The sequence below is a fragment of the Salvelinus namaycush genome, chromosome 21 (genome assembly GCF_016432855.1).
Source record: "Salvelinus namaycush isolate Seneca chromosome 21, SaNama_1.0, whole genome shotgun sequence".
Taxonomy (NCBI): Eukaryota; Metazoa; Chordata; class Actinopteri; order Salmoniformes; family Salmonidae; genus Salvelinus; species Salvelinus namaycush.
The window spans coordinates 51,907,464-51,979,552 of NC_052327.1; the positions used below are offsets into that span (position 1 = coordinate 51,907,464).

At 43.8% G+C, this 72,089-nt stretch overlaps 2 protein-coding genes and 1 pseudogene across 2 annotated transcripts; 1 reads left to right on the forward strand and 2 right to left on the reverse strand.

The window, feature by feature from the left end:
• The first annotated feature begins 23,160 nt into the window (after nt 1-23,160).
• Nucleotides 23,161-32,907, forward strand: LOC120065963 (cytosolic carboxypeptidase 2-like). The gene is made up of 17 exons (XM_039017004.1): nt 23,161-23,293; nt 23,586-23,768; nt 24,020-24,127; nt 24,372-24,519; nt 24,728-24,860; nt 25,014-25,193; nt 25,913-26,151; nt 26,835-27,062; nt 27,733-27,892; nt 28,214-28,340; nt 28,578-28,678; nt 28,791-28,958; nt 29,069-29,152; nt 31,998-32,051; nt 32,149-32,212; nt 32,490-32,639; nt 32,849-32,907. The coding sequence occupies exons 1-17, from the start codon at nt 23,161-23,163 to the stop codon at nt 32,905-32,907; spliced, it is 2,319 nt and encodes a 772-aa protein (XP_038872932.1).
• Nucleotides 32,908-39,110: 6,203 nt separating this feature from the next.
• Nucleotides 39,111-47,674, reverse strand: LOC120065964 (annotated as a pseudogene).
• Nucleotides 47,675-47,802: 128 nt separating this feature from the next.
• Nucleotides 47,803-50,032, reverse strand: LOC120065965 (parathyroid hormone-related protein-like). The gene is made up of 2 exons (XM_039017005.1): nt 49,926-50,032; nt 47,803-48,256 (listed from the first exon to the last, which is right to left on the reverse strand). Exons 1-2 carry the CDS (start codon nt 50,030-50,032, stop codon nt 47,803-47,805), a joined length of 561 nt encoding a protein of 186 aa, XP_038872933.1.
• Between the last annotated feature and the right edge of the window lie 22,057 nt (nt 50,033-72,089).

Below are 72,089 nucleotides of genomic sequence, written 5' to 3' on the forward strand. Positions count from 1 at the left end.
CGATCACAGCTTGCTAATTGATGGCCAATGAAGTTCACTTTTGTGGTGATCAAATGTTTTGTGAATGGGTGACCATGAACATAGTGGACACAGCTTAACTGCCCCCTCTATCTATACAGACCCAGGGTTGGATGTCAGAGTTAAATGTCAGTGTAAGGACGTTTTGCCACCTGCGATAATCTGTTACCCAACGACCGTCTAGGTCAGGCCAAGTCGTCAGGGGCTTCTGTCTCCACGGAAACAAACAGTAAACAAACAGTCAGAGTAATGGCTTTACTACAGGCTGATAAATGGGTTAGAATAAAAAACGGTTCTAAGAATGCCACTTTCATCATTACTGTTAGGAATCCTGTTGTAGAATTTCTCCATCATTTTTCACTTGTCATCTTTTCCCCATTGGTGATGAAGCTGAAAATAGCCCTAACTGATGACCAGTCACCTCATTTGCCTCTGAAAGACACTTCTTTCCCAGAGTAAATATGGCATATGTGAATCGGTAAATAAGTAACTCAGTAACTGTAATGTAGTGGACATGGTTTACTATAGGTGTGCTGAAAAAAATATATTATTCAGTTTGCTGTGGGGCACACACACACACACACACACACAAACACACACATACACATGGGTGCAGGAGACCCTCATGTCAACAGGATATCCTCAAGTCATTCACACCAAGAATGGAAGGCAACATAGAGGTCGATGCCAGGTTCCACAGGGCTCACATGGACACAGTGCACAAGCATGAATATATTCAGAGCTGTTAGGGCCTCTGCCTTCCGTGTGCACATATAGACATACCGAGTCATCATGGGTTCGATTCCAGTGCACGCCCTTCTGGCACTAATAACTCAATCCCCCGATTGACTTGATTTATGGTCACATTACAAAATGGACAGTCAAGGGATATTTTACCTCGATCTTGATAAGAAATGATCATACCAGACAATGTTGGATAACATAAATAGGAAACTAATAAAATAATAACATTAGGCTACACCAGCATTAGTTTCCATTCATACAAAGTTTCGGGTAAATTGCCACAGTAGATTTGCTGTGGTTAACAAGTTATTAATATTGTACAGAATGCTTGTCAAATAGATACATTTCCCTTAGTCTGTTAAAAAAGGACTAAGTTGTTCCGATAACAAAATACTTTGGTTGCAAGTGTAACAGTACTCTGCTTGCGTTGTGTACAATCAATCGTCGACACGAACTCCAACGTGTAGCACCAGTCATGGAGATTTATTCTGATAGGAACAGCACAAAATTGCACGTCATGCAATGCACGGCTCACCATCCAACTCTGCACTCACGCACGCTGGTTTGGTGCTTGTTCACTGGGCATGTAGTTACCAAAATAATACAATTACAATATACAATATAATATCTTTAACAATGTACCTGATAGGAACAGCACAAAATTGCACGTCATGCAATGCACGGCTCACCATCCAACTCTGCACTCACGCACTGTACAAAATATATGAACCCCCCCACCAGACACAGTAAGTTGCTAGCTAGTACTGGCGGGAATTCTTTACAACAAAATGCACAACCAATATTCTCCAAAAAACACTGCATCTTATGTGTGATGTTTGAATAACATTTACAAACAAATTGATATAAATTGTACATTTAAATCATCACTTGGGAGTATAAAAATCACTTTTGACGTACAGTGCTTTGCAACCAACAACTTACCGCTGGTTTGGTGCTTGTTCACTTGTACGATTCTAACTGAAACATCCCCCCTCGTAAGCAAGCTACGCAAACCAGCCAATAAGATGACATGTTGAGTAGGTGAAGGCAAGATAAAACTAAAACCAAAAACCCATTGGCTTAACAATAAAGTGGCAAGGGGAATCACCAATATAACCCTGTTACACAAGCAGGACTAAGGCAGAGAAGAAGTGTAAAAAAGGCCGTCCTGCTCCTCTCCTCTCTACCTAACTTCCCCTCACAGTCCCTTCAGTTTCCCTTAAGTCCCGTTAGTTTGGCTGCTCAGCCTACCTTAGTTATCCCTCACCCATCATAGCCCTGCCATTCCCAACCAATCAGAGCGCTTGGAAATGCACATCTGGACACTGCACCCGCCCAGTCAGGTCAGAATGTTATCGTCAACCGAAGGGCAGAACCAAACCAATCAGTTATAAGTATATAGTGGGTGAGGGCATTCACAGCCGACCGCTCAGATGGGTGAGGGCATAACATCCAAACGTTTTTCTGTGGTCCTTCATGCCTGATTTAGTGACCAACAGTTTTTTACATGGTCCGTCATTTCCCCAGATTTAGCGACCAATAGCTTTTACATGGTCCTTCGTATCGTCGGATTCTGATCTGCTATAATTGAGATGTTGAAGTAGCCATTAAAGGAGTTGTTTCCACGCCCCAGGATACAGACGAGTTATCCTGCATCCCTAAGACATACGAGACACCTGTCACCACCCACTTCAGCCCTCAACGCCACACAAAGCCATCATGCACATGAGGAAGATGAGTTGTGAGGCCCTACAAACCTCTCTCATCTAAGAGATTACCAGCCCTGCTTCAGGCCTCCTCAGTGGTCAGGGAGTGACTACACCCTCACCAGTTGGGAGCTGATGAGAGAATGGGAGTACCTACGTCACAAGCAGCAAGAGATCAGGAGGGCGTACTCTAGGCTCTCCCCGCCTGAGTCACCACCGTGGGAGCACCGGTACCGCCACTACTCTCCTGACCACCACCACCACCACTCCGGCTAGAGCCATTGTCACCGCCACGGGAGCTCCATCACTGCCAGTACTCCCCAAGTCAGCCCGGCTACTCCCATGAGAGACACTACTCCAGGAGCTCCCGGCCTGAGTGTTCACCACCTCCACGGGACCATTGGGACCCCCACTATGTCCCGAGGTGGCCCAGCTTTTCATCAGATCTTCGTCGCTCCAGGACCCCCGGGCTGGAGCCTACCTCATATCTGCCAGAGAGTCAAGAACGCCACCTCCCCCCGAGGTGGTCCAGCCGCTCTCCCAACAGACGTCCATCTTGGCCGCTCGGGTATCCGAGGTTTGACTGTCTGCTACCCTGGAACCTTCAGCCTCAAAGACTCCACCTGCTCTCCCTCAGGACTCCCTCACTGCTCCTGGCCCACAGCCTGCTTCTTGGATGGAGCCACAGCCTGCAGCTACTGCAGAGGTCAAGTACAGCCCAGACGTTGAGGCCTCTCCAGTCACAGCCTGGTGGGACCTGCTGGTAACCAGGCGTTCAGTGTAAAGTAACCAGGCGTTCAGTGTCCTGCCCCTCAAGGGGTTCCAGTGTATCCTGCCTCCATGGTACGCTTAGAGTTTCCTTCCCGGTAGGGTCAGGTTTAGAATTCCCTTGCTTCCCGGTAGAGATACAGTTCTCAACCTTCCCGGTAGGGTCAGAGTTCCCCTCCTTCCCCGGTAAGGTCAGAGTTCCCTTCCTTCCTTGTAGGGTCAGAGTTCCATTTCTTCCCAACAGAGTCAGTGTCTTTCATCCCGGTAGGGTCAGGTTTAGAGTTCCCTGCCTTCCCAGTATGCCAAGTCTGTCCTGACCCTCAAGTAGGTCTAGTGTATCCTGCCCTGCATGTACCGCATACCCCCTCTTTGTTGGGTACACAGTGTCCTAGCCCGCCAGGCTTAGAGCCCCCTGCCATGCTAGGCCATAAGTTAGCTGCCCCATCTGCAGCTCTGCATTCTCCTGCCCTGCCTAAGTTGTTAGGCCTATCCCACCAGGTTTAGAGCCCCCAGTCTTACAAGGCCCCAAGTTCATTGTACTAGGCTCGCAGTCTCCAGACATAGTCAGCCCACAGCTCCTTAGCCCGCCAGGCTTAGATCCTCTTGCCCTGTTAAGCCACAAGTTACCTGTGCTAGGTTTTCAGTCCTCAGCCCTCTTCTGCCCTCAGTCCCTAGCACTAGATCATTTGTCTCCAGCTACACTAGGTCATTGGTCTCCAGCTGCACTAGGTCATTGGTCTCCAGCTGCACTAGATCATTTGTCTCCAGCTGCACTAGGTCATTGGTCTCCAGCTACACAAGGTCATTGGTCTCCAGCTGCACAAGGTTACTGGTCTCCAGCTACACTAGGTCATTGGTCTCCAGCTACACTAGGTCATTGGTCTCCAGCAGCATGAGGTCTGTTGTCTCCAGCTGCACTAGGTCATTTGTCTCCAGCTGCACGAGGTCTGTTGTCTCCATCTGCACTAGGTCATTGTTCTCCAGCTGCACGAGGTCTGTTGTCTCCAGCTGCACTAGGTCATTGTTCTCCAGCTGCACGATGTCTGTTGTCTCCAGCTGCACGAGGTCTGTTGCCTCCAGCTGCACGAGGTCTGTTGCCTCCAGCTGCACTAGGTAATTTGTCTCCAGCTACACTAGGTAATTTGTCTCCAGCTGCATGGGGTCTGTTGTATCCAGCTGCACGAGGTCTGTTGTCTCCAGCTGCACGAGGTCTGTTGTCTCCAGCTGCACTAGGTCATTGGTCTCCAGCTGCACTAGGTCTGTTGTCTCCAGCTGCACTAGGTCATTGGTCTCCAGCTGCACGAGGTCTGTTGTCTCCAGCTGCACGAGGTCTGTTGTCTCCAGCTACACTAGGTCATTGGTCTCCAGCATTAGTCGTCCCTCAGTCCATAGCCCAGGTGGGTCAACAGGCTCCTGCCCCGCTAGGCTCAAAGGTACCAGTTTCTCTAGTAGGCCTAGAGCTCTACCATTCTCCAAGTCCAGCATCAGTTTCCCTGTCAGGTTCCGAGTCGTTCTGCCTGGCAGGTCCAGAGTCAGTTTCCTTGTCAGGTCCAGCGTCAGTTTCCCTGAGAGGTCCAGGGTCATTCTCCCTGTCAAGTTCAGAGTCATTTTCCCTGTCAGGTTCAGAGTCGTTCTCCCTGTCAGTTTCAGCTTCGTTTTCTCCCTGTCAGGTTCAGAGTCAGTTTCCCTGTCAGGTCCAGAGTCAGTTTCCCTGTCGGGTCCAGAGTCGGTTTCCCTGTCAGGTCCAGATACGTTCTCCCTGTCAAGCCTAAAGTTATCAGCATTAGGCCCCAAGCCTTCAGCCGTTCTAGTTTCGCGGTCTCCAGCTCTAGTCGGTCCTCAGTCCACTGCTCCGCCAGGCTATAGGTTCTCTGCCCCACTAGGTTTGCAGCATCTGCCCTCAGTTGGTCGGCAGCCCCCAGCCTCAGTCGCCAACAGTCAGCTCCCTCAGTGCTACATGCCAAACCACCTGCCCTAGTTCTAGGCCCTGGGTCTCCCGTCCCGCTAGACCCAGTTATCTGCTCTTCTAGGTGTGCAGTTAGACAGTTCACAGCCCTCAGCCTGCACCCAGTCACTATACTAGACTATACGTTCCCTGCTTGGCTAGGTTTGCTGCAGCCTCCCACTATACCTGGCGTGCAGTACTCAGATTTAGTACGGGGTTCCAAGTCCCCTGCCCTGCTAGGCCCTCTGCTTCCTGACCTGGGGGAACCATCGATCCCTGACCTGGGGGAACCACCATTCCCTGACCTGAGGGAACCACTGTTCCCTGACCCGGAGGGCCTGCTGTCTCTAGTTCTGGGGGTGGCTTGCTTCCAGCCTTGGACGACTCTTAGCCCGTCCCACATGGGAGACCACCTGACCTTGTCTCTGGGGCACAGCCGACCCCTGCCTTCAGATCCCTGATGATCCTCACCCAGGGGTCCCCACATGCGCCACCATGACAGTCATTGCTTTCAGCAGTGGGGAAAGTGTCACCAGCCTCAGCCGCAGCCAGTGAGCTGCCAACGACAGTTGTGGCCGGCATGCCACATTCCTCCGCCGCAGTAGGCGAGCCACCTGCTTCAGCCGTGGCCAGCCTCCAGCATTGCACTCGGCGTCTAAGGATGGGGCCCAGCTGCCCTGCACCAGCCCAGTTAGAGGGCACTCCCGCACCCACGTGGTGTTCCATGGGGTGGCCCAAGACTATCTCTGCGTATCTGTGTACCGCCCTCACGGGGTGGCCCCCTTGTCCTGCCGGGTAAGATTTGGCACGCTAGCAATAAGATTCCTTTCGAGGCCTGTGGCTTTTCAGAGACTGATGTCCTTTAAATACTGTGGCCCCCATTAGAGACTGTGCCATTTAGGTTAGAGGCCTTTTCGTGGATGTTAATATTTCCATGAGAAATATTGGGGTGGCTTTAATAAAAGCTGTCCTGCTCCTCTCCTCTCTACCTAACTTCCCCTCACAGTCCCTTCAGTTTCCGCTTAAATCCCGTTAGTTTGGCTGCTCAGCCTACCTAAATTATCCCTTACCCACCATAGCCCTGCCATACCCAACCAATCAGAGCGCTTGGAAATGCACATCTGGACAGTGCACCCGCCCATTCAGGTCAGAGCGTTATCGTCATCTGAAGGGAGAAGATGCCATGTTTCTGAGGACTTTTTATTGTCGACAGTAACACGAATGTCTGAATGTTGCGCATGCATTGAAATAACCATAACAATAAGATTCCAAGTCATTCGGATTACAAAAATCATATAAACATCCTCAAATGGAAACAGCTGTGTGTGTGTGTGGTGGTGACTATCAGGATTACACTGACGGGCCTCAACATCATGTTCTAACCGGACAGCACTACTGCAGTTTTTTTTTACATGGTCCATCATTTCTCCGGATTTAGCGACCAGAAGGCTCACTCTTGCCAAAATCTGTCCAGAATAAGCCGAACGTGTTTCTATGGGTTTAATATGAAGAGCTAAACTTCCTGCCTGCCTTTCTGCCTTTGGGACAACGACTCCCATTGTTATTGCGGAGACATGAGCATCCCGCCATTAAATACACATCTCTGATTAAGGTAACACCGACATCTTTTAGGGAGCGGTAATGAGGTGACTAATAATGGTTGCAATTAAGATCAGTTGTGCTGGTGAATTTAGCGTATATTGATGGTTTAACTAGACACCAGCTGCCGATAATCTAGTACCATCGATGGTTGCAATAGGCCCCTTGTTAATTTGATTATATTCAAATAGGCTACATTTTGTAGGCTATCCATTAGCCTATCATATTATTAGCCACATATTGAAAGGTGTGAAAAACGGTATTATGCTACAGTTTTTTCCCCCCTAGTTGAGTTGATGAGCTGATTTGGGCCATCAGTTGATTAACAGATGTAGGCCTACGGTAGAATGATACATTTAACTCCAGTGTGGATGTTCGCCCACATGTTATAGTTAGGCTATGTATAATTTGCACAGATGGGTAGAGTACTGAAAATCTATACTTCAATAAAAGTTCTGTAAATAGGATGCTTATTTTTACTTGAATAAATAACACTCTTAAGAAACTACTCAAATAAGAGTAAAAAAAAGTATCCGGTGAGAAAAATTCTAGTTACAAATCTCGTTTGGGTATTTTTGTTGTAGACCTTATGGTAAAGTTTGACAGCAAACAAATGAGAACAACAACTTAATGCAACTGATTTGACATTCATTTCTTATTTAAGTCTGCCAGCACCATCTTGCAGATGTGTACCTGTGACTACCAGCACAGGTAGTCTCCAATGACAAAAGACATCGAAACAAAGTCCGTAGGCTTTACAGTTTCAATTAAGGTCTTATTCAAAGTTACCTTAATATCTATCAATGTGCTCAATTTCATAAAAATGTAAATGTTACTCGAGACATTGGAATCATTTTACATTTTCAATAGCATTAATGAAAATGAATTTCAAGTACATGTGATGGTGAATGCGTACTAAAAACATTTACACCAAGTGATGTTTCATTTTTCACTCAGACCGACGGATGAATCTGGGTTTGGTGGATGCCAGGAGACCTGCCCGAATGGAATGCCGACTGAGCCAGGCCTAGTCGTCCAACATCAGTGCCCCCGACCTCACTAATGCTCTTGTGGCTGAATGGAAGCAAGTCCCCGCAGCAATGTTCCAACATCTAGTGGAAAGCCTTCCCAGAAGAGTGGAGGCTGTTATAGCAGCAAAGGGGGGGACCAACTCCATATTAATGCCCATGATTTTGGAATGAGATGTTCCACAAGCAGGTGTCCACATACTTTTGGTCATGTAGTGTATCATACTAAATGGATGATGAACATCCACAAATTAATACATGCCATATGAAATGGGAAAATAGAGCTATTTGGCCAAGCACACCAGTGTTGGGTTCGGTGTTAAAATGAGAATGCATGAGCAGAAAATAACTCCATACCAATTGTAAAATATGGTGGATCTTTGACGTTATGGGGCTATTTTGCTTCCACTGGTCCTGGGAACCCTTGTTAAGGTCAACAGCATCATGAATTTTACCCAGTACCAGGACATTTTAGCCAATAACCTGTTTGCTTCTGCCAGGAGACTGAAACTTATCCTCAAGTGGATCTTCCAGCAAGACAATAACCCGATGCAGACATGAAAATCCACATTTCTGTTTTTTATTTGGCCACAAAATCAACATTTTGCAATGGCCATCTCATTCTCCGGACTTGAAACCCACTGAAAACAAACTAATTGCATTAGTATAAAATTATCTAATTTCCAAATGTTCTTAAGCGTACAATATAGCTCAGTATTTGAATTATTTATTTATTTTCTTCTTTATCAAGGGTGTCAATAATTTCAGACCCCACTGTATATCGGATTTTTAGCAGGTCAGTCTCACTAGTCAACAGCTCATTCTTGTGCCTACTATGTTGTTGGATATGAAGTAGGGGGTCTTTGACTTGGACACTTCTTATTTAAACAGGTTTCCTTTTTAAAGTCTTAACTTTGGTCTCAAGACCATAAGGGTTTAGTCATTTAGACTATTCTCACACAATACCACAGCCAGCAGGTGAGATACAAATGATATCTAAGGATGTGGGGAATATCCAGCTATTGTGAGATTATTGTGTATTGGTATTCATTTTGTGAAAGGAGAATAACCTCTGTTTCATTAGCAAGCATATTTTGTAATGTCAGGAACAAGGTCCTATGGGGGACCTAAGGGTTTAGCTACATTGTTAATTTAGAGTTAACGTCACACAACAACGTTAGAATAAAATCTCACGATATGGCAGTAAATAAAATGAGTTACAGTATCTTGTCAAACATTTTGTCCTTCGTCTCCCTGGTGTATTATAAATATGTCTGACATGCCAAGGCTGAGTGCAATCCCTTCTCATTAGGAGTGTGAAAGTGTTGGCCTAATCAACGATAAGATGTTCATATGCTATCCCCATTAGCCCCCGTGTATGTATGTGAGCACGTAATCAGAGGGGGCCGGAGACACCGCCAGGCATCCAGACCTGAGTTCAGTCATTTCAAATACTTTAGTTGTGCTTGACTGAGTTTGGCGGATGCAATGGAACCAATGGGAAAAGTCCCAAAAGTGCAAACCCAGCCCACCTGGCACTCAAACACCCTAAAGCAAATGCTCTGCACTCAAAGGTGTCTCTCCTAGCCAGTGGCTTACTCTGTGGGGAAGGAGGCACCCCCTGTGTCCCCCAAGGATTTGATTGCCACGCATCCATTTTAAAAGGCCGTCATCTGAAGTTGATGTCGATGTTTTTGCAGATACGTAGCTAACTAACCAGGCATGGAGCAAGAGGGTTTGAAACCCGACACTCTAGTTCCGGAAGGCTGTGGGTTCCTCGGAATATCCTCTTCTGCATTCTACATTCTATCTCCTCGGCTCCCCTTCATGCTCTGTCCGAGAATTATTTCACTGCTTGATCATATCAAGCCCTTTTTTTAGTAGACAGCATTGGCGGACGGCAGCTTCCAATCCAAACATACCTGGGTTCAAATAGTATTTGAAATAATTGAACATACTTTCTCTGTGCTTGATTGAGCTTACCTAGCTTTAATCGACCAACATAATTCTCCCAAACTACAAACCCTGCACCAACTTACACTCCAGGCAGGCAAAAGCAAACGCTTAAAGTGTTTGAAAGATTTCAAATGGTATTTGAAGCCAGGTGTGAATCCAAGCCCTGCCTGGCATCTATAGAGGGATCAGTTCCAAGACTGAGACGCTGTCCTCTTCACGGTTGTTAATCAGGGAAAGACATCAATGTTCTTCTGGAACATTCATTTTTATTTGAGTAATAACTCATGTTATGTATAGTATATAGCAGGGGCGCAACTTTCACTGGGGACGGGGGGGGCGTTATGACCCCCCCCCCCCCCCCCCCCCACACACACACATTCTGAAATTGCAGTTTTGGTCCCCACAGTTTTATCATTGCACTGTGATACCAAAAATGGCATTGATGTGCTTTAGGACCATGCGGATGTCTCAGAGTGGTCGGACAGGCTGTGTGAAGGCAAAGCTTCCGAAAGACTGGCTGGACCAGCACAGGAGAGTTGAACTGAGGCAGCTGCTGTCAGTCTGTATGTGTTGCACTCATTCTCCAAGTTGTAAAAGCAAGCAGAGCAGAAACTGGCTACTCTTTAGTTGACTGATGTAGCTGGTAAGGTAACTGCTGTTTAACTTAACAGAAAAAAACGAAACTAGTGTTTATTCCCAGTGCTGAGCTAGTAGTGTAACTGACATGTAACGTTAGCTAATGTTTCATCCCCTCTTGACTGAGGTGAATGAATTAGCTAGCTAGTAGCTACCACAACCATTTTCAGCTCCAGCCTGTAGCTATCTGTCAGGTAACGATATGAAGTGGCCATTATTACTATCTAACAGCTGTTGTTTGTAGCCTTTTTGTCCCGTTTCAGCAGAAGTAAATTAACTTAGCTAGCTTTCGCCAGTTGATGTACCGTTTGAGAGAGAGCTGGCCAAAAGTAGGTATTCTTTTTGCCTCATTCACACTAGACCTGAATCAAACGATTAAACCAGAGGCCAAATTAAGCGATAATTCAGATGGTTTTTTTGTGCATTGTGAGTTTTTAATAGAGTCAGTATAGCAATGTAATGTTCTTGATTTGTCCGTTTTCCTAGTTAATTCCCTACTTTTCACACTGACACAGTGTTAAACAGCTCTACAGGCTTCACTGTCATGGTGCACCATCAGTACACAAATCAAATTTTATTGGTGACATACACATATTTAGCAGATGTTATTGCGGGTGTAGCGAAATGCTTGTGTTCCTAGCTCCAACAGTGCAGTAATATCTAACAACTCACCACAATACACGCAAATCTAAAAGTAAAATAATGGAATTGAGAAATATATAAATGTTAGAACAAGCAATGTTGGAGTGGCATTGACTAAAATATAGTCGAATATAATACAGTATAAACAGTTGAAGTCGGAAGTTTACATACACCTTAGCCAAATACATTTAAACTCCTTTTTTCACAATTCCTGACATTTAATCCTAGTAAAAATTCCTTGTTTTAGGTCAGTTAGGGTCACCACTTTATTTTAAGAATGTGAAATGTCAGAATAATAGTAGAGAGAATTATTTATTTCAGCTTTTATTTCTTTCATCACATTCCCAGTGGGTCAGAAGTTTACATTCACTCAATTAGTATTTGGTAGCATTGCCTTTAAAATTGTTTAACTTGGGTCAAACATTTTGGGTAGCCTTCCACAAGCTTCCCACAATAAGTTGGGTGAATTTTGGCCCATTCCTCTTGACAGAGCTGGTGTAACTGAGTCAGGTTTGTAGGCCTCCTTGCTCGCACACACTTTTTCAGTTCTGGCCACAGATTTTCTATGGGATTGAGGTCAGGTCTTTGTGATGGCCTCTTCAATATCTTGACTTTGTTGTCCTAAAGCCATTAACACCCCAGCAGTCCTACAATCTAAGCTAGATGCCCTCAATCTCACACAAATTATCAAGGAAACCACCAGGTACAACCCTAAATCCGTAAACATGGGCACCCTTTTAGATATTATTCTGACCAACTTGCCCTCCAAATACACCTCTGCTGTTTTCAATCAGGATCTCAGCGATCACTGCCTCATTGCCTGCTTCCGCTATGGGTTCGCGGTCAAACGACCACCCCTCATCACTGTCAAACGCTCCCTAAAACACTTCTGCGAGCAGGCTTTTCTAATCGACCTGGCCCAGGTATCCTGGAAGGATATTGACCTCATCCCGTCAGTCGAGGATGCCTGGTCGTTCATTAAACGTAATTTCCTCACCATCTTAAATAAGCATGCCCCTTTCAAAAAATGTAGAACTAAGAACAGATATAGGCCTTGGTTCACTCCAGACCTGACTGCCCTTGACCAGCACAAAAACATCCTGTGGCGGACTGCAATAGCATCGAATAGTCCCCGCGATATGCAACTGTTCAGGGAAGTCAGGAACCAATATACAGTCAGTCAGGAAAGCAAAGGCTAGCTTTTTCAAACAGAAATTTGCATCCTGTAGCTCTAACTCCCAAATGTTTTGGGACACTGTAAAGTCCATGGAGAACAAGAGCACCTCCTCCCAGCTGCCCACTGCACTGAGGCTAGGCGACACGGTTACCAATAAATCCATGATAATCGAAAATTTCAATAAGCATTTCTCTACGGCTGGCCATGCTCTCCTCCTGGCTACCCCAGCCAACAGCTCCGCACCCCTCTCAGCTACTTGCCCGAGCCTCCCCAGCTTCTCTTTCACCCAAATCCAGATCGCAGATGTTCTGAAAGAGCTGCAAAACCTGGACCCGTACACATGAGCTGGGCTAGACAATCTGGACCCTCTCTTTCTAAAAATTATCCGCCGCCATTGTTGCAACCCCTATTACCAGTCTGTTCAACCTCTCTTTCATTTCGTCCGAGATCCCTAAAGATTGGAAAGCTGCTGCAGTCATCCCCCTCTTCAAAGTGGGTGACACTCTAGACCCAAACTGTTACAGACCTATATCCATCCTGCCCTGCCTTTCTAAAGTCTTTGAAAGCCAAGTTAATTAACATCTAACATCACTGACCATTTCGAATCCCACCGTACCTTCTCCGCTGTGAAATCCGGTTTCCGAGCTGGTCACGGGTGCACCTCAGCCACGCTCAAGGTACTAAACGATATCATAACCGCCATCGATAAAAGACAGTACTGTGCAGCAGTCTTCATCGACCTGGCCAAGGCTTTCGACTCTGTCAATCACCGTATTCTTATTGGCAGACTCAATAGCCTTGGTTTCTCAAATGACTGCCTCGCCTGGTTCACCAACTACTTCGCAGATAGAGTTCAGTGTGTAAAATCGGAGGGCCTGTTGTCCGGACCTCTGGCAGTCTCTATGGGGGTACCACAGGGTTCAATTCTCCGGCCGACTATTTTCTCTGTATATATCAACGATGTCGCTCTTGCTGCGGGTGATTCCCTGATGCACCTCTACGCAGACGACACCATTCTGTATACTTCTGGCCCTTCTTTGGACACTGTGTTAACTAACCTCCAAACGAGCTTCAATGCCATACAACACTCCTTCTGTGGCCTCCAACTGCTCTTAAACGTTAGCAAAACCAAATGCATGCTTTTCAACCGTTCGCTGCCCGCACCCGCCCGCCCGACTAGCATCACTACACTGGACGGTTCTGACCTAGAATACGTGGACAACTACAAATACCTAGGTGTCTGGCTAGACTGTAAACTCTCCTTTCAGACTCATATCAAACATCTCCAATCCAAAATCAAATCTAGAATCGGCTTTCTATTTCGCAACAAAGCCTCCTTCACTCACGCCGCCAAACTTACCCTAGTAAAACTGACTATCCTACCGATCCTCGACTTCGACGATGTCATCTACAAAATAGCTTCCAATACTCTACTCAGCAAATTGGATGCAGTCTATCACAGTGCCATCCGTTTTGTTACCAAAGCCCCTTATACCACCCACCACTGTGACCTGTATGCTCTAGTCTGCTGGCCCTCGCTACATATTCATCGCCAGACCCACTGGCTCCAGGTCATCTACAAGTCTATGCTAGGTAAAGCTCCGCCTTATCTCAGCTCACTGGTCACGATAACAACACCCACCCGTAGCACGCGCTCCAGCAGGTATATCTCACTTGTCATCCCTAAAGCCAACACCTCCTTTGGCCGCCTTTCCTTCCAGTTCTCTGCTGCCAGTGACTGGAACGAATTGCAAAAATCTCTGAAGCTGGAGACTTTCATTTCCCTCACTGACTTTAAACACAGCTATCTGTGCAGCTAACCGATCGCTACAGCTGTACGTAGTCCATCTGTAAATAGCCCACCCAATCTACCTACCTCATCCCCATATTGTTTTTATTTACTTTGCTGCTCTTTTGCACACCAGTATCACTACTTTACACACCATCATCTGCTCATCATCATCTGCTCATCTATCACTCCAGTATTAATCTGCTAAATTGTAATTACTTTGCTACTATGGCCTATTTATTGCCATACCTCCTCATGCCATTTGCACACACTGTCTATAGACTTTCTTTTTTTTCTATTGTGTTGACTGTATGCTTGTTTATTCCATGTAACTCTGTGTTGTTGTTTCTGTCGCACTGCTTTGCTTTATCTTGGCCATGTCGCAGTTGTAAATGAGAACTTGTTCTCAACTAGCTTACCTGGTTAACCTCTAATTCCTCCCAAACCCGGATCCGGGAGCACCCCCATCAGTAAAAAAGCTGACTAGCATAGCCTAGCATAGCGTCACAAGTAAATACTAGCATCTAAATATCATTAAATCACAAGTCCAAGACACCAGATGAAAGATACACATCTTGTGAATCCAGCCATCATTTCTGATTTTTAAAATGTTTTACAGGGAAGACACAATATGTAAATCTATTAGCTAACCACGTTAGCAAAATACACCACTTTTTTTACTCCACCATTTTTTTACTGCATCAGTAGCTATCACAAATTCGACCAAATAAAGATATAAATAGCCACTAACCAAGAAACAACTTCATCAGATGACAGTCTGATAACATATTTATTGTATAGCATATGTTTTGTTAGAAAAATGTGCATATTTCAGGTATAAATCATAGTTTACCATTGCAGCCACCATCACAACTCTCACCAAAGCAACTAGAATAACTACAGAGACCATCGTGTATTACCTAAATACTCGTCATAAAACATTTATGAAAAATACACAGCGTACAGCAAATGAAAGACACAGATCTTGTGAATCCAGCCAATATTTCAGATTTTCTACGTGTTTTACAGCGAAAACACAATATAGCGTTATATTAGCTTACCACAATAGCAAACCACACAACAGCATTGATTCAAGCCAAAAATAGCGATAACGTATAAACCACCAAAATATATTAATTTTTTCACTGACCTGCTCAGAATTCTTCAGATGACAGTCCTATAACATCATATTACACAATGCATATAGAGTTTGTTCGAAAATGTGCATATTTAGCGGCACAAATCGTGGTTATACAATGAGAAAAGTAGCCAAGCTGCCAAGAAAATGTCGGGAGAAATCTTGGGAGAGGCACCTATTCTAATCGATAAATAATCATAAACTTGACTAAAAAATACAGGTTGGACAGCAAATGAAAGATAAATTAGTTCTTAATGCAATCGCTGTGTTACATTTTTAAAATTAACGTTACTACAACATACAGCGTGCGTTAAAGCGAGGCTGCACTGAAATTAATGGCGGCTTATGCATTTTACATTTTTCAACAGAACAACGAATTAACAGCATAAATAGTTCTTACTTTTTGATGAACTCCCATCAGAATCTTGGGAAAGGTGTCCTTTGTCCAAAAGAATCGTTGCTCGGTTGTAGAATGTCGTCTTCAACGTTGCAATTAGCAGTAAACATTAGCATGTGAGCCAGAGATACCCAACTCCCTAGAACGCCACAAAAATAAATACCCGAAAATCGCAATATACTGACATAAACTGATATAATTCGGTTTAAAATAACAACATTATGATGTCTTTAACGCCTATATCGAATGAAAACACAGCTGGAATTATCTAAGAGCTATAACCGGAGCTTCTAGTACGATATGCCAAGCTCCTTCCTGCGTCAGAGCGAAGAGGGCAAAGACCGGACCTTTCCTTCCCAAGCCATTTATAACCTTTCAGATCTGCCTAGAGACTCCATTTCAAGTCTCACTATTCGCTGACATCCAGGGGAAGGCGTATGCAGTGCATCTCAACCAATAGAAGACAGGCAGATTTATAAACAGATCTCAGAACAGCTTGCAGAATTATGCATTCTCACATCCACATAGGAAAATTGCTCTAAGTCCAATTCTGTTTCACTCACAGATATAATTCAAACGGTTTTAGAAACTAGAGAGTGTTTTCTATCCAATAGTAATAATAATATGCATATTGTACGCGCAAGAATTGAGTACGAGGCAGTTTAATTTGGGAACGAAATTATTACAAAGTGCTAACAGCACCCCCTATTGACAAGAAGTTTTAAATAAAGGTGAAATAAAATAAATTAAATTTAAAAAAAATCCATACGGGTTGCATCACTGCCTGGTATGGTAACTGCTCGGCCTTTGACCGCAAGGCACTACAGAGGGTAGTGCGTACGGCCTAGTACATCACCGGGGCCAAGCTACCTGCCATCCAGGACCTAAATACCAGGCAGTGTCAGAAGAAGGCGATAGAAATTGGCAATTACTCCAGCCACCCTAGTCATAGACGGTTCTATCTGCTACCGCACGGCAAGCGGTACCGGAGCACCAAGTCTAGGTCCAAGAGGCTTCTAAACAGCTTCTACCCCCAAGCCATAAGACTCCTGATCAGCTAATCAAATGGCCACCCAGAAAATTTGCAGGCGGTGCAGTTGCCGTACCAGGCGGTGATACAGTCCGACAGAATGTTCTTAATTGTGTATCTGTAAAAGTTTGTGAGTGTCTATGGGCCAAGCCAAATTTCTTCAGCCTCCTGAGGTAGAAGAGGTGCTGTTGCACCTTCTTCACCCCACTGTCTGTGTGGGTGGACCATTTCAGATCGTCAGCGATCTGAGGAACTTGAAGCTTTCTACCTTCTCCACTGCGGTCCTGTCAATGTGGATAGGGGCATGCTCCCTCTGCTTTTTCCTGAAGTCCACGATCAGCTCCTTCGTTTTGTTGACGTTGAGGGAGAGGTTATTTTCCTGGCACCAATCCCCCAGGACCCTCACCTCCTCCCTGTAGGCTGTCTCGTCATTGTTGGTAATCAGGCCTACTATAGTCGTGTCATCTGCAAACATTATGATTGAGTTGGAGGTGTGTGTGGCCACGCAGTCATGGGTGAACAGGGATTACAGGAGGCGGCTGAGCACGCACCCTTGTGGGGCCCCTGTGTTGTGGATCAGTAAAGTGGAGGTGTTGTTTCCTACCTTCACCACTTTGGGGTTGCCCAAAGTCCAGCACCCAATTGCACAGGACAGGGTTCAGACCCAGTTCCTCGAGCTTGATGATGAGCTTGGAGGGTACTATGGTGTTGAAGGCTGAGCTATAGTCAATGAACAGCATTCTTACATTCCTCTTGTCCAGATGGAATAGGGCAGTGTGCAGTGTGATGGCGATTGCATCGTCTGTGGATCCATTGGGGCGGTAAGCAAATTTACTTCTGTTTCCAAACCTTTCCCTTGTGAGTAAAAACAAATAAAAAGTGGGGGGAATTTTTTGGGGGGAGAGAGGCTGAAATTTGATACAGAGGATGTCTTAATAAACACAGTTTTAAGTGTTGTTAGATTTGTTAGGCTATTGGTTAAAGGTGCAGCACAATATTGATTATTGAATTAGCTTTGATCTAGTTTTATCGATCACTTACCTAGCTTGATGACGGGGGGCAGTTTTGCTTACCCACCCACTTCTAAAACCAAAGTTGCACACCTTGTATATAGTTCAGTTTTTAAGAAACTGAAAACGTATAATGTCATAAAGGACATTTTGGTTGTGTCACTTTAATTAACTTCTATGGATAATGATCGGCGAGCAAGTCCATCTCATCTGGAAGGTTCAGTAATGTACTATAAATACTTGATCTGAAGTGACTATGGTAGGCGGGGTGTACTTTATTCCACTATGTGGCTGATGTGACTCCAGAGTAACTGTATCGTTAGAACTTACAGAGCATTCGGAAAGTATTCAGACACCTCAACTTTTTCCACATTTTGTTATGTTACAGCCATATTCTGAAATGGATTAAATAATTGTTGTTCCTCATCAATCTACACACAATACCTCATAATGACAACACGAAAACAGGTTTTTAGAGATGTTTGCAAATTAATAAAATAAAAAACAGAAATACCTTATTTACTTAAGTATTCAGACCCTTTGCTATGAGACTTGAAATTGAGCTCAGGTGCATCCTGTTTCCAATGATCATCCTTAAGATGTTTCTACAACTTGATTGGAGTCTACTTGTGGTAAATTAAATTGATTGGACATGATTTGGAAAGGCACACACCTGTTTATATAACCCAATCGAACATTTAAGGGCCTCCCGAGTGGCGCAGCGGTCTAAGGCACTGCGGTGCTAGAGGTGTAACTACACACCCGGGTTCGATCCCGGGCTGTATCACAACCGGCCATGATCGGGAGTCCCATAGGGCGGCGCACAATTGGCCCAGCGTCGTCCGGGTTAGGGGATGGTTTGGCCGGGGTAGGCTGTCATTGTAAATAAGAATGTGTTCTTAAATGACTTGCCTAGTTAAATAAAGGTTAAATATAAGGTTCCAGTGCATGTCAGAGCAAAGACCAAGCCATGAGGTCGGAGGAATTGTCCGTAGAGCTCAGAGACAGGATTGTGTTGAGGCACAGATCTGGGGAAGAGTACCAAAACATGTCTGCAGCATTGAAGGTCCCCAAGAACACAGTGGCCTTCATCATTCTTAAATGGAAGAAGTTTGGAACCACCAAGACTCTTCCTAGAGCTGGCCGCCAGGCCAAACTGAGCAATCGGGCAAGAAGGGCCTTGGTCAGGGAGGTGACCAAGAAGCCGATGGTCACTCTGACAGAGTTCCTCTGTGGAGATGGGAGAACCTTCCAGAAGGGCAACCATCTCTGCAGCACTCTACCAATCAGGCCTTTTTGGTAGAGTGGCCAGACGGAAGCCACTCCTCAGTAAAAGGCACATAACAGCCGGCTTGGAGTTTGCCAAAAGGCCCCTAAAGGACTCTCAGACCATGAGAAACAAGATTCTCTGGTCTGATGAAACCAAGATTTAACTATTTGGCCTGAATGCCAAGTGTCACGTCTGGAGGAAACCTGGCACCAAATGTGATATCTGAAGTTTTTATTTTGTAACGGCTGTCGAAGTCGTTCTCCTCCTCAGACGAGGAGGAGCATGGATCGGACCAACACGCAGCGAGGTATGTAGACATGATGATTTTAATAATAATAACGAAGACGAAAATACACTTGAACAAACTACAAAACAATAAACGAAGTCAACAGACCTGAACAAACAAACTTACATAACACGAAGAACGCACGAACAGGAACAGACTAAACAAACGAAACAGTCCCGTGTGGTGACGAACACAAACACGGAAGACAATCACCCACAAACAAACAGTGAGAACAGCCTACCTTAATATGGTTCTCAATCAGAGGAAACGTAAAACACCTGTCCCTGATTGAGAACCATATCAGGCCAATAGACAAATAACCTAAACATAGAAACACATAACATAGAATGCCCACCCCAACTCACGCCCTGACCAACTAAACACATACAAAAACAAGGAAAACAGGTCAGGAACGTGACATATTTTTAATAAATGTGCAGTAAAAAAAAAGTATAAACTTTTTTACTTTGTTATTATGGGGTATTGTTTGTAGATTGATGAGGGAAAAAAACTATTTTATCCATTTTGGAATAAGGCTGTAAGGTAATTTGGGGGGGGGGGGGGGGGGGGGGGGGAGTCTAGGGGTCTGAATACTTTCCGAATGCACTGTATACCGAATAGACAATATTGTCCTCGTATAGCACCGACATTTACTCTGTGCTCTACTGTACTCTACATTCCCTTATTCTAAACAATAAAAATAGAAGATACAATCCAAAACCTACTGAAATCAGTGGACACCACCATGGGTGTCACAAGCTGGCCTGTGTAATGAATGTGGTCAAGGGTTAACATCCAGGTCACGATTGACCTTTTATAACATTGCCTCAGTCTGAGTAGCACCTGTGCCTGTTGCTTCCACCATGTTGGTTCAATTATTTATATATGTCTAGTTTCTCCACTTGCAAACAGTGGGTTAATTGCACACTTTTTTGTAAGTGCACTGTTGTCTGGCAACACTATTTCTTGCCATGCATGCTGTCTGCATAGTAACACCACCTATACATGCATGTACTGTCATGTATATTACATGACATCAGTTACCATCATCTTATCTTAGAATATCGGGCACAGAAAGTCTTATGAAATCCCACCTATAGATCTCATGTTATAGTATGTCACATAGAGTCCTCTCTGTGTGTGTGTGTGTGTGTGTGTGTGTGTGTGTGTGTGTGTGTGTGTGTGTGTGTGTGTGTGCGTGCGTGCGTGCGTGCGTGCGTGCGTGCGTGCGTGCGTGCGTGCGTGTGTGTGATACATTTTCCAGAGCAGTAGGTGTAACTGAAACCAGCTCAGGAGGCAAACCACTGCTAGGGAACTTTAGAGACACCTATAAATAAACAGACACACATTCTAGTGGCTTTTATGGAACTCATGGAACACATGGAGCGATGATGAGCTCATGGCAACAGGCTTCTTCTGATCCTCTAGGATGTATCTATAGTCTGGATCCTAACAGAATTGTTCCGTTTCACTTCCTCGTGAAGCAATTTAGTTTGGGTCCATACTGTAATGTTAATGGTTGTAACTCTAAACGAAACAAAATGACAAGTAGCTTAATTCATAGGCTATAACTTTGTAATAAGCATTTGACCAGGTGCAGTACAAGTAAATACCTGGAAATATATGTTTCCAACCCTGGGTTTAGTGTTCCTAGAAGAGGTAGATCATGTTACAAATAAAATGAATAACATCAACCAATCAATCATTTAGAGTGGTGCAAGTTACATACAACACAGGTGTGCGTGCGTGCGTGCGTGCGTGTGTCAAGGTCTCTTTATCTTCTCTTGGCTCAGGACCCCTGATAACAACCACCTCTTCCCTGACACCTGGCAGGCCATTACAGACCATTACCAAATGAACACTGTGAGAACAGCAGTGTCTGATGAACAGGAAGGCCTCAAACCACAAGAGATAATGAACGTAAGAGATAAATGAAGATAATGATGATGGTATGAGAATTCTAACGTTACCCTTCTTTGTCTGTAGTAACTGACCTTATCTCTTTACCCTCATTGACACCTGACACTATCCTCTTGGTTCTCTGACAGTTTCAAGTAGGCCTATATCACTGGCTGGCCGTGAGGCTCATTTTTATAGTGTGTTTGAGAATTGACCACAACTCCAGCAAATAACTCAATGAAAGTATGTTTTGGGAAAGGGAATCATCGCTATAGGCCTGCCCACCCGTAGAAATATATACTGTGAAGGCATACTATTCTGCAACAATGGTCGTCTTGGCTGGACAACCTCCCCAGGACTCGTTTAGTTCAGTTGATTATTAATTCGACCATTTAAAAAAAAACAAGCACACATAAAACTTGACAAAGACATAGATGTACATGAGTAAAATCATTGAAGATAACTCACAAAGTCTGCGACTTATTTCCATTGTGGTCCTCCTATCAAATTACTACTGCCAGATAATTAGTCATTTGTTGTCACCACAAGACATGTTTTATATGAGATGACACCCAACACCTTCTTAAATAAGAAGCATAAATAATGAATTGTCAACAACCATAAATAATATTGGAATTTAACAGAATGCTTTTCTTCACATATCAGTTTAAAAAAGTTTGGTGCGCTAATGCAGGAGGATTTTCGGTGCGGGGTTCGATACATTTTTAATGAGGCTATCAATGCATTTGTATACATTAACAACAATTAGATACTTGTTGTTTTTATGTAACATACTGATTGGTATACTTGTGATATATGTGATGCAGTGTAGCCGTTCGTCCTAAGAAAATATTGTATATTTCAACTAACAAGTAGAAGAATGTGGGGGATTTCGCGCCACGTTAGTTGTCACGGTGACCGTGTACAGTAAACCGTGCATTTTCCGCTCTGCTGTCTTCACAACACGCTACCGATGATGCTGTTGCAGGCGACAAGCTTGAGTGAGACATGATGCTTTTCTACTATGCGGTAGGTAGCGAATGCACTCACTTAATAATTGCATAGGAAGTATATTGATAACTAGCTATTGTAGTTTTACCTAAACCAAACAGTAACAAAGACGTTAACTAGCTAGCCTAGCTAACGTTAACGTGCCACTGACTGGTGTGTGTTGTGTTTTGTTCTTTCACAGGTGACAATGTGTGTGAGCTGATCAAATCAAATGTGTCACATACACGTATTTAGAAGATGTTTTTGCGGGTGTAGCGAAATGCTTGTGTTCCTGATGTTGACCAAATCCTGACCTGAATGAATAAAACGTCAGCATTATATTTGCATTCTTGAATTTTTGGCTAAACCAATTAAACCTAGTTATCACGATATTAATGCATTTTAACGTTACCTGTTGTTTTTTTTTGTTTTGGATTTAATACACGTTTTTGTTGTAGACGTTTATTTTTGCTTACTTCATTAGTCAATGAAACCAAACCACGATGGGTGATGATGTCACAGGAAAACGTCTGTCAGTTTCTAATTAATTTAGCTGGCCTCTGACTTTCTGGAGAGTGTGTCTCATCTTTTTGAATGTACAACGCTGCTAAATGAGATCAGGCCAGCGAGTTTTAAGTGACGGGGTGAATTTCTGTGCAGTCAGATTGAATTACAGTCTGGTTGACTGGCTGCAGCATTCCAAGGAGAGGTATTTTGGAAATCTGCCCTCAAACCACTATGGAAATTGATATTGCAACTGTAAAAAAAAAAAAAAGTGTTCTGCTGGGTTTACCTGACTCATGTTTATTATGCTTTTTAGAAGCAGACTTCACAATCATAACCTATGTGTGACTATTTCAGAGAACTATATTCATGATACCAACAGTTCCATGTGCAACAATACAAAGACACAGACGTAGAAACCGTTCTAAAAAGACATGCATCTACGATGTATCCTCTCTACAACAGACAATATGAGGGTTCGTATGATCTTGACACTGAGATTATGGAATGAGATTCATGTATGTTTATGAAAGCTTGCAGTCTCGGTGAGTGAGATTACCCTGATGTACATTCAAAATTAGATCAATTATCCTGCCGTTCCACAGGATTTACAGGGGATGACAATGAGATGAGGGACAACATTCATAGAAGAACATGTCACAGCTCTTTCAGCTACTCATCTTTTGATGATGAAGAGGAGTTGAAGGATGAAGAACAGGTGACGGCACCTGCGGAGGAGGAGTGTTCCCACAAGAGTGAAGGTAAGATAGAATCCAAGTACAGGAAGGCACAGAGCACCAACCATAGCTTGGTTGTTCGTTTTCACTGTCAAAGGTAAAGCTGTAAGACATGTTTAAGTCTATTGTATCATTCAAGTTTCAAAGAACAATGAAATCACTGAATTAACTACATGGTTTGGAAATTAGTTAAACTAACTAACTTTCACCAAACCAATGGAACTTGTAGTTAAACTAGTAGTGAAGCGACAGGTATTGTAACTGCTTCCCAAACTGCTCACCATATTGGCTAAAACCCAAACTTCTTCCCACACAGATGTGTCACGTGTTTCTCCACTACCCAGAACCACCCAGGTGGTATTTGAGATCCAGTCGGGAAGGGCTGTGCCTCGCCTCAGGGAGCCCCGACACCTGTACGGTGTGTCTGGACATGTGTCCCAAACATTGCCACGCTGGCCCCACGAGTGGGAGGTCATCCCGGGGGAAATTCAGCATATTGGTGAGAATACTACAGACTAAAGAGAAATAGGAGGTGTCAAGAGATGTATAATCATTTAGAGGAAAGCTAGACTTTAGACCACATTCAATATCACATGACAAGAGCACTTCATGTACTGAAAAGAGATTCAGGAAAAGCTCTCTCAATCTTAGATCCAAAGAGCACCTTTTTTATTTATATATTTTTTTACAAGCAAAGCAACACTCTGTATTTTGTCTTCTCTTTTCTCTCTGTGTTTTGTCTGTTGTCAGAGTGGGCTCCTCCCTTCCCAGAGCCGCTGTGTGCTCAGATGAACACCAGCGAGTGGCTGAGACCAGAGTCTGAAGAGGAAGGCGCCGTTGTGTATGACACACAGAGAGGTAACTCAAATAACATGTCCACTCTGTCAATCACTGAGCTCTACCACAGACCTGCCTGTGTCCAAATAGAAGGCTGTTTGTTTTGTTTGGAGTGCCAGATGGGGGGGTACTCCACTGATTCAGTTGCTCCAGTCAAGATAAATCAAGTGCACATGGATAGAAACAAATGCTATTTGCACCCAGTTCTGCTCATCCCCAGGACACTTCATGTGTCTCTTTGTTTTAAATGTCCATGTCTGTGCAGATAAAGATAACTACTTCCTGGGTTCTCGTGTGGGGGGCCGTCGCTCCTCCCTGACCGCTGCTGCTGTGTCTCTCTCTGGCCCTGATGACATCACTCTGCTGTTCGAGGGACGCTTCGAGAGTGGCAACCTGCTGAAAGCAACAAGGGTGTGAGTACAGAGCATCCATAAGTATTGTAAACCCTCTCACACTGTCATTCAAAGTTATGAGTGAATGAATGTTCACTCACCAACAACTTATTTTCTGTGTTGTGTGATTCGATTTCAATCCTTGCATGTTGTCACACATCCTAGTTATGAGTGAATGAATGTCCCCAGTCATTTTCATTCTGTATAATCTTATTTAATTTCATTCCAGTGGTGAATTTGATTATGAGCTCTCGCTACGGACGGACCTGTACACAGAGAAGCACACTCAGTGGTTCTACTTCCGGGTGAGGAACACGAGGGCAGGGGTTCGTTACCGCTTCACCATCACCAACCTGCTAAAGGTAGGTAGTTATTACCATTTTTACTGGGACTCTTTTCCCTCACGTCTATTCTCTTCTCGTTTTCTCAAGTAAAGTATTTTACAACATGTTCATATGACACACAGTAGCTTAACACCTAATAAATAATAATAATGAATAGATGTTGATTTGAAGGTGACCAGTCTGTATGAAGAGGGGCAGCTGCCTCTGCTCTACTCTGAAGAGGAGGCCCGGATCCAGGGGGTGGGCTGGCACCGCGTGGGCCAACAGGTCTCCTACCAACGTAACGGACGGCAGCACGCCAACCAGCCCTGCTACTCCCTCTCCTGGACCTTTTGCTTCCCTTATGACCAGGTAAAGGGCAAGAACCGCAGTGCTTAACTCTTATCCTCTTGTCTTGTGTAAATCAATGAAACGGTGCTTGGAGCCAACAATCGATCACATCATTCAATGAAAAGGGCCAGCACTGACTTTAATCCTTTGTCCACATTCTGATTGTACCCACAGTTTCAGAAATATGTCTACACATGGTATTAAAATATGTCTCATATCTGTCCACTGTGTCCGCAATGTGAATAGATTTCCTGGTCCGTCCCTGTATGCAAATTATTTGACAAGTATTATTTCAAAATAATATGAATGTATTTATTTACATTTTAATATATTGATGCCATAAGTCAATAGTGCCACCTGTCAATGATTTTAGAAGGAGGGATAATAACTATTTAAATGGTGTGTCCAGATCTGTTTACACTTGTAAGATATCCAGACATAATGCCTGTCTGACTACCTCCGGAGGTGGTCAGGAAGATCTGATCACAATCAGATCACAATGCATCTTTTAATCGTCTACACGTGTCTAAAAATGTGGGCACAATCAGAATGTGGACAAGATCAGAACAAAGGATGCATGTTAGAATCAGGTATAAATGGTGCTTTTGTTGTCATTTTCTTTGGCTTATTTAAGCGACATGTTACAATATATCAATATCAATATATATTATACTTTTCTTCAAATACACAATATTGTATTTACAATACAGTGAAGTTGTTATTATTGTTGTCTTGATCAGGACACCTGTTACCTGGCCCACTGCTTCCCCTACACCTACTCCAACCTGTGGGCCCACCTGTCCGAGATCGAGCGGGACCCCCACCGCTCGCGGTTCTGTAAGGTGCGGACTCTGTGCCGGTCGCTGGCAGGTAACCTGGTTCCGGTGCTGACGGTGACCAACCCATCCCACCGTGGGGACCGGATTCACAAGCCTGCTGTGGTTTTGACCGCCCGGATACACCCCGGGGAGACCAACAGGTAGAGACCAATGGGTAGAGACCAACAGGTAGAGACCAACAGGTAGAGACCAACGGGTAGAGACCCAATGGGTAGAGACCAACGGGTAGAGACCCAATGGGTAGAGACCAACGGGTAGAGACCAACGGGTAGAGACCAACGGGTAGTGACCCAACGGGTAGAGACCAACGGGTAGAGACCAACGGGTAGTGACCCAACGGGTAGAGACCAACGGGTAGAGACCAACGGGTAGAGACCCAACGGGTAGAGACCAACGGGTAGTGACCCAACGGGTAGAGACCAACGGGTAGAGACCAACGGGTAGAGACCCAACGGGTAGAGACCAACGGGTAGTGCTTTGGACGTGTCTGAAATGGCACTCTATTCTGTATATCAGGGCTATTCAACTCTTACACTATGAGGTCCAGAGCCTGCTGGTTTTCTGTTCTACCTGATAATGAATTGCACCCACCTGGTGTTCCAGGTCTAAATCAGTCCCTGATTAGAGGGGAACAATGAAAATGCAGTGGAACTAGCTTCCAGGTCCAGAGTTGAGGTCTCTCACTGCTTTTGACCAAATTCAGATTCCTGATTTCTTTATCGCCACACAATCTAAGTTAAGTGTTATTTTCATTCCGTAAAGCATGGTAGGATAACTCTGATAGAGTGCCATACTATACATCAAATATACAACTGACCAACAGCTCCTGGGTGATGAGGGGTATCCTGAACTTCCTGCTGGGAGATTCTCCAGACGCGGCGCTGCTTCGAGATGCCTTCGTCTTCAAGCTGGTGCCCATGCTGAACCCGGACGGGGTTATAGTAGGTAACTACCGCTGCTCGCTGACCGGACGTGACCTCAACCGCAACTACAAGTCCATCCTCAGAGACTCCTTCCCTACCGTGTGGGCCACACACACCATGGTTCAGAGGTACCAATCAATCAGTTAACCAATCAACCAATCTATCCATAAATCAGTTAAACAATCAGTCAGTTAACCAATCAGTCAGTTAACCAATCAACCAATCTATCCATAAATCAGTTAACCAATCAGTCAGTTAACCAATCAGTCAGTTAACCAATCAACCAATCTATCCATAAATCAGTTAACCAATCAGTCAGTTAACCAATCAATCAGTTAACCAATCAATCAGTTAACCAATCAACCAATCTATCCATAAATCAGTTAAACAATCAGTCAGTTAACCAATCAGTCAGTTAACCAATCAGTCAGTTAACCAATCAACCAATCTATCCATAAATCAGTTAACCAATCAGTCAGTTAACCAATCAGTCAGTTAACCAATCAGTCAGTTAACCAATCAACCAACCTATCCATAAATCAGTTAACCAATCAGTCAGTTAACCAATCAGTCAGTTAACCAATCAACCAATCTATCCATAAATCAGTTAACCAATCAGTCAGTTAACCAATCAGTCAGTTAACCAATCAGTCAGTTAACCAATCAGTCAGTTAACCAATCAACCAATCTATCCATAAATCAGTTAACCAATCAATCCATAAATCAGTTAACCAATCAGTCAGTTAACCAATCAGTCAGACAATTTGACCAGACAATAATACCACATATGTTCTCCAGACTGTGTGAGGAGCGTAAGGTGCTGCTGTACTGTGATCTCCATGGACACAGCCGTAAACACAACGTCTTCACCTACGGCTGTGAGAACCCCTGGCCCGCTGACAGACACCCTCACCAACGAGTCTTCCCTCTGATGCTCAGCAAGAACTGCCCTGACATGGTTCATTACTCTTCCTCACTCATTGTTTTAGTCAAGATGAGGTTCCGTATCCACTAAGTGTCTCAGAGTAGGAGTGCTGATCTAGGATCAGGTACCCAAATGTCCATGTCATCTTATTCATTCTGATCTAAAAGGCTAATCTGATCCTAGAGATGCACTCCTACGCTGAGACACTTTATGAATACAGCCCCAGTTCAGATGAAATGGCTGAGATAAGATCACACAGTTTAAACAGAATTTAGCTTGATCTGAACTGCCTAGGTCTTTCTCATGTTGGCTGTTGGGGTTTTCCAAGATTCAGCTAATCTTGTGTGTCCTCAGTTCTCGTTTGGGAGCTGTAAGTTCAAGGTACAGCGCAGTAAGGAGGGAACAGGTAGAGTGGCTCTGTGGAGGCTGGGGGTCCTCAACTCCTTCACCCTGGAGACATCGTTCTGTGGCTCCAACATCGGTAAGGATATCCACATCGCTGCATCTCTACCATGTCTCTCTAGCAGAAGAGAGAGATACAGAGACAGTGGAGCTAGATTTTTCTACCAAACGTTAGTTACATGAATGGAAAGGAAACATTTGATAGACGTATTATAACTAAAATACTTTACTTGATTCAGAGTGAACTGCACACGTCTCAGGGTTTACAAGTCAGATTCAGTCAGACCAAAGATGTTCACTTTTGGTTTGATTCCAGGTAAGAGGAAAGGGACCCATTTCAGCACTCAGGACCTAGAGATGTTGGGGGCTCAGTTCTGTGACACACTACTGGACTACTGTGACCCGGACCGGACAAAGGTGGGACCAGAACCGGACACAACTGTCTGTAGTCCTGGCGATATCTGCTTGTCCACAGTGTAAGCACAGTAGCTATACTGAAACAGATCTCACTGGTGTGTTGTTTCTGCAGTACAGCGCGTGTTTGAGAGAGCTACAGGAGATCATGAGACAGGAGGCAGGTCTGCCAATAGACAACGAGCCTACAGATACCTCACTGACCGACCACGAGGCCAGCACCAGTGGATCCAACAGCTCCCAGACGGACGGACCTCCTGCTCACCTCCAGGCCTTCAACAAGGTAGTAACAGTAGTATTACTGTCTCGCTAACAAAACGTTTTTGTATCTGGGTAGGAGTTTCGAGGTGACTAATAACCCACCGGTCTGTCTGTATTCTCTCTATAACACAGATGACGTCCCGTAAGAAGCTGAAGTCCAAGAAGGAGAGGAACAAATCTCCCCTGGTCAGAGCCAGGGAGAGTGAGGAAAAGGGGGTGAGTATCATCATTGGGATGTTTGTGGCATTCTCTCTCTCAATATGGACTACACTGTCAGATTTGTCCTTTAGAAGTACGGATCAGTTTCCTTTGTTAGTTCATCTTAGTAAGCTTGATTTTTGCTATCCTTTTACCTTACAGGATAATGGTGTCAAAAAGACGTTGAAGAAAAGCAAATATGTATTGAAGCCTGTAAGTCCCATGCTTTAAACATCATATGCAATGAAAATGAAGAGGAACTCCCAAGTATAGTGCGTTTGGAAAGTATTCACACCCCTTCTAAAATGTCCTCATCAATCTACACACAATACCCCATAATGACATCACAATACCCCATAATGGCATCACAATACCCCATAATGACATCACAATACCCCATAATGACATCACAATACCCCATAATGACATCACAATACCCCATAATGGCATCACAATACCCCATAATGACATCACAATACCCCATAATGACAAAGTGAAAACAGGTTTTTAGACATTTTTGCACATTTATTACAAATAAAAAACAGAAATACCTTATTTACATAAGTATTCAGACCCTTTGCTATGAGACTTGAAATTGAGCTCAGGTGCATCCTGTTTCCATTGATCATCCTTGAGATGTTTCTACAACTGAATTGGAGTCCACCTGTGGTAAATTCAATTGATTGGACATGATTTGGAAAGGCACATACCTGTCTATATAAGGTCCCTCAGTTGACAGTGCATGTCAGAGCAAAAACCAAACCATTAGGTTGAAGAAATTGTCCGTAGAGCTCTGAGACAGGATTGTGTCGAGGCACAGATCTGGGGAAGGGTACCAAAAAATGTCTGCAGCATCAGGCCTTTATGTTAGAGTGGCCAGACAGAAAGCCACTCCTCAGTAAAAGGCACATGACAGCCCGCTTGGTTTGAAACAAGATTCTCTGGTCTGATGAAATCAAGATTGAACTCTTTGGCCTGAATGCCAAGCGTCACGTCTGGAGGAAACCTTGCACAATCCCTACGGTGAAGCATGGTGGTGGCAGCATCATGCTGTGGGGATATTTTTCAGAGGCAGGGACTGGAAGTCTAGTCAGGATTGAGGGAAAGATAAACGGAGCAAAGTACAGAGAGATCCTTGATGAAAACCTGCTCCAGAGCGCTGAAGACCTCAGACCGGGACGAAGGTTCACCTTCCAGCAGGACAACGACCCCAAGCACACAGCCAAGACAATGCAGGGGTGGCTTCGGGACAAGTCTCTGAATGTCCTTGAGTGGCCCAGCCAGATCCCGGACTTGAACCCGATCCAACATCTCTGGAGAGACCTGAAAATAGCTGTACAGCGACTCTTCCCATCCAACCTGACAGAGCTTGAGAGGATCTGCAGAGAATAATGGGAGAAACTCCCCAAATACAGGTGTGCCAAGCTTGTAGTGTCATACCCAAGAAGACTCGAGGCTGTAATCGCTGCCAAATGTGGTTCAACAAAGTACTGATTAAAGGTCTGAATACTTGTAAATGTGATATTTCAGTTTTGTATATTATGTTTTGCAAAAAATCAAAAAAACTTTTTTTTTGCTTTGTCATTATGGGGTGTTGTGTGTTGATTGATCAGGGGAAAAAACAATTGAATCAATTTTAGAATAAGGCTGTAACGTAAATTTTTTTTTGAAAAAGTCAAGGGGTTTGAATACTTCTGAATGCACTGTACATATTGATAAATGTGCACACCTGAACATGTGTATAGCATGGATGGAAAATGTTAGGACAAAGGCCATAATCAGCTAACCACTTGGGGCCATTAGCACCTGTTAGTGTGACTGACATGGAGCTAGCAAATCCTTCTCTGCCAGCCTACCCTGACCCTTACCCTGACCCTGACCCTTACCCTGACCCTGACCCTGCTCACCAATCTGATGAAAAGGAAAGCATGTCAGGTGAAACAGGAGCTGGTGGATAGATGTACGAGGGAGGGCTACGCTCTTAGAAAAAAAAGGTGCCATGTAGAACCCTTTTTAGTTCCCGGTAGAACCCTTTTGGTTCCATGTAGAACCCTTTTTAGTTCCAGGTGGAACCCTTTTGGTTCCATGTAGAACCCTTTTTAGTTCCAGGTATAACCCCTTTGGTTCCATGTAGAACCCTTTTTAGTTCCAGGTATAACCCCTTTGGTTCCATGTAGAACCCTTTCTACAGAGGATTTTACATGGAACTCAAAAGGGTTCTACCTGGAACCCCCCCCCCAAAATATCCTCCCACTGCCTTTTTTCTAAGAGTGTAGAGAGTGTTGTGTCACTTTCACTCCCTATCTTGCACAAAAATGTTTACACAACCAGTGTGTGGTGTCTCCTCTAAGGTTCTGTTAACATTTTTTGTGCAGTCAAGTTCATCAGAAATGATCTGTTGTATTAGCTACAGCCATTGTGTCAAATGTGTTGTACATCAGTTGTAGAACCTGAGTGTGTATGGGGCCTCTGTTTGTGTTCCAGTTAAAGGCTCCTCCAGCAGTGCCCAGGAGGGAACCTCCAAAATGGAGGGAGAGACAACTGGTCCCCCCTGATCCCAGTCCGCCAGATAAGAAGGCAGTCTATCGTTCCTTCTGAACGGAGAGAAAGACTGTTACACTGGTTATATTTTTCATCATTCTCTTACCCCCCTCAAGTGGTGTAGGAGAATACTGCGTTCCCACATTCACACTCACAACATGATATTCATTTGAATCACTGAATGTCTGTTTTCTCCTGTTGTGCATGTAACTAAGCATTCCTCTTAAGCAGGTGTTTATTTCTGCGTCCCTCAGTTATTCCTTTATCATGATGATACATGTTTAGAGCATGTATCACCGTCCTCCCTGCGTGTTTCCTTCAGGTATCTGTCCTATACCTTGTCTTTGACACCAAGAAGCCGGCCATGACATCGAAGGTAGAACTCTTATTGACAAGTCAAAGCCGACAACACTTTGTTTTACACTACAGTACGTAATTTGAAGGACTGGTTTGTCTTGGTTTCAATTTTACAGTCGGAGTACCTGCAGCACCTGATGGCTGATTATGTGAGGAGCAGGATGCAGCTGACCCTCAATGGTAGAGTAGGTCTTCTCAAGGTCTTCTCAGGGTCTTCTCAAGGTCTTCTCTTCTCTTCTCTTCTGCTCTCTTCTCCTCTCTTCTCATCTCTTCTCTCTTTTCTCCTCTCCTCTCCTTCTTTTCTCCTGTCTTCTCGTCTCTTTTCCTCTCTTCTCTCTTTTCCTCTTCTCTTTGCTTCTCTTCTCTGCCTTCAATACTTCTCTCTGTAACACCACATACCTGCCTCTCATTACTAATCTGTATCCATCCATCCCATCTTGTCCATGTTGCACTGTAGGCTACGACTGGGGTCCTTGCCAGTGCCCCCAGGCCACCCACCTGCCCCACTCACAGCTGTCCCGGGACAACAGAGACGGGGAGCGACTGCCCGGCCTGGCTAACCTGCCTGCAGGAGACAAGTCCATCAGAAGGCTCTCCCCAGTCCAGTGTAAGCAGAGAGTGGTAGATGGAACTGTTACAGCCATAGAATCAAAATAACTTGAAAGGGCATTGCAATTGAATTCAAAGCGTACCAGTCAAATTGCCATTGTCTGAGACGTTGTTGTCGTTTTTAGGAATTGGCATTTCTGCTCTCTTTGACATACTGTATGTGAAAAGCATTCTATTTATTCTAAATTCTTATCTCTCTCTCAACAGGGAGAGGAACCACATCCTACACCGCCCCATCCAACCTGCAACTCCCATCCAACAGGTAGACACATAGTTACCCATTGATATACATAAATATAGATACGTAGATGTACAAATGTTGACGTACCTACAGTAAACATACAATAGTAGACATTATAGATGTGTGTGTGTGTGTGTGTGTGTGTGTAGTCAGGGGAAGTGCAGCATAGCTCAGGGACACCAGTGTAAGTGCCAGCTGTGGTACGGTCTAGGACTGAAGGAGGACAGAGTTGGGAGGACAACAACAGGACTCAGGAAGACCAAGGATATCAGTGACAGCCACTAGAAAATACATGGCCTTTATTCTCCACAGACAGACCTCACACAGTAACCCTAGCTCTACCTGTCCAAGATCACTCATTAAAACGTGCTGTCATTTGTGTGTTGTAATCATGTTTACAAGCTATATCTGTTGTTGTCTTATTTAATTTCACCCAGTTTAGTATTTCAATAGATTACCTCAAATACAGTGGGGAGAACAAGTATTTGATACACTGCCGATTTTGCAGGTTTTCCTACTTACAAAGCATGTAGAGGTCTGTCATTTTTTATCATAGGTACACTTCAACTGTGAGAGACGGAATTTAAAACAAAAATCCAGAAAATCACATTGTATGATTTTTAAGTAATTAATTTGCATTTTATTGCATGACATAAGTATTTGATCACCTACCAACCAGTAAGAATTCCGGCTCTCACAGACCTGTTAGTTTTTCTTTAAGAAGCCCTCCTGTTCTCCACTCATTACCTGTATTATCTGCACCTGTTTGAACTCGTTACCTGTATAAAAGACACCTGTCCACACACTCAATCAAACAGACTCCAACCTCTCCACAATGGCCAAGACCAGAGAGCTGTGTAAGGACATCGGGGGTAAAATTGTAGACCTGCACAAGGCTGGGATGGGCTACAGGACAATAGGCAAGCAGCTTGGTGAGAAGGCAACAACTGTTGGCGCAATTATTAGAAAATGGAAGAAGTTCAAGATGACGGTCAATCACCCTCGGTCTGGGGCTCCATGCAAGATCTCACCTCGTGGGGCATCAATGATCATGAGGAAGGTGAGGGATCAGCCCAGAACTACACGGCAGGACCTGGTCAATGACCTGAAGAGAGCTGGGACCACAGTCTCAAAGAAAACCATTAGTAACACACTACGCCGTCATGGATTAAAATCCTGCAGCGCACGCAAGGTCCCCCTGCTCAAGCCAGCGCATGTCCAGGCCCGTCTGAAGTTTGCCAATGACCATCTGGATGATCGAGAGGAGGAATGGGAGATGGTCAAGTGGTCTGATGAGACAAAAATAGAGCTTTTTGGTCTAAACTCCACTCGCCGTGTTTGGAGGAAGAAGAAGGATGAGTACAACCCCAAGAACACCATCCTTACCGTGAAGCATGGAGGTGGAAACATCATTCTTTGGGTATGCTTTTCTGCAAAGGGGACAGGACGACTGCACCGTATTGAGGGGAGGATGGATGGGGCCATGCGAGATCTTGGCCAACAACCTCCTTCCCTCAGTAAGAACATTGAAGATGGGTCGTGGCTGGGTCTTCCAGCATGACAACGACCCGAAACACACAGCCAGGGCAACTAAGGAGTGGCTTCGTAAGAAGTATCTCAAGGTCCTGGAGTGGCCTAGCCAGTCTCCAGACCTGAACCCAATAGAACATCTTTGGAGGGAGCTGAAAGTCCGTATTGCCCAGCGACAGCCCCGAAACCTGAAGGATCTGGAGAAGGTCTGTATGGAGGAGTGGGCCAAAATCCCTGCTGCAGTGTGTGCAAACCTGGTCAAGAACTACAGGAAACGTATGATCTCTGTAATTGCAAACAAAGGTTTCTGTACCAAATATTAAGTTCTGCTTTTCTGATGTATCAAATACTTATGTCATGCAATAAAATGGAATTTAATTACTTAAAAATCATACACTGTGATTTTCTGGATTTTTGTTTTAGATTCCGTCTCTCACAGTTGAAGTGTACCTATGATAAAAAATTACAGACCTCTACATGCTTTGTAAGTAGGAAAACCTGCAAAATCGGCAGTGTATCAAATACTTGTTCTCCCCACTGTAGACAGTCAAATATCCACCAACAGAAGCCTGTTTGATATGTTATTCCTCTCACATTAAGATACTCTTAGAGTACTCTAGTACAATACACTCTCCAAGAGTCAGTAGTACAACGAGATAAACCTACAGTTGGACAGACACCAGATTGTCCCCATATTCCTAACAAAAACGGCTAACACAACAAAGGCTGTTATCCGTACACACATTGTCACACAAGATAAAACATAGATGGCGGTTGTCCAAGGTGAGTGAAGAGTTAGGAGGTACAGGTACATTACAGGAGGCTGAGGATGAAACAAACAGCCATTTATTAACAGAGCTGTACACATTTCATTAACAGTATATTCACTACCATGTGACATGCAGGATTGTGGTCAATTCCATTTCAATTGAAAAAATAAGCATGAAAATCTGATTCCAATTCTCCCTTTGTTTTTCACTTAATTTTACTTCCTGAATATTTCCTACAATAAAATTGAATTGATCCCAACCCTGGTGACATGCCAAACCATTTTACCTTAGGATGGATGTATTGAATCTCTGTTCATAGATTCCCTCCGGTTCCTGTAAGGGAGTTTGTCTCTGAGCCCGAGGAGCTACCCAGCATGTCAGCAGGGATGGAATGGCTGTTTCTGCGACCACCCTGCCCCATATTCACACACCTGGGGACCGACTCAGACTCAGGAGCCTGTTTCCAAAGGTGAGTGGCATTTCATTAGCCTGATCCCAGATCTGTTTGTGTTCCAAAAGTAACTTCAGCATACAAAACAACTGATTCAAACGAAAAGTTTAAATTGATTAATCAAATGATTGTAATGAAATTTCAATCAAATTCCCGTCTGAACACAACGGAATTTTTATTCCGGTTTACAATATATAAATAGTCAGTACAGAATACTGTTAGTGCCTGACAATAAAACAAGTTTAACATTAAAATGTTACCCCCTTTTTATCCTATATACAGCACATGTCATTCTGATCCGTCAAGAATGAAACACAAAAAGAAGAAGCTGAAAGTAACTGAAGAAATTAAAAGAAACAGATCGGTACATCATCAACACAACAAGACCACATCAGGAACCTCACCGATGAATGTGAGCTAATGTACTGCATTGCAATGTAATACTATGTACTGTATCAATATTCATATTCAGACCGTATTAAGTTATTTTAAGTGTTAAAAACATCACACAATAATTACAGTTGAAGTCGGAAGTTTACATACACTTAGGTTGGAGTCATTAAAACTAGTTTTTCAACCACTCCACACATTTCTTGTTAACAAACTATAGTTTTGGCAAGTCGGTTAGGACATCTACTTTGTGCATGACACAAGTAATCTTTTCAACAATTGTTTACAGACAAATTATTTCACTTCTAATTCACTGTATCACAATTCCAGTGGGTCAGAAGTTTACATACACTAAGTTGACTGTGCCTTTAAACAGCTTGGAAAATTCCAGAAAATGATGTCATGGCTTTAGAAGCTTCTGATAGGCTAATTGACATAATTTGAGTCAATTGGAGGTGTACCTGTGGATGTATTTCAAGGCCTACCTTCAAACTCAGTGCCTCTGCTTGACATCATGGGAAAATCAAAAGAAATCAGCCAAGACCTCAGAAATAAATTGTAGACCTCCACAAGTCTGGTTCATCCATGGGAGCAATTTCCAAACTCCTGAAGGTACCACGTTCATCTGTACAAACAATAGTACGCAAGTATAAACACCATGGGACCACGCAGCCATCATACCGCTCAGGAAGGAGACGCGTTCTGTCTCCTAGAGATGAATGTACTTTGGTGCGAAAAGTGCAAATCAATCCCAGAACAACAGCAAAGGACCTTGTGAAGATGCTGGAGGATACAGGTACAAAAGTATCTATATCCACAGTAAAACGAGTCCTATATCGACATAACCTGAAAGGCCGCTCAGCAAGGAAGAAGCCACTGCTCCAAAACCGCCATAAAAAAAGCCTGCAACTGCACACGGGGACAAAGATTGTACTTTTTGGAGAAATGTCCTCTGGTCTGATGAAACAAAAATGGAACTCTTTGGCCATAATGACCATTGTTGTGTTTGGAGGAAAAAGGGGGAGGCTTGCAAGCCGAAGAACACCATCCCAACCGTGAAGCACGGGGGTGGCAGCATCATGTTGTGAGGGTGCTTTGCACTTCACAAAATAGATGGCATCATGAGGTAGGAAAATTATATTGATATATTGAAGAAACATCTCAAGACATCAGTCAGGAAGTTAAAGCCTGGTAGCAAATGGGTCTTCCAAGTGGACAATGACCCCAAGCATACTTCCAAAGTTGTGGCAAAATGGCTTAAGGACAACAAAGTCATGGTATTGGAGTGGCCATCACAAAGCCCTGACCTCAATCCCATAGAAAATTTGTGGGCAGAACTGAAAAAGCGTGTGCGAGCAAGGAGGCCTACAAACCTGACTCAGTTACACCAGCTCTATCAAGAGGAATGGGCCAAAATCCACCCAATTTATTGTGGGAAGCTTGTGGAAGGCTACCCAAAACATTTTACACAAGTTAAACAATTTAAAGGCAATGCTACCAAATACTAATTGAGTGTATGTAAACTTCTGGCCCACTGGGAATGTGATGAAAGAAATAAAAGCTGAAATAAATCATTCTCTCTACTATTATTCTGACATTTCACATTCTTAAAATAAAGTGGTGATCCTAACTGACCTAAGACAGGACATTTTTATTAGGATTAAATGTCAGGAATTGTGAAAAACTGAGTTTAAATGTATTTGGCTAAGGTGTATGTAAACTTAAACTGTATATGACGCCAAGTTTTCTTATTGATCAATTGTTATTACTGGACTACGATATAAAGCTTATGATAGGATTTTTACATACAGTGAAGTAGAAACATACTGTAGATGCAAAAATCTTCTCCGTTGTCCACAAAAAAGCACTAAATTCACAAGAGTAGAAAGAAAGGTTTTTAACAAGATTCCCCTTCCCCTAAATAGCAGCCAGGCTGTTGTCTATTCTCTTGTGACAGATGATACATAAATATACCATACATTCTTTGAGTAGCTGGCCAGCACACACACAATATTTATTTAAAGAATATTCCACTGCTTGGTCTATCATTTATTTACCAGGTAAGTTGACTGAAAACACATTCTCATTTACAGCAACGACCTGGGGAATAGTTACAGGGGAGAGGAGGGGGATGAATGAGCAAATTGTAAGCTGGGGATGATTAGGTGACCATGATGGTATGAGGGACAGCTTGGGAATTTAGCCAGGACACCAGGGTTAACACCTCTACCCTTACGATATGTGCCATGGGATCTTTAGTGACTACAGAGAGTCAGGACACCCGTTTAACGTCCCCTCCGAAAGACAGCACCCTACACAGGGCAGGGGCACCCTAATCACTGCCCTGGGGCATTGGGATATTTTTTTAGACCTGAGGAAAGAGTGCCTCCTACTGGCCCTCCAACACCTGGGTACTAGTCTGTTTAGAGAACATTCCACTGCTTAGTTTATCCTGGGTACCAGTCTGTTTAGAGAACATTCCACTGCTTGGTCTATCCTGGGTACCAGTCTGTTTAGAGAACATTCCACTGCTTGGTTTATCCTGGGTACCAGTCGGTTTAGAGAACATTCCACTGCTTGGTCTGTCCTGGGTACCAGTCTGTTTAGAGAACATTCCACTGCTTGGTCTATCCTCGGTACCAGTCTGTTTAGAGAACATTCCACTGCTTGGTTTATCCTGGGTACCAGTCTGTTTAGAGAACATTCCACTGCTTGGTCTATCCTGGGTACCAGTCTGTTTAGAGAACATTCCACTGCTTGGTCTATCCTGGGTACCAGTCTGTTTAGAGAACATTCCACTGCTTGGTTATCCTGGGTAACAGTCTGTTTAGAGAACATTCCACTGCTTGGTTTATCCTGGGTACCAGTCTGTTTAGAGAACATTCCACTGCTTGGTTTATCCTGGGTATCAGTCAGTTTAGAGAACATTCCACTGCTTGTACTCAGTGTCATATGCCAACGAGTTTAGCGTGACAGGAGTGGTAAGGAGTGGAATGATAGCTAAACAGACTGGTACCCAGACTAGAGATTAGCCTTAGCCCCATGCCAAAGCAAAGCCAGCTCCCCCTGGTGGCCAGTGTGTGAGGTCTACATGGTTTCTGTGGTGACGCTGACGACCTGCGGCTGTTCCTGTTGCAGTTCAACAGCCAGGCACCGCTGCGGTGGCGGTTCCTCTCAGACAGCAGCACGTGCAGCACAGGGTTAACACAGGGGTGGAGGTACTGAAGCACGCTGCAGATGAAGTAGAAATCTCCCAGGACTGGCCATGGCGAGGGAGACATACACACACAGCTCCAAGATGTGCCTAATGAAGAAGAGTCATCAGAATAGTTATTCACTATTTAGGTCAAATGTAGTGCACTATATTGGGAATAAGATGCCATTTAAGAAAAGGATGCAAAAATAATTTCCTAATGGAGAAATGAAGTCATCATCATCGTCATCATACCCGGGCAGCCAGCAGATAAGAGAAGGCTCCGGCTGCCAGGAAGACCATGAGGGAGGCTCGCCGCGTGCTGTCGGGCGCTAGCTACAGACATGACAGGGCTCTTGTGGAGGAAGCAGGCCAGGCGGGTGTAGTTGAAAGCGATCAACAGCATGGGGACAAAGAAGTAGTGAATGTACTGGCTCAGGACCACCTGTTGGATTTTAATGTTTGTGTGCTCTCATATTAATTGGACACCATTTTGTTTTAGAAAATTAAATAACAGTACAATGCTTTAAAAAAAATGTTTTATTTATTTTTAACAGACCTGGTTACTTCCAGTGACATTCTTTGAATTAAACATAAGGCCTCTTGTTACACATTGTGTTTATCTGAAATGGCACTCTATTCCTTATAAACCTGGGGCGGCAGGTAGCCTAATGGTTACCGCGCTGGGCCAGTAACCGAAAGGTTGCTAGATTGAATCCCCAAGCTGACAGTTATGCCCCTGAACAAGGCAGTTAACCCACTGTTCCTAGGCTGTCATTCTAAATAAGAATGTGTTCTTAACTGACTTGCCTGGTTAAGTAAAGGTTAAATAAAAATTAAGTGGACCAGGTAAAAAGTTGGGCACTATATAACAAATAGGGTACAGTATCAAACCAAGCCATTGTTGGTAGTGGTTCTCTTGCATGGTGGACAGATAGATAGTAAAATCAGCCAGGCCAGGCCCCAAAGCTATCCTTAGTGGCAAAGATCCTGAGAGGCAGACTGATAAAGATGTCTGATGCCCAGATCAGGACCACCAGGTCCATGGTAGTAGGGGTTGATCATGGACACAGCTCACAGGCTTTAGGGGCTGGCTGCCAGGGAGAAGGCCAGGAAGAACTGTTACACCTTGCAGGAGGTGTCCCCCAGCGGCCATGCGTAGCCGAAGAAGAAGAGGTATTGTTAATTCATTGTCACAGGGGAATGGAAGTCCTCAGCTTTTATGTTTTTGAATCGAGCAACCCTCCAGTATAGTAACTGGCTAACATCCCCATTACAACCCTCCAGTATAGTAACTGGCCCACATCCCCATCTCAACCCTCCAGTATAGTAACTGGCTAACATCCCCATTACAACCCTCCAGTATAGTAACTGGCCCACATCTCCATCTCAACCCTCCAGTATAGTAACTGGCTAACATCCCCATCTCAACCCTCCAGTATAGTAACTGGCTAACATCCCCATCTCAACCCTCCAGTATAGTAACTGGCCCACATCCCCATCTCAACCCTCCAGTATAGTAACTGGCCCACATCCCCATCTCAACCCTCCAGTATAGTAACTGGCCCACATCCCCATCTCAACCCTCCAGTATAGTAACTAGCCCACATCCCCATCTCAACCCTCCAGTATAGTAACTAGCCCACATCCCCATCTCAACCCTCCAGTATAGTAACTGGCCCACATCCCCATCTCAACCCTCCAGTATAGTAACTGGCTCACATCCCCATCCTCCAGTATAGTAACTGGCCCACATCCCCATCCTCCAGTATAGTAACTGGCTCACATCCCCATCTCAATCCTCCAGTATAGTAACTGGCCCACATCCCCATCTCAACCCTCCAGTATAGTAACTGGCCCACATCCCCATCCTCCAGTATAGTAACTGGCCCACATCCCCATCTCAACCCTCCAGTATAGTAACTGGCTCACATCCCCATCCTCCAGTATAGTAACTGGCCCACATCCCCATATCAACCCTCCAGTATAGTAACTGGCTCACATCCCCATCCTCCAGTATAGTAACTGGCCCACATCCCCATCCTCCAGTATAGTAACTGGCTCACATCCCCATCTCAACCCTCCAGTATAGTAACTGGCCCACATCCCCATCCTCCAGTATAGTAACTGGCCCACATCCCCATCTCAACCCTCCAGTATAGCAACTGGCCCACATCCCCATCTCAACCCTCCAGTATAGTAACTGGCTCACATCTCCATCTCAACCCTCCAGTATAGTAACTGGCCCACATCTCCATCTCAATCCTCCAGTATAGTAACTGGCTCACATCTCCATCTCAACCCTCCAATATAGTAACTGGCCCACATCCCCATCTCAACCCTCCAGTATAGTAACTGGCCCACATCCCCATCTCAACCCTCCAGTATAGTAACTGGCTCACATCTCCATCTCAACCCTCCAATATAGTAACTGGCTCACATCTCCATCCTCCAGTATAGTAACTGGCCCACATCTCCATCTCAATCCTCCAGTATAGTAACTGGCTCACATCTCCATCTCAATCCTCCAGTATAGTAACTGGCTCACATCCCCATCCTCCAGTATAGTAACTGGCCCACATCCCCATCTCAACCCTCCAGTATAGTAACTGGCTCACATCTCCATCTCAATCCTCCAGTATAGTAACTAGCCCACATCCCCATCTGAAACCTCCAGTATAGTAACTGGCTCACATCTCCATCTCAACCCTCCAATATAGTAACTGGCTCACATCTCCATCCTCCAGTATAGTAACTGGCCCACATCTCCATCTCAATCCTCCAGTATAGTAACTGGCCCACATCTCCATCTCAATCCTCCAGTATAGTAACTGGCCCACATCCCCATCTCAACCCTCCAGTATAGTAACTGGCTCACATCCCCATCCTCCAGTATAGTAACTGGCTCACATCTCCATCTCAACCCTCTAGTATAGTAACTGGCCCACATCCCCATTACAACCCTCCAGTGTAGTAACTGGCTCACATCCCCATCCTCCAGTATAGTAACTGGCTCACATCTCCATCTCAATCCTCCAGTATAGTAACTAGCCCACATCCCCATCTCAACCCTCCAGTATAGTAACTGGCCCACATCCCCATCTCAACCCTCCAGTATAGTAACTGGCTCACATCCCCATCCTCCAGTATAGTAACTGGCCACATCCCCATCTCAACCCTCCAGTATAGTAACTGGCTCACATCTCCATCTCAATCCTCCAGTATAGTAACTGGCCCACATCCCCATCTCAACCCTCCAATATAGTAACTGGCCCACATCCCCATCTCAACCCTCCAGTATAGTAACTGGCTCACATCCCCATCCTCCAGTATAGTAACTGGCCACATCCCCATCTCAACCCTCTAGTATAGTAACTGGCTCACATCTCCATCTCAACCCTCCAGTATAGTAACTGGCCACATCCCCATCTCAACCCTCCAGTATAGTAACTGGCTCACATCTCCATCTCAATCCTCCAGTATAGTAACTAGCCCACATCCCCATCTCAATCCTCCAGTATAGTAACTGGCCCACATCCCCATCTCAACCCTCCAGTATAGTAACTGGCCCACATCCCCATCCTCCAGTATAGTAACTGGCTCACATCCCCATCCTCCAGTATAGTAACTGGCTCACATCTCCATCTCAACCCTCCAATATAGTAACTGGCCACATCCCCATCTCAACCCTCCAGTATAGTAACTGGCTCACATCCCCATCCTCCAGTATAGTAACTGGCTCACATCCCCATCTCATCCCTCCAGTGTAGTAACTGGCTCACATCCCCATCTCAATCCTCCAGTATAGTAACTGGCCCACATATCCATCCTCCAGTATAGTAACTGGCTCACATCCCCATCTCAACCCTCCAGTGTAGTAACTGGCTCACATCTCCATCTCAACCCTCCAGTATAGTAACTGGCTCACATCTCCATCTCAACCCTCCAGTATAGTAACTGGCTCACATCCCCATCCTCCAGTATAGTAACTGGCTCACATCCCCATCTCAACCCTCCAGTATAGTAACTGGCTCACATCTCCATCCTCCAGTATAGTAACTGGCTCACATCCCCATCTCAACCCTCTAGTATAGTAACTGGCTCACATCTCCATCTCAACCCTCCAGTATAGTAACTGGCTCACATCCCCATCTCAACCCTCCAGTATAGTAACTGGCTCACATCCCCATCTCAACCCTCTAGTATAGTAACTGGCCCACATCTCCATCTCAACCCTCCAGTATAGTAACTGGCCCACATCCCCATCTCAACCCTCCAATATAGTAACTGGCTCACATCCCCATCTCAACCCTCCAGTATAGTAACTGGCTCACATCCCCATCTCAACCCTCCAGTATAGTAACTGGCTCACATCCCCATCCTCCAGTATAGTAACTGGCTCACATCCCCATCTCATCCCTCCAGTGTAGTAACTGGCTCACATCCCCATCTCAATCCTCCAGTATAGTAACTGGCTCACATCCCCATCCTCCAGTATAGTAACTGGCTCACATCTCCATCTCAACCCTCCAATATAGTAACTGGCCCACATCCCCATCCTCCAGTATAGTAACTGGCCCACATCTCATCTCAATCCTCCAGTATAGTAACTGGCTCACATCCCCATCTCAATCCTCCAGTATAGTAACTGGCCCACATCCCCATCTCAACCCTCCAATATAGTAACTGGCCCACATCTCATCTCAACCCTCCAGTATAGTAACTGGCTCACATCCCCATCTCAATCCTCCAGTATAGTAACTGGCCCACATCCCCATCCTCCAGTATAGTAACTGGCCCACATCCCCATCCTCCAGTATAGTAACTGGCTCACATCCCCATCTCAACCCTCCAGTATAGTAACTGGCCCACATCCCCATCTCAACCCTCCAGTATAGTAACTGGCCCACATCTCATCTCAACCCTCCAGTATAGTAACTGGCTCACATCCCCATCTCAATCCTCCAGTATAGTAACTGGCCCACATCCCCATCTCAACCCTCCAGTATAGTAACTGGCTCACATCCCCATCCTCCAGTATAGTAACTGGCCCACATCCCCATCCTCCAGTATAGTAACTGGCCCACATCCCCATCTCAACCCTCCAGTATAGTAACTGGCCCACATCCCCATCTCAACACTTTTTTATGTGTGGTTTTTTTTCTGGATTCAAGCTGGCAACCCTCAGGTTGCTGGCCCACCAGAATTTTCCAGTCAGACCTGGGATTCGAACCTGCAACCTACCTGACTGCAGGGTGAAGGGGATGAGCAGCAAGGTGAGGAGGTCTGCCAGAGCCATGCTCTCTGACCTCTAACAGCCAGAAGCATACCACTCTGCATCCCATGCTGGCTTTCCTCTGAAGCTACACAGGGTTGGTCCTGGATGGGAGACCAGATGCTGCTGGAAGTAGTGTTGGTGGGCCAGTAGGAGGCACTCTTTCCTCTTGTCTAAAAATATATCCCATGGCAGTGATTGGGGCATTGCCCTGTGTAGGGTGCTGTCTTTTTGGATGGGATGTTAAACGGGTGTCCTGACTCTCTGTGGTCACTGAAGATCCCATGACACTTATTGTAAGAGTACGGGTGTTAACCCCGGTGTCCTGGCTAAATTCCCAATTTGTCCATCATGGCCACCTAATCATCTCCAGCTTCCAAATGGCTCATTCATCCCCCCTCCCCTTTAACTGTTCCACAGGTCGTTGCTGTAAATGAGAAGTTCTTCTCAGTCAAGTTACCTGGTAAAATAAGGGATAAATAACCTACCTGAGTGCATTGTGAAGGGGATGAGCAGCATGCTGAGGAAGTCTGCCAAGGCCATGCGGAGCAGCAGGATATCCAGCTGGTTCTTCCTCGGGGTGTTTTACTTGGCAAAAAGAGAGAACACCATCAGGTTGGCATAGAAACCGATGCCCAGGATCACCCCGCAGCTACAGGAAAGGATCAGGGAGGACATGTTGGGGACAGCCCCTGAGATACAGGGAAGGCTTAGTTCATGTTTGGGATAATTCCATTTCACAATGCAAGAGTAGGCCTCTTTTTTGGTGAAGACGAAATACACTTTATGTACTTGGAATATAATTAGCTTGATTTAGGTTTTATAACCACAAATAACTGAAAAAAACGGACTAAATCACTATTATTATAGTATTTAAAACTACATTGACATGTTCTGTTTCTGAAATAATAGTTTGGATGACTCTGTTCTGCTCTTGTGGTGTACTCACCATACTCTGAGTTTATTGAGTGATGTTCATGTGTACCAAGATAAATTGCAGTTCTCCGACATGAGTGAATTCGGCAGCCACTCCGTGAATTTAATTTAGAAGGTCCCCATAATGATGAAAATTGTTTAAGAAAACGGTATTGCGTGTGAGAATAAAAATTTGATTTGATTTGATCCTTGACTCTCTGTATTAAACTTTGATTGCGGACCATGGAGCAAAGAAAAGCGAACATCACTCACAGGTCAAATTGATTCTGGTCGACTGAGTTTAAAGATACACTCACACAGACGCACACTCCAGTGTTTTGAATTCCACAGAGGTTTATGACTGTATGAATGTATATTTTCAGATTTTTTGTTGTTGACATTGGCAGTTTCTATGGCAATTACTGTAGGCTATTATAGTGGCTGAATGGAAGTGATAAAGTGAGAGGTCTTATAACAAGAAGGGAAACACCTATCACAGACCTTCTCCGACCTTTCATAGAACAAGGATCCTTCCTGTTCTGTTGTGTGTTCCCTCCCTCCCTCCCTCCCTCCCTCCCTCCCTCCCTCCCTCCCTCCCTCCCTCCCTCCCTCCCTCCCTCCCTCCCTCCCTCCCTCCCTCCCTCCCTCCCTCCCTCCCTCCCTCCCTCCCTCCCTCCCTCCCTCCCTCCCTCCCTCTTCTCTCCCTCCCTTCCTCTTCTCTCCCTCCTCTCTCCCTCCCTCTCTTCCTCCTCCCTCTTCTCTCTCTCTTCCTTCTCCCTCTTCTCTCCCTCTCTTCCTCCCTCCCTCGTCTCTCTCTCTCTCTCTCTCTCTCAGTGAGTGAGTTATTAATGCCTCTGTCCATTCTTACATTGATTTTTTTCATAGCTGTGGAGCTTCAGTCTTCTGACAGAGTCTTTATCAGGACATTCTACTATGTTTATGACTGTCCAGCTAATGGCCTGGACCCAAGGCTCTCAGGACAGGATGTAGCTAGTCTACTAACTCTGCTGCCTGGTACTCCCTCTCTCCTCTCCTCCATTACCAGCAGATCAAATGGCCCCCTATTTCCTATACAGTGCACTACCTTTGACCAGGGCCCAGCACTATACAAGGAATAGGGTGCCATTTGGGATGCAAGTCCATAATATACAGTCCATTCAGTCAGAGAGAGGCTTTTAAAATACACCACATGGTTCTCTAGTGTGACATGAACAACCTTGTAAGGTACCTTGTTCTCACTGAACAGTCAACGAATACATAGATTAATTTCTCTTTGATAACTCCACGTTCAATGAGAGAGAATAGTAAAATAGAGTATTTGATTGTAGTACATCACATAAAGAGAGAACACAATGTTTTCATGAAGATTTTAATCTTTGGTTTGATTATTATTAATTATTTTTTAAATGATTGTGCTCTCAGTGCAAAGGCTAAACATGACATGAATCTTAACAAGTCTGCAATCATACCAACAGTTTCAACTCTGGCTTATTTTTATAAAAAATGTTTATTTTAAAACTAGAGCGAATTTGATGGACGATCCAATAACTTACTAGTCAATGAGATGATTGGGTAATATTAGAAACCAAGAAGAAAATAAAAATAAAGGGTTTATCAACAAAGGAACATTTTCTTTCTTAATTAAAATCAACCACAAATGAGAACACTTATAACAATGTAACTTAACAAAACATATGGATATCATCATTATATCTAAAGTGCATTTTATGTTATTATAAAATATCAAAAAATCAGCAGCACGGTAATACATTCACAAAATAAATACACAGTTCAAATGAAATAAATTATGGTAAAAACATTTGTTATGGATCTAATAATACTAACTACAGATAAGAAATTATATATTCACAATATCGACTATCTAAAAAGCTACCGGGCAGTAAAAAAAAGAATGATCCTCCCTCATTTTGTGAATTTAAATATGTACAGACAATAAATATGTTATGCGTAACATTTACTGTGTTGCCTATGTTCTACTTTACACATGGACATCTGATTGAAGTTGATTTAAAGGGTATTAGGGAGATACAGTAAATTGCTCCTGAAGGGCACATATCTTACATTGTTATCTAACTAGGGATGAGTTAAAGATGCATTTAACATTGCTGATGATCTTCATATTATTTACCTAATAAATATGTATACAGAAGTTATGTGTTATAATAAAAGTAGCAACATATTACTGTATATCAAGGCACAAGGAAAAAGCAGCAGATTAAAACAATACAAGCAAAGACCAATGGCCATGGTATGGAGAGACCAGTTGTTTCGAGTCTGAGACATTTGGCTGAGTCTCAGTCAGTGATGCTGGAATCTTTGTCAGTCAGAGTCCTTAGTGCAGCGCCACCCAAAGGCTACATCATGAAGTATGTTTGTCACCCAGTGTCTTGTGTCCTCTGTAACTCCTTTCTTTGTGTCGTAAGACTTGTGACTACAGAGCGAGCCCTCCGCCTCCTCTTCTCGCTTTCCTTCCGTCTCCCTCTCTCCCCCTTCACCTTTTTTTTCCTCTTGGTGACCACCTTCAGAGGTTCGTGTTTGTAGGCCACAGATTTGTTGGTCTCCTGCGGGAGGTTGCTCCCCTCCCCTCCCAGCCGGAAGCTCAGGGGGAGGTTCTTGGTCCCTCCAGAGGGTTTGGGGGGGGATAGGGCGCTTCCGCTGAAGGTGCTGTGACACTCATTGGCATTGGTCCTGCTCTGGGGAGCCGGGGCTCGCTCGCTGTCGGACGTGTGGACTTGGTCTAGTAGTTCCTGGATCCAGTGGCGTCTCTTGAACTCATGCAGGGAACGGCCCTTATCGTGCATCAGCTGGGCGTGGCTCACTGACCTCCTCCTGAATGGAGAGGGGAGAAGGAGATTGTTTCAACTGGACTCACTCTCTTTTTAAGAGAGAAAATAATCACAGGTTGGGGACAGTTCCATTTCAATTAAGTCAATTAAATCGAATTGGTCTCTTTGCAATACCCCTTCAGGAGCTCCATAGTGAGCTGAAAATAACTTACTAATTGAGTCTCAGTAGGAGACTGACTCTTTTGCAGAGATGGTATTTACAACCCTACCTATCAACCTATCCCTTTCTCTTACAGCTGTCTTGTGTACAGTGGTACCTACCTACTGTACAGTATAGTGACTCTAAACTACCTACTTGTGAGGTGTTGATTGTTGAATGACAGCCAAGGTCATGTTCCAGTAAACCTCAATAGGTGGCAGCATAAACAAGACATGTACAGTGGAAGCTGGGAGCTGTTCTATGTGAACACTATAACGTAAGAAAAGACCATGCTATGAGGCATATATTTAAAACTTCTTCGGGATCGGTGTCCCATCCACGGAATGGTTGAGCTAACGTAGGCTAATGCAATTAGCATGAGGTTGTAAGTAACAAGAAAATTTCCCAGGACATGGACATATCTGATATTTGCAGAAAAATGTAATTGTTGCAAATCTAACTGCACTGCAATTTACAGTAGCTATTACAGTGAACGAATACCATGCTAATGTTTGAGGAGAGTTCACAATTTTGAACATGAAAAGTTATTAATAAACAAATTAGGCACATTTGGGCAGTCTTGATACAAAATGTTGAACAGAAATGCAATGGTTCATTGGATCAGTCTAAAACTTTGCACATATACTGCTGCCATCTAGTGGCCAAAATCTAAATTGCACCTGGGCTGGAATAATACATTATGGCCTTTCTCTTGCATTTCAAAGATGATGGTACAAAAAACATACAAAAGAACGGTTGTTTTTTTCATGGTATTATATTTTACCAGATCTATTGTGTTGTATTGTCCTACATACATTTCACATTTCCACAAACTTCAAAGTGTTTCCTTTCAAATGGTACCAAGAATATGCATATCCTTGCTTCGGGGCCTGAGCTACAGGCAGTTAGTTAGATTTGGGTATGTCATTTTAGGCGAAAATTTAAGAAAAGGGGCAGATCCTGTTAACCACAAAACATGTAACCCTCTCCACCAATGTCAATCCAAACTTTAATGCAGGGAGTTAGGATTCATGTAGGCGTGAATTCATGAAAACTTTTGTTTTTACATGAAACAACTCAAATACTGTACATGCAGGTCAAATATATAGACAATCATTTAATATATTCCATAAACATATTATATTCCATCAAATATATTCCATCAAATATATAATTTATTGAATAAAAATATATTTGCTTGTTCCATTTATTTTCAAGTTGTACCACTTAAATCTAGTATGTCATTTGATGTTCTTCTGTAACATACAGTGGATCTATTCTTGTCCGCATATCTAGACCTCTTTTCTCAAATCAACGAACAATGGATGGAGTAAAGCAGCCCTGTGTTGATCAAACTTACATGCGATTCCAGTGATTTGTTTAAAAGATGTCATTGATTGATCTACCTTTTCTTGTACCATTTAATATTCGAAAAGGAAGTAATATGGTAATGAATAGACAGTGAAACGGAAAGAATCTACAGTTTATAAACTATTGAAAAACAGAGACTTACATTCTGTTAGTGAGAGCATCGATGGGTCTCCCGTAGAGAGGGACAGAGGAGCACAGCAGGAACACAGCTAGACTCCACTGCTGGAGCATGCCTCTGGAACACAGCATTCTGGAATTGGACGTCTGGAACTCTAGAACACGCAACAGACAATGTTCCATCCTTCATTGTATCGCTATTCACCAGGAACTAAAGTATGTACAGTATCAACTATGTACGTAGCATGGTTTATTAAGGTGTTGTAAAATACATAATACCAATAATTTATTTGAAATGGCCCCCTGCAAACATGAATTGAAAACAACAATAAAATAATTTAAATGGAACACTTAATGCCCGTTTCATTTGTTGAGTATGATATGTGTTGAGAAATGATATTTTATGCAGTACTGTAAGTGGTACAGAAAACCCCCTCAGAAGTTTGCGGCTTACCTTTCTGCTACTTATCAGGTGGTTTTTACTTGGCAGCATGAATCTAGTTGCTGACCAACTCAACAACTTTCTGAGCCACCTTTGATTCCCGTGCCCGACATCAATTCTGTCTACTAAACAAGACCACCTGGTAATACTAAAATACCTAGACTAATACTGAAATACCTAGACTAATACTGAAATACCTAGACTAATACTGAAATACCTAGACTAATACTGAAATACCTAGAATAGTACTGAAATACCTAGACTAATACTGAAATACCTAGACTAATACTGAAATACCTAGAATAATACTGAAATACCTAGACTAATACTGAAATACCTAGAATAATACTGAAATACCTAGACTAATACTGAAATACCTAGAATAATACTGAAATACCTAGAATAATACTGAAATACCTAGACTAATACTGAAATACCTAGAATAATACTGAAATACCTAGACTAATACTGAAATACCTAGACTAATACTGAAATACCTAGACTAATACTGAAATACCTAGACTAATACTGAAATACCTAGAATAATACTGAAATACCTAGAATAATACTGAAATACCTAGACTAATACTGAAATACCTAGTAAAGAATTTATCGAAGCAGAGAGAGGCTTTTCTGGTACTTCCAAATTAAACATCAAATACACCAAATGAAAAATACTCACATGGAGTAGATTTCCAAAACAAGTTATCCACAAAAAGGTTTTCTCCAGTCTGCAAATTCCCCAAAGATCCCAAAATAGAGATTTCTTTCCAAACGTTCTAAGATCCAAAATAGAGATATCTTCACAAAAAATAAGAAACTCGTATTTATTCTGCCCAATTCTATATGGTTCAGAGTAAGACCTTCAGCGAGAGGGTAACATGGGGAAACCCCCGTGAGACTGGTCTAGCCAGCTACCTTCCAATATCTCCTGTATATTTAGGTAAATATTTATCTCAAATCCCAATGAAAAAGGAGCGATAAAATGAAGAAAAAAAGTGAGGCACATCAGACTGCAGCACATCAGCTTCTGTTACGCCGATAGCTCCTGTAACAGTCTTGTGAAGTGCTCTCCTGTAGCATCATGTCTGTATGGCTGGAGCAAGAGCAGGGGGAGGTGAGAGAGTGTGAAGCACGCTGCTGCCTTGTCTGACCACTCCAAGCGACCATATGTTTATGTGTGTTAGCATGTGTGAGTAAGTGAGAGTACAGCCCCTCCCTAGTTAGTGGGTGAAGCTGCAAACACTGCCCCCCCCCCACCCCTCCCCCTGCCCATCTCAGTCCAGTCCTGATGACACACACACAGACACACACACAGACCAGCACTAACAAGAAGGTGGTGCCCAAGCAACACTGTAACAAAGAATAGGAGATAGTACAGAAGAGAATGTAATTGTGTTCTATGACAGCATTATGACTACAAAGCCCTGTCATCTCTGTCCCTTGACATCTAAACAGGTACAGTATGTAAACAGTATGAAATATTATGATTTCTGATGACACCTTTGCATTCGTTTATAGTGACATAATCATCTCAAGGACAAGTGTCCGGCCCACCAACAAAAGCCCCCATGCAGGAGCTCCCCTTGGCCTCCAAGGTAAACAGGTCTCAGGGCCTCACCACCGTCCCCTGGGAATGTGACCGAAACCTCAGAGAAACCCAACCACACACAACCCACACTACAGGCCTTACAGTAACCTTGACCACCTCAGTCAACCAGGCTGCCACGTAATGGTCACAGTGGCCAGAGAAGAATCTAGTCTTTATTCAATAGAGTAAAGTTAGACCACAGGGTTGGAGTCAATTCCATTTCAATTCACTGAATTTCAGTTTGCTTTCTGAAACGACTGAATTGAAATGTAATTGACCCCAACCCTGGTCAATAATACAGCCAGTAGATGGCCATGAGATATTCTCAGAGAGTTTCAAGATTTGGATACATGTACATTTGTTTGTAGGACGGTGTACAGTTTTCTCTTGTCAGAAATGTTTTGAACTACAACTTAAATATGTTTTTATGGAGCCGATAGGGGATAACAAGTCTCTTTCAAAGACAGCATTAATCAGAAGCTTAATAAGGCTCGTGACCGCTGCGTCGAAATATTGCAACAGTGTAATAATCAATACATTTTTTATTACTGCATAAACATGAGTATATGATTATATTATCTAAATGTATAGATCTAAATATACAGACCTTAGTTAAAAATAGATAGTATATTTTACCAGATAAAAATAGAATGATCATGTGATGATTTAGATGAACAGTATACATTTAAGGTCAGCAAGTCCCAAATACACTACATGACCAAAAGTATGTGGACACCTGCTCGTCGAACATCTCATTCCAAAATCATGGGCATTAATATGGAGTTGGTCCCCTTTTGCTGCTATAACATCCTCCACTCTTCTGGGAAGGCTTTCCATTAGACGTTGGACTTGCTTCCATTCAGCCACAAGAGCATTAGTGAGGTCGGACACTGATGTTGGGTGATTAGTCCTGGCTCACAGTCTGCGTTCCAATTCATCCCAAAGGTGTTCAATGGGGTTGAGGTCAGGGCTCTGTGCAGGCCAGTCAAGTTCTTCCACGCCGATCTCGACAAACCATTTCTCTATGGACCTCGCTTTGTGCACGGGGGCATTGTCATTCTGATACAGGAAAGGGCCTTCCCCAAACTGTTGCCACAAAGTTGGAAGCACAGAATCATCTAGAATGTCATTGTATGCTGTAGCGTTAAGATTTCCCTTCACTGGAACTAAGGAGCCTAGCCCGAACCATGGAAAACAGCCCCAGACCATTATTCCGCCTCCACCAAACTTTACAGTTGGTACTATGCATTTCCGGCAGGTAGCGTTCTCCTGCCATCCGCCAACCCCAAATTTGTCTGTTGGACTGTTTCCACTGCCGGTGAGCTTTACATCACTCCAGCCAACGCTTAGCATTGCACATGGTAATCTTAGGCTTGTATGCGGCTGCTCAGCCATGGAAACCCATTTCATGAAGCTCCAGACGAACAGTTCTTGTGCTGATGTTGCTTCCAAAGGCAGTTTGGAACTCGGTAGTGAGGGTTGCAACGGAGGATAGACAATTTTTACACACTAAGGACTTCAGCACTGGGCTCCCGAGTGGCGCAGCGGTCTAAGGCACTGCACCTCAGTGCTTGAGGTGTCACTACAGACACCCTGTTTGAATCCAGGCTGCATCATAACCGGCCGAGATTGGGAGTCCCATAGGTCGGCGCACAATTGGCCCAGCATCGTCCGGGTTTGGCCGGTGTAGGCCGTCATTGTAAATAAGAATTTGTTCTTATTAACTGACTTGCCTAGTTAAATATATATATATATATATTTTTAAGCACTCTGTGGTCCCGTTCTGTGAGCTTGTGTGGCCAAACACTTCATGGCTGAGCCGTTGTTGCTCCTAGACATTTCCACTTCACAGTTGACCGGGACGGCTCCAGCAGGGCAAAAATTTGACGAACTGACTTGTTGGAAAGGTGGCATCCTATGACGGTGCCACATTGAAAGCCACTGAGCTTTTCAGTAAGGCCATTCTATTGCCAATGTTTGTCTATGGAGATTGCAGCAACGGGTGTTGCTGAAGTAGCCAAATCCACTAATTTGAAGGGGTGTCCACATACTTTTGTATATACAGTGCATTCGTAAGGTATTCAGACCCCTTCACTTTTTTCACATTTTGTTACGTTACAGACAGGTTTTTAGAAATGTTTGCAAATGTATTAAAAATAAAAACCTGACATATCACATTTACATTCAGAACCTTTACTCAGTACTTTGTTGAAGCACCTTTAACAGCGAATACAGCCTTGAGTCTTCTTTGGTATGACGCTACAAGCTTGGCACACCTGTATTTGGGGAGTTTCTCCCATTCTTATCTGCAGATCCTCTTAAGCTCTGTCAGGTTGGATGGGGAGCGTCACTGCATAGCTATTTTCAGGTTCTCCCCAGAGATATTTGCTGGGGTTAAAGTCCGGGCTCTGGCTGTGCCGCTCAAGGACATTCAGAGACTTGTCCCGAAGCCACTCCTGCATTGTCTTGGCTGTGTGCTTAGGGTCATTGTCCTGTTGGAAGGTGAACCTTCACCCCAGTCTGAGGTCTTCAGTGCTGTGGAGCAGGTTGTCATCAAGGATCTCTCTGTACATTCATCTTTCCCTCGATCCTAACAAGTCTCGCAGTCCCTGACGCTGAAAAACATCCCCACAGCATGATGCTGTATCATCACACAAGGCGAGACCCAGATGCAGACACAGGAGGCAGATGGTTGGAGTTTAAGATGTTTAATAATCCTAAAGGAGTAGGCAAGAGAAAGGCAAAAGGTCAAAACCAGTTCAGAGTCCAGGAGGTACAGAGTGGCAGACAGGCTCGAGGTCAAAGCAGGCAGAATGGTCAGGCATGCGGGTACAGAGTCCAGAAACAGGCAAGGGTTAAAACCGGGAGGACTAGAAAAAGGAGAATAGCAAAGGCATGAGAATGGGGAAAAAAACGCTGGTTGACTTGGAATCATGCAAGACGAACTGGCACAGAGAGACAGGAAACACCGGGATAAATACACTGGTACAGAGAGACAGGGATAAATACACTGGTACAGAGGGACAGGAAACACAGGGATAAATACACTGGGGAAAACAAGCAACACCTGGAGGGGGTGGAGACAATAACAAGAACAGGTGAAACAGATCAGGGTGTGACATGCTGCCTCTACCATGCTTCACCGTAGGGATGGTATTGGCCAGGTGATAAGTAGTGCCTGGTTTCCTCCAGACATGACGCTTGGCATTCAGGCCAAATAGTTCAATCTTGGTTTCATCAGATCAGAGAATCTTGTTTCTGATGGTCTGAGAGTCATTTGGGTGCCTTTTGGCAAACTCCAAGTGGGCTGTCATGTGCCTTTTACTGAGGAGTGACTTCCATCTGGCCACTCTACCATAAAGGCCTGATTCGTGGAGTGTTGCAGAGATGGTTGTCCTTCTGGAAGGTTCTCTCATCTTCACAGAGGAACTCTGGAACTCTGTCAGAGTGACCATTTGGTTCTTGGTCACCTCCCTGACCAAGGCCCTTCTCACCCGATTGGTTTGACCAGCTCTAGGAAGAGTCTTGGTGGTTCCAAATGTCTTCTATTTAAGAATGATGGAGGCCACTGTGTTCTTGGGGACCTTCAATGCTGCAGAAATGTTTTGGTACCCTTCCCCAGATCTGTGCCTCGACACAATCCTGTCTCGGAGCTCTGCGGACAATTCCTTCGACCTCATGGCATGGTTTTGAACTGACATGCACTGTCAACTGTGGGACCTTATATAGACAGGTGTGTGCCTTTCCAAATCATGTCCAATCAATTGAATTTGCCACAGGTGGACTCCAGTCCAGTTGTAGAAATATTTCAAGGATGATCAATGGAAACAGAATGCACCTGAGCTCAATTTCGAGTCTCATAGCAAAGGTTCTGAATACTTATATAAATAAGGTATTTCAGTTTTTTATTTTTATAAATTTGCCTACATTTCGAAAAACCTGTTTTCGCTTTTGTTATTATGGGGTATTGTGTGTAGATTGATGAGGAAAACATTTAATTGAATCAATTTTAGAATAAGGCTGTAACGTAACAAAATGTGGAAAAAGTGAAAAGGTCTGAATACTTTCCGAATGCTCTGTATGGTGTATATTACTAGTCGGCCATATAAAACACAGCATGAAATATGTCAATGTGCAACCTGATAGTACGCAAAATCTGGATTTAATAACATGCATCTCTCTTCATGAATAAAAGTCAGAAACCAGGTTTTTCTAAGTGCTGTGGCTTAGCAGACCGTAGTAAAAGGAACACAGGAGGGTATGTACCTGGTGGGTGGTGGAGTTCTTCATGCAGTTTACAAGCAACCAATTCAGCAAGGGGTCCTACTGTAAAGTACCTTGAGTTTGGGAGTAGGTCCCCCCCTCTCATCGTCCCCAAAATCTGCTTGCTATAGTTTCCAACTGGTCTGCATCCCCAACGCTTACTAATAACACGTTTACATTCGGTAGGAAAAAAATACCTAATTTCATTCCATTCTGTAAATTCCGACTTTTACCTGCAAAAAGAAAAAAAATCCCCCCATTTCCTGGCAGGCTCAGACCAGCATGCAGAATCTGAGCCAGGAAAGCTGCTTTTGATTCATGCTAAATTGCTCTCTCAACACAGAACAACATTAGCTAGTTGTCCGTTTTTCATCCTACCTACAGTTGTTGAACGTCACACACTTAGGCCTACAGACTGTGCTCTCACAAAACAGCTCATACCCCATGTTGAAGCCAAAGTAACACCCTCGTTTTATTCAGCACTAATCCAGACTCCCTCATGTTTTGATTTTAGGACCTGTTCTAATCTGGAATATATTTCTATACTTGTATACTTCCCCTGCACAGTCCTATATTTGGAACACCCATCGTGTCATCCTTCAGTAAATCCAGGCTTTGCTCATTACAACCGTTCTATATTCCACATTTTGTTGTGAGGCTGACATGGGCAGCTTTCTTCTTCGTCTTCTTCTTCTTTGTCTTCATCTTCTTCTTATTATTATTATTCTCATCATAAAGCTGTGCAGTTGGCTTGCATGTAAAACATGACTGTCAGTCTGTCTATGAAAAAGCAAAAGATTACCATTCTGTATTTAAACCATGTTTCATCTAACCACTGTGTACATAGCCTATACTGTGAAAAACAACATAAAGAGGTTATGATGTGTTTGATTAAGGTTTCTTTATGGTTTAGCCAGTGCTTGGATAGCTTGGCCATTTCTAAGCATATTAATTCTTGGTTTGTTAGTTTAGAAAACCTTAAAGGTGATAAATGGGTTTTAGCAGAGTTTTACTTTCCCTCTCTGTGGTCTCTCAGAAGTAAATTACAGGCAACTGCACTTAGTTCATTTGAGGTATGCTGCTGTACTGTACAACGTCTCACTATAGGCAGTAAGAATATCGTTTTGCTGCTGTTGTTCTACAAATCATTCACACCCATCAATCTTACTCTTCAACCAGCAAAATCTTTTTTTGTTGTTGAAATATAAAAGAATTGCCTGTACTGTATTCGACCTGGTCTCTGCTAACAGCCTGTTCTCTATCCTAAACCCTTTCAACGATGTTGTCACCATTTCTCCACATGTTTATGCAGATATATTGGCATTGTGGTATTTAATCTATGTTATAAACTGGGTAGTTTGAGCCCTGAATGCTGATTGGCTGACAGCCGTGGTATATCAGACAATATATCACGAGGATGACAAAAGATTTACTGTGGTACTTAATCTATAGTATATGTTCTAAAGTATGGATTAAATCTGAAGTGGATAGCAAAATGTGAATACAAATCCTACTTTGACATGTTTCAGCTTTCCCTGGCAGCGTTTTAGGAGAAACAGCAAAGTCATTGAACACCCAGATTTTTTTTATTTTAAATTGAGAATATGATTGTTTAGTAACTTTTCATTTTCTCAGCAGAGAAAGGAAATACTCAGCATTGTTAACTATTACAGTGTATATAAAAAAAAATGTTTTTTAAATGTAACTTTATTGAACTAGGCAACTCAGTTAAGAACAAACTCTTATTTACAATGACAGCCTACACCGGCCAACCACGACCAGATGTGATACTACCTGGATTCGAACCAGGGACTGTAGTGACGCCTCTTGCGCTAAGATGCAGTTCCTTAGACCGCTGCGCCACTCAGGAGTAGATGATGCAGTGTGCTAAACCTTTCTCATTATCTATTTGATAGACCACTTTTTGAAATGTTTGTCTTTGTTTAAACTAGATGGAGAGTTGTAGAATGAGAAAACCTGGGTATATTTCTGTTCTTTCTCTTCCTTTTCTAAGAAAACCACCTTAAAAAACGATCTATTAAACAATTCATTTTACTCACTGTAATAGGAAAAACTATTCTGTCCTTACGTTTGCTGTTTAATGACAAGAGTTTATCAGAATTTTAAGGAAGACCATTCCAAGATACTGTAGCACTTTGAAAATACTGCAGTCTTTCTCGATCACACACACACACACACACACACACACACACACACACACACACACACACACACACACACACACACACACACACACACCCACACACACACACACACACACACACACACACACACACACACACACACACACACACACACACACCCACACACACACACACACACACACACACACACACACACACACACATACACATTACACACAATCTTAATGAATTGCTTTTAGTACGATGGATATAACTTCCACAGAATGTCATTGATTTCAGTGTGTGTTTTACCTAAGACTCCAACAAGTTACAATACACAATGGGTTTGCTTGGCAGACCAGGATTTAAAAAACAGGTCACTCTTCAAGTCTCACTCTGAAACTCTGAAAACCGTACATCCTGAACATTACCTAATGCCTGTTCAGGGTTACCATAACATGGGCTGCATACCAAATGGCACCCTATTCCCTATATAGTGCACTACTTTTGACCAGGGCCCTCTGTAAAGTAGTGCACTATGTATGGAATAGGTTGCCATTTGAGACACATCCATGCACTCCTCTGTAACTCATTCTACTGATCTGCGGTAGCTGAGAATGAGTTTTGCGGTTTCTCCATTTCTGTCTTAGCCATTTGATGTATAAATGATCAGTTGTATGTAAGTCAATCCTCGAAGGCCAATCCCTCATGTCTAACTTGTAGATGAATTTATTTTAAATTGTCATAAATGTCAGGCTATTGGAGACAGTGATCCGAGGAGGTTTTAGTGGGACAAAAGCATGTTGTTCACAGTCAGAACCAGTCCAGAACCCAGGAAACCCAGGCAGGTACATTATATCATTATTTTCTATGCTGGAAATATCTGACATGGGACATTTTGCCTGTAAAACGTTTGGTTATGAATGAGTAGGCTATAGTTAAGATAATAGTATTCCTGCCTAGAATACTCCTTCTCCTTTCTCCTCTGATTCCTACAAGTAGTCTAAAACATCTTGTTATTAACTCTATTTAGCTGGTATTAAGTATTATCAATGTTATACGATTAGAATATTTAAATGTGCACCTGTACGGTCAAAAAACACTCATCCACCCATACATTTTTGCAAAGTCAATCACTTTGTTGGAAAAAAATCACCAACATGGCTTGGATTGGAAAAGTATGCCAGCCATTCAATGAGTCCAAGCTTGTCATCAGACAAGCTCATTTTAAAAAGTAGCCTGTTTTGACTCATGCTTAATGTAGCCTCCACCCAGTCAGTGGAGGTTCACACTGTACTGTGCAATGAACTGGGACATGGCAGAGAGAGGAAGGAAGCCGTACAGTCAGTCAGTCGGTTAGTCAGACCGTAGCTCATCTCAGCAGGCTATCAGACTGTTGCCACTGAAGGATGCACAGCACAGGAGCTGAAACCCTCCCTGAGATAAACCCTCCCTGCTGCTTTATGGGGAACAGTAAAAGGACTGGTGTTTCTTCTGGTTATTCTCTTTCCTTTTCTTCTCTCTCAATCCAATCTCTCTCTCTCTCAGCTGAACTGAAATCCATGGGCATTGTTTTTTTTATTTTATAGCAATTTGTTCACTCACTGTATAGATGCAAGTAACCCTAAAAATCGCCAATCCACCATCCATCCATTCTTCCAATCCACCATCCATCCATTCTTCCAACTAGGGATGGTAGCTGACTCTATAGCCCCTCCTATCTGTCATATATTTAATTTGAGCATAGAAGAAAGTCTTTGTCCTCAGGCCTGGTTCTAACAGCAGACCTATCATACCATTTCTCGGTAAACAAATTAACAACAGACTTTCAGCATGCTTACAGAGAAGGGCACTCAGCGTGTACTGCACTGACACAAATGACATGATTGGCTGAAAGAAATTGATAAGAAGAAGATTGTGGGAGCTGTACTGTTAGATTTCAGTGCAGCCTTTGATATTATTGACCATAATATTGACATTATTGACCGTTGTTGAAAAAAACATATGTGTTTTGGCTTTTCAACCTCTGCCATATTGTGGATTCAGAGCTATCTATCTCATAGAACTCAAAGGGTTTACTTTAATGGAAGCTTCTCTATTGTCAAACATGTAAAGTGTGGTGTACCGCAGGGCAGCTCTCTAGGCTCTCTACTATTTTCTATTTTTACCAATGACCTGTCACTAGCATTTAACAAAGCATGTGTGTCCATGTATGCTGATTATTCAACCATATACGCATCAGCAACCACAGCTAATGAAGTTAACAAAGAGTTGCAGTCTGTATTGGAATGGGTGGCAAGTAATAAACTGGTCCTGAACATCTCTAAAACTAAGAGCATTCTATTTGGTACAAATCATAACCCAAGTTCTAGACCTCAGCTGAATCTGGACATTAATGGTGTGAATGTTGAACAAGTTGAGAAGACTAAATTGAAAGAACGGCGTTGGACGGGGGATGGCTGCCGTTTTACGGGCTCCTAATGGGCTATTGAGTGTTTTTTTGCATTATTTGGAACTTATTTTGTACATAATGTTGATGCTACCGTTTCTTATGACCGAAAAGAGCTTCTGGATATCAGAACAGCGATTACTCACTTCGAACTCACTTCTCTTTTTTTCTACCATGTTATTGACTTGTTTATTGTTTACTCCATGTGTAACTCTGTGTTGTTGTCTGTTCACACTGCTATGCTTTATCTTGGCCAGGTCGCAGTTGCAAATGAGAACTTGTTCTCAACTAGCCTACCTGGTTAAATAAAGGTGAAATAAAAAATAAAAAAAATCTTTTTTATTTAATGAGTCTGACACAAATTATATAATGTTGCTCCCAGAGAAGGCCCAAGTCCCTGTCATTCGCATTAAGAAAATAAGGAAATACAGTGGGCGGAGATCAGGGTGCCTTGTGAGAATTTGTTGGCGAGTGGGTAACAAACCTCTACCATCCGTTCTATTGGCCAACATGCAATCACTGGAGAATAAACTGGATGAGCTCCGTTCAAGACTATCCTACCAATGGGACATTAAAAACTGTAATATCTTATGTTTCACTGCGTCGTGTCTGAACGACGACACAGATAATATACAGTTGGCTGGGTTTTCCATGCATCGGCAGGACAGAACATCTATGTCTGGTAAGAGGAGGGGTGGGTTTGTGTGTCTATTTGTCAGTAACAGCTGGTACTCAATGTCTAATATTAAGGTAGTCTCGAGGTATTGCTCGTCTGAGGTAGAGTACCTCATGATAAGCTGTAGGCCACACTATCTACCAAGAGAGTTTTCATCTATATTTTTCGTAGCCGTCTATTTACCACCTCAAACCGACACTGGCACTAAGACCGCACTCAGCCAGCTTTATAAGGCCATAAAGAAACAAGAAAATGCTCATCCAGAAGTGGCGCTCCTAGTGGCCAGGGACTTTAATGCAAGTAAACTTCAAACCGTTTTACATCATTTCTATCAACATGTCACATGTGCAACAAGAGAGAAAAAATCTCTAGACCACCTTAACTCCACATACTCAGACGTGTACAAAGCTCTCCCTCGCCATGCATTTGGAAAATCTGATAACAATGCTATCCTACAGATTAAAAGCAAAAACTAAAGCAGGAAGTACCAGTGAACATCATGGCCCGGTCCTAGATGACTTTGTAGAGTGGTGTGAGGAATCACACTTGGTCCTCAACACTAACAAGACCAAAGAGATGTGCATAGACTTCAGGAAGCGTACAACACCTACCTCTGCAACATCTATCAGAGGCCAGAATATAGAAATTGTAGAGGAATATAAATATCTGGGTGTCTTTTTGGACAGTAAGCTTCAGTGGAGTAAATGTACAGACCAGATCTACAAAAAGAGCCAACAGAGACTGTACTTTCTAAAAAAAAGTTGGGTTCTTTTAATATAGACTGTACTATATTGACTCTGTTTTACAAATCCTTTATTGAGAGTATTTTAACTTTTTGTATTGTTTGTTGGTTTGGCAATGCCACTGTCAGTCAGAGAAACATGCTGAGAAGGATTATTACCACAGCAAGTAAGGTACTTGGAGTCAAACAGACAGGCCTGGATGAGATCTTTAAGGTCAGGGCCCTCCGTAAGGCTCACAAAATCATTTTAGACCCAAGTCACCCCTTGTACCTGGACTTTGAATTACTCCCCTCTGGGCGCAGGTATAGGGCACCCCTCAGCAGGAAAAATAGAACGAGACAATCATTTGTGCCAGGTGTGATATCCCTCTTAAATAGCTCGGGAAAATGTTCCCATTGACCCCGTAAGGCCAGCAGGCTAGTCTTTTCTTCTTTCTTTTTTTTTTAAATTTAAAAAAAAAATATATATATATATATTTTTTAAATGTTTTAAATATTTTATTTCTTATTTCTTATTTCTTACTATTATTATTATATATATTTTTTTTTTATTGGTGCGTGACTGTTATTGAAAGTTGTATTGTCAATCTTGTTTTGTATTTAACGCCACTTTAAATGTGTACATTACACTGCAACAAAATTTCCCCATGGGGACAATAAAGTAAGTAAGTAAGTGACTCGCTCAAAATGGAAGTGGTCAGATGACGCGGATCCTACGCTACAGGAATGTTTTGCAAGCACAGACTGGAATATGTTCCGGGATTCATCCAATGGCATTGAGGAGTATACCACCTCAATCAATGGCTTCATCAATAGGCGCATCAACAACGTCGTCCCCACAGTGACCATACTTACATATCCCAACCAGAAGCCATGGATTACAGGCAACATCCGCACTGAGCTTAAGAGCTGCTGCTTTGAAAGAGGGGCGGGACACTAATCCGGACACTTATAAGAAATCCCGCTATGCCCTCAGTTGAACCATCAAACAGGCAAAGCTTCAATACAGGATTAAGATTGAATCCTACTACACCAGCTCTGGCGCTCGTTGGATGTGGCAGGGCTTAAAAACTATTACGGACTACAAAGGGAAACCCAGCCGCGAGCTGCCCAGTGAAGCGAGCCTACCAGACAGGCTAAATGCCATTTATGCTCGCTTCGAGGCAAGCAACACTGACGCATCCATGAGAGCACCAGCTGTTCCGGACGACTGTGTGATCATGCTCTCTGTAGCCGATGTGAGCAAGACCTTTAAACAGGTCAACTTTCACAAGGCCGCGAAGCCAGACAGATTACCAGGACGTGTACTCAGAGCATGCACAGACCAACTTTCAAGTGTCTTCACTGACATTTTCAACCTCGCCCTGACCGAGTCTGTAATACCTACATGTTTCAAGCAGACCACCATAGTCCATCTGCCCAAGGAAACGAACATAACCTGCCTAAATGACTACCGCCCTGTAGCACTCACGTCGGTAGCCATGAAGTGCTTTGAAAGGCTGGTCATGGTTCACATCAACACCATCATCCCGGAAATCCTAGACCCACTCCAATTTGCATACCGCCCCAGGTGGTAAGGGTAGGCAACATCAACAAGGATGAGACAGCCTATAGGAAAGAGGTCAGAGACCTGGGTGGGGTGTCAGGACAACAATCTCTCCCTCAACGTGAGCAAGACGTGGACTACAGGAAAAGGAGGGCTGAACACACCCCCATTCACATCAACGGGGCTGTAGTGGAGCGGGTTGAGAGTTTCAAGTTCCTTGGTGTCCACATCACCAACTAACTATCATGGTCCAAACCCACCAAGAAAGTCCTGAAGAGGGCACGACAATACCTTTTCCCCCTCAGGAGACAAAACATGTTTGGCATGGGTCCCCAGATTCTCAAAAGTTATACAGTTGCACCATCGAGAGCATCCTGACCGGTTTTATCACTGCCTGGTATGGCAACTGCTCAGCATACGACCGACCGTAAGGCGCTACAGAGGGTAGTGCATGCGGCCCAGTACATCACTGGGGCCAAGCTTCCTGCCATCCAGGACCTATATACTAGGCAGTGTCAGAGGAAGGCCCAAAATATTGTCAGAGACTCCAGTCACCCAAGTCATAGACTGTTCTCTCTGCTACCGCAGAGCAAGCGGTACCGGAGCGCCAAGTCTATGTCCAACAGGCTTTTTACAGCTTTCACCCCCAAGCCATGAGACTGCTGAACAATAAATCAAATGGCCACCCGGACTATTTACATTGAACAGCAAATCTGGTTTAAAAAAATAAAAAATATAGCAACACCTCACTGCATAACGCCTCTCCCCTATGTGACCTACTTGCTGTGTGTATGTACTGACATGTGGCCTACTTGCTGTGTGTATGTACTGACATGTGGCCTACTTGCTGTGTGTATGTACTGACATGTGGCCTACTTGCTGTGTGTATGTACTGACATGTGGCCTACTTAATGTGTGTATGTAATGACATGTGACCTACTTAATGTGTGTATGTAATGACAAGTGGCCTACTTAATGTGTGTATGTAATGACATGTGACCTACTTAATGTGTGTATGTAATGACATGTGGCCTACTTAATGTGTGTATGTAATGACATGTGACCTACTTGTTGTGTGTATGTACTGACATGTACAGTGCATTCGGAAAGTATTCAGACCCCTTGACTTTTTCACATTTTGTTATGTTTAAGCCTTTTTCCCCCTCATCAATCTACACACAATACCCCAAAATGACAAAGCAAAAACAGGTTTTTAGAAATGTTTGCAAATTTATAAAAATAAATAAACAAATAAATAAATAAATATGGAATTTACATAAGTATTTGTACCCTTTACTCAGTACTTTGTTGAAGCATCTTTGGCAGCAATTACAGTTTTGAGTCTTCTTGGGTATGACGCTACATTTTTGGCGCACCTGTTTTTGGGGAGTTTCTCCCATTATTTTCTGCAGATCCTCTCAAGCTCTGTCAGGTTGGATGGGGAGCGTCGCTGCACAGCTATTTTCAGGTCTCTCCAGAGATGTTCGATCGGTTTCACGTCCGGGCTCTGGCTGGGCCACTCAAGGACATTCAGAGACTTGTCCCGAAGCCACTCATGCGTTGTCTTGGCTGTGTGATGAGGTTTATTGTCCTGTTGGAAGGTGAAGCTTTGCCCTAGACTGAGGTCTTGAGCGCTCTGGACAAGGTTTTCATCAAGGATCTCTCTGTACTTTGCTCCGTTCATCTTTCCCTTGATCCTGACTAGTATCCCAGTCCCAGTCCCTGCCCCTGAAACCTCCCCATAGCAGGATGCTGCCACCATCATGTTTCACCGTAGGGATGGTGCCAAGTTTCCTCCAGACGTGACGCTTGACATTCAGGCCAAAGAGTTCAACCATGGTTTCATCAGACCAGAGATGAGTCCTTTAGGTGCCTTTTGGCAAACTCTAAGCGGGCTGTCATGTGCCTTTTACTGAGGAGTTGCTTCCGTCTGGCCACTCTGCCATAAAGGCCTGATTGGTGGAGTGCTGCAGAGATGGTTGTCCTTCTGGAAGGTTCCCCCATCTCCACATAGGAACTCTAGAGCTCTGTCAGAGTGGCCATCGGGTTCTTGGTCATCTCCCTGACCAAGGCCCTTCTCACCCGATTGCTCAGTTTGGCCGGGCGGCCTGCTTTAGGAAGAGTCTTGGGTGTTTCAAACCTCTTCCATTTAAGAATGATGGCCACTGTGTTCTTGGGGACCTTCAATGCTGCAGAATTGTTTTGGTACCCTTCCCCAGATCTGTGCCTCGACAAAATCCTGTCTCGGAGCTCTACGGACAATTCCTTCAACCTCATGGCTTAGTTTTTTCTCTGACATGCACTGTCAACTGTGGGACATTATATAGACAGGTGTGTGCCTTTCCAAACCATGTCCAATTATTGAATTTACCCCAGGTGGACTCCAATCAAGTTGTAGAAACATTTCAAGGATGATCAATGGGAACAAGATGCACCTGAGCTCAATTTCGAGTCTCGTAGCAAAGGGTTTGAATACTTATGTTAATGAGGTATTTATGTTTTTTATTTTTTATAAATTTGCAACAATTTCTAAAGACCTGTTTTCACTTTGCCATTATGGGGTATCGTGTGTAGATTGATGAGGAAAATCGTTTATTTAATCCATTTTAGAATAAGGATGTAACGTAACAAGATGTGGAAAAAGTCCAGGGGTCTGAATAATTTCCGAATGCGCTGTATGTGTAACGGATAGATGCACACACTACATGTTAATGTTTTTATAATGTACTGTATGTAAATTGTAGTCTTTTGTCTGTAATGTGTTTTTAATTATGTGTCGGACCCAGGTAAGACTAACTGTCGCCATTGGCATCGGCTAATGGGGATCCTAATAAATCAAATCCAATCCACCATCCATTCATTCTTCTAGTACACCATTCCAGCCAGGCTTTCATGAATTATACTGTAGAGTGTTGTACAGTATTACACTGGAATAATGTAATGTACTTCCCCCTACGTTGTTCTGGGCCATCCATCACCAATTCCACCAATTATTCTATCCGCAGGCTCCACAGGCCGCAAACCTAAACACTCTTACCTCCGAGTCAAGCCACAAAAGGAGTTCACCCCTCCTTGACCAATACACACTGTTGAAATGTTCGAGAAAAAAATAGCGAACGCGCGCCAAGAAACACAGCCAACTTTACCACTGAAATAGATTTCAATACATTTTAATTTCCGCAGCGTCTTTCCCCCATTTACCTGAACGGTAATGAACAAAAGCCTCAAAAAGAAAATAAGAATTATCTTCGGTTTTTCTTTCTTCAATGAAATACCATCAACCACGCAAGGAAAATGAAGGGGTCTAGTTGATTTTAGTGTGGTTTTATCCATTTTCTTAAGTGAGGTTATTCACCCACACCACCTTCAAGGCTGCTTCATTCAACGGTTTTCAAGCACCATTGATTACAGTTGTCAAAAGTGGAAAAATAAATTATAAGTAAGATTATATTCTTATGAAGTTTGCAGAATTATGTTTTGATTCCCATTTTACCAGTCTGCAAAATGTAGAGCTTAAAGCAGTCAACTGCACCAGGGAGCTGGTGAAATGTGTTTCACACAAAGAGATTGAGGTCACCTATTGTGACCGATTGGTTGTGACCTACTATTTCATACGAAGTATGTATGTGTGTGTGTGTGTGTGTGTGTGTGCATGTATGTGTGTGTGTGAGAGAGAAGGAGAGAGTGTGTGTGTTAGAGAGAGTGTGTGTGTGTGTGTGTGTGAGAGAGAGAGCGAGAGAGAGAGAGAGTTTGTGTATGTGTATAAATGGTCTGTGTGTGGCCGGTGGGCTGGGCTCAGCAGCCATCTCTAGGCTGATCTTGGCCCCTGGCTGTTGCTTGGCGTTCAGCTTGTCTGTAAAGAAACAGCTGGAGGCAAAGCCAACACCAGTCCCACTATGAGAGCACCCTGCCAGCAGTGACAGATTCCAGAACTTTCCATGGTCCTGTGTCGCCATGCCAACAAGGCTTTGGCAAGCCACTGGCCTGTCCTGATCTGCACACCTGGCCCACCTAGAGTCCAGAATCACCTCTCCTGTCACTGCCTGATGAACAGGTCATTTACAACCCAAGTGTTTGTGTGTTTTTAAGAGTTATGGGCCCAGGGAAAGAAAACAGTGTGGTTGCAGGACCTCCTGTGTGTTAGGCCCTAATCAAACAGGGTGGGAGAACCTGATAGAATAGCTGTATGAAACTTTAGGGCCAGAGTCAAAAAAGTAAACCTGCAATTCACAAATTCAGAAAATTGAATTCACATAATATGCTAGCTCCTGCACTGCAAAACCAGCACCCTTTAATTAAAATTGAAGCTTGTTTTTTTTTATCTCATCCAGTAATCATTGTCTTGAGTAATCATACTATTTAATATGGGCTTCATGTGCCACTGTAACAAACAAAAATATTCTGCAGTGAAGGTTTCCCACATTGTGTGTTAGGCTGAATGCCAGCCTTTACCGTCCCTGCCAACGTAAACCCTTTGGATTAGGTTATTGCATGGCCCATGTGCTGTGACAGTATGTGTATTTAATGTGTAATGCTTTTTTGTATATTTTTTTAATTTATATTTGTTATTTTTTTGTAACCTTTATTCAACTAGGCAAGTCAGTTAAGAACAAATTCGTATTTACAATGACGGACTACCATCAACAAAAACACACATCACGACAGGAGAGACACCACAACACTACATAAAGAGAGACCTAGACAACAACATAGCATGGCAGCATCACATGACAACACCGCATGGTAGCAACACAACATGACAACAACATGGTAGCAACACAACATGGCAGCATCACATGACAACACCGCATGGTAGCAACACAACATGACAACAACATGGTAGCAACACAACATGGCAGTAGCACTAAACATTATTGGGCACAGACAACAGCACAAAGGGCAAGAAGGTAGAGACAACAATACATCACGCAAAGCAGCCACAACTGTCAGTAAGAGTGTCCTTGATTGAGTCTTTGAATGAAGAGATGGAGACATCTATCCGCTGATAGATGACAAAATCTTATTACATTGAACCAGTCAGTCACTGTTAATGAACGGACTTTGTCCACGGATCTTTAATATGTGCTCAGATGATATCTATTCTAGAACAAATCAAACTTTATTTGTCACACGCGCCGAATCCAACAAGTATAGACTTTACCGTGAAATGCTTACTTACAAGCCCTTAACCAAGAGTGCAGTTCAAGAAGAGTTAAGAAAATATTTACCAAGTAGACTAAAATAAAAAGTAAAAAGTAACACAATAAGAATAACAATAACAAGGCTATATACAGGGGGCACCGGTATCGAGTCAGTATGCGGGGGTACAGGTTAGTTGAGGTAATTTGTACATTTAGGTGGTGGTGAAGTGACTATGCATAGATAATAAACAGCGAGTAGCAGCAGTGTACATGTAGGTAGGGTTAAAGTGACTATGCATAGATAATAAACAGAGAGGAGCAGCAGTGTACATGTAGGTAGGGTTAAAGTGACTATGCATAGATAATAAACAGAGAGGAGCAGCAGTGTACAAAAGGGAGGGGGGGTCAATGTAAATTGTCCAGTGGCAATTTGATTTATTGTTCAGCAGTCTTATGGCTTGGGGGTAGAAGCTGTTGGGAGCCTTTTGGTCCTAGACTTGGCGCTCTGGTACCGCCGTGCGGTAGCAGAGAAAAAGGTCTAACTTGGGTGACTGGAGTCTATGACAATTTTATGGGCTTTCCTCTGACACCACCTATTATATAGGTCCTGGATGGCAAGAAGCTTGGCCCCAGTGATGTACTGGGCCCTTCGCACTACACTCTGTATCGCCTTACGGTCAGATGCCGAGCAGTTGCCATACCAGCCGGTGATGCAACCGGTCAGGATGCTCTCGATGGTGCAGCTGAAGAACCTTTTGAGGATCTGGGGACCCATGCCAAATCTTTTCAGTCTCCTGAGTTGGAAAAGGTTTTGTCGTGCCTTCTTCATGACTGTCTTGGTATGTTTGGACCATGATAGTTTGTTGGTGATGTGGACACCAAGGACCTTGAAACTCTCGACCCGCTCCACTTCAGCCCAGTCGATATTAAATGGGGGCCTGTTCGGCCCTCCTTTTCCTGTAGTCCACGATCAGCTCCTTTGTCTTGCTCACATTGAGGGAGAGGTTGTTGTTGCACCACACTGCCAGGTCTCGGACCACCTCCCTATAGGCTGTCTCATCGTTGTCAGTGATCAGGCCTACCACTGTTGTGTCGTCAGCAAACTTAATGATGGTGTTGGAGTCGTGTTTGGCCATGCAGTCGTGGGTGAACAGGGAATACAGGAGGGGACTAAGTACACTCCCCTGAGAGGCCCCAGTGTTAACGATCAGCGTGGCAGACATGTTGTTGCCTACTCTTAACACCTGGGGCGGCCCGTCAGGAAGTCCAGGATCCAGTTGCAGAGGGAGGTGTTTAGTCCCAGGGTCCTTAGCTTAGTGATGAGCTTTGTGGGCACTATGGTGCTGAACGTTGAGCTATAGTCAATGAACAGCATTCTCACATACTGTATGTGTTCCTTTTGTCCAGGTGGGAAAGGGCAGTGTGGAGTGCGATTGAGATTGCATCATCTTTGGATCTGTTGGGGCGTTATGCGAATTGGATCCGGGTCAACAGCATCAATGTAACAGTATAACTTTATGGCGTCCCCTCGCCCCAACACGGGCGCGAACAAGGGACCCTCTGCACACATCAACAACAGTCACCCACGAAGCATCGTTACCCATCGCTCCACAAAAGCCGCGGCCCTTGCAGAGCAAGGGGCAACACTACTTCTAGGTTTCAGAGCAAGTGACGTAACTGATTGAAACGCTACTAGCGCGTACCCGCTAACTAGCTAGCCATTTCACATCCGTTACACTCACCCCCCTTTCAACCTCCTCCTTTTCCGCAGCAACCAGTGATCCGGGTCAACAGCATCAATGTAACAGTATAACTTTAGTACGTCCCCTCGCCCCGACCTCGGGCGCGAACCAGGGACCCTCTGCACACATCAACAACGGTCGCCCACGAAGCATCGTTACCCATCGCTCCACAAAGGCCGCGGCCCTTGCAGAGCAAGGGGCAACACTACTTCTAGGTTTCAGAGCAAGTGACGTAACTGATTGAAACGCTATTAGCGCGTACCCGCTAACTAGCTAGCCATTTCACATCCGTTACAGATACACTTATTGATGAAGCCGATGACTGAGGTGGTGTACTCCTCAATGCCATTGGATGAATCCCAGAACATATTCCAGTCTGTGCTAGCAAAACATTCCTGTAGTGTAGCATCCGCGTCATCTGACCACTTCGTCTGGTCTGTAAAACTACACTGTGGGTTAAATCTTGTCGTGATGTGTTTTGTCCTATATGTTTATTTTATTTTTAATCCCAGCCCCCATCCCCACAGGAGGCCTTTCGCCTTTTGGTAGGCCGTCACTGTAAATAAGAATTTGTTGTTAACTGACTTGCCTAGTTAAATAAAGGTTAAATAAATGTTTTATATATTTTTATGACCTTCTGTGTGGAAAATAGCTATTTTTCATGGTCCTCTGAGCCGGATTTGAACCAGTGGTCTAAGGACAAACTCCTTGGCTGACTGCCTGAGTCCTGCCTTAGGAACGTTCTGCCTTAGGAACGTCCTGCCTTAGGAACGTCCTGCCTTAGGAACGTCCTGTCTTAGGAACGTTCTGCCTTAGGAACGTCCTGCCTTAGGAACGTCCTGCCTTAGGAACGTCCTGCCTTAGGAACGTCCTGCCTTAGGAACGTCCTGCCTAAGGAACGTCCTGCCTTAGGAACGTCCTGCCTTAGGAACGTCCTGCCTTAGGAACGTCCTGTCTTAGGAACGTCCTGCCTTAGGAACGTCCTGCCTTAGGAACGTCCTGCCTTAGGATCGTCCTGCCTTAGGAACGTCCTGTCTTAGGAACGTCCTGTCTTAGGAACGTTCTGCCTTAGGATCGTCCTGCCTAAGGAACGTCCTGCCTTAGGAACGTCCTGCCTTAGGAACGTCCTGCTTTAGGAACGTCCTGCCTTAGGAACGTCCTGCCTTAGGAACGTCCTGTCTTAGGAACGTCCTGCCTTAGGAACGTTTTGTTTTCTAACAAAACCGACATTACTGTTCATATCCCTTACTTCCTTTCTTACTGTAACCTTTAACCCCTAGATTGCTTTTAGTGACTAGGGTTGCAAAAATCTGGTAAATGTCCCCCAATTTCCATGGTTTTCCAGAAGCTGGATGATTTCCGAAATCAGGAGGGAATAAGCAGAAAATCCGGAATCCTCCAACCAGGATTTCTGGAGCACCTGGGCCCAGATTCACAAAACCTTCTTAAGAAG

Coding starts and splice junctions, on each gene's coding strand:
- LOC120065965 (XM_039017005.1), bottom strand. CDS start 50,032: ATGCTGTGTTCCAGAGGCATGCTCCAGCAGTGGAGTCTAGCTGTGTTC. Junction 48,257..49,925: donor GATGCTCTCACTAACAGAAT/GTAAGTCTCTGT, acceptor CTCTCCATTCAG/GAGGAGGTCAGTGAGCCACG.
- LOC120065963 (XM_039017004.1), top strand. CDS start 23,161: ATGAGGGACAACATTCATAGAAGAACATGTCACAGCTCTTTCAGCTAC. Junction 26,152..26,834: donor CACCCCGGGGAGACCAACAG/GTAGAGACCAAT, acceptor ACTGACCAACAG/CTCCTGGGTGATGAGGGGTA. Junction 32,213..32,489: donor GATGCAGCTGACCCTCAATG/GTAGAGTAGGTC, acceptor GTTGCACTGTAG/GCTACGACTGGGGTCCTTGC.